The following is a 72,089-nucleotide window of genomic DNA, read 5'->3' as shown; positions in this document are numbered from 1 at the left end:
TTCTAAACAAGTTTGGGATGAAGGATGCCAAACCCATCAAGACACCCATGGGAACCAATGGGCATCTCGACCTCGACATGGGAGGTAAATCCATAGATCAAAAGGTATACCGGTCAATGATAGGTTCTTTACTCTATTTATGTGCATCTCGCCCGGACATTATGCTTTCCGTATGCATGTGTGCAAGATTCCAAGCCGATCCTAAGGAAGCTCACCTTAGGGCCGTAAAACAAATCTTGAGATATTTAGTTTATACTCCTAAGTTTGGGCTTTGGTTCCCTCGGGGATCCACATTTGATTTAATTGGTTATTCGGATGCCGATTGGGCGGGGTGTAAAATTAATAGAAAGAGCACATCGGGGACTTGCCAGTTCTTGGGAAGGTCTCTAGTGTCTTGGGCTTCAAAGAAGCAAAATTCCGTAGCTCTTTCTACCGCCGAAGCCGAGTATATTGCCGCACGCCATTGTTGCACGCAATTGCTTTGGATGAGGCAAACCCTTAGGGACTATGGTTACAAATTAACCAAAGTTCCTCTTCTATGTGATAATGAGAGTGCAATCCGCATGGCGGATAATCCCGTTGAACATAGCCGCACTAAACAAATATCCATTCAGTATCATTTTCTAAGGGATCACCAACAAAAGGGGATATCGAGATTGCATATATTAACACCAAAGAACAATTAGCCGATATCTTTACCAAGCCACTAGATGAACAAACATTTAACAAACTTAGGCATGAGCTAAATATTCTTGACTCTCGGAATTTCTTTTGATATCTTGCACACATAGCTCATTAATATACCTTTGATCATGTCTCTTTTATATGTTATGACTAATGTGTTTTCAAGTGTATTTCAAACCAAGTCATAGATTGAAAGGGAATTGGAGTCTTCGGCGAAGACAAAGGCTTCCACTCCACTCCATCGAATTACTCATCCTTCGCCGTCACTCCGCTCTCCGTCTTTGGTATAATCTTCACTCATATTTCGTTCGCCAAAGGGGGAGAAAGTAGTTAAGAAGGCCTTATATTTCACTCACAAAGTATCCGTTTTTGGCGATTCATGCCAAAGGGGGAGAAAGTATTAGCCCAAAGCAAAAGGACCGCACCACCACCAACCAATTTTCAAAAATTTGAGTTAAGAAAAGATTTTTCAATTGGTGATTTCGAATTGGTACAACCTCTTCAAAACTAATATCTAAAACCCTCTTGAACACTAAGAGGAGGATTTGATTGAGGGGGAGTTTTGTTGAGTCAAAGGAAAAACATTTGAAACAGGGGGAGAAAATTTCAAATCTTGAAAATGCTTCTCAAAATCTTATTCATTTACCTTTGACTATTTGCAAAAAGAACCTTGAAAAGAATTTACAAAAAAATTTGCAAAAACAAAACATGTGGTGCAAGCGTGGTCCAAAAATGTTAAAAATAAAGAAACAATCCATGCATATCTTATGAGAATTTATTGGTTCAAATTCTTAGTAACCTTTTGCACTTACATTATGCAAACTAGTTCAATTATGCACTTATATATTTGCTTTGGTTTGTGTTGGCATCAATCACCAAAAAGGGGGAGATTGAAAGGGAAATATGCTTACACCTTTTCCTAAATTGATTTTGGTGGTTGAATTGCCCAACACAAATAATTGGACTAACTAGTTTGCTCTAGTCTATAAGTTTTACAGGTGCCAAAGGTTCACAACAAGCCAATAAAAAGACCAAAGATGGGTTCAAATAAAGAGAGCTAAAAACATCCCAAAGGCACCCTGGTCTGGCGCACCGGACTGTCCGGTGTGCCACCGGACAGTGTCCGGTGCACCAGGGAACTTGACGCTGAACTCGCTACCTTTGGGAAAATGGGAGGTCGCTCCGCTATAATTCACTGGACTGTCCGGTGTGCCAACGGAACAACGGCTACTTCGCGCCAACGGTCGACTGCAACCGCATTAAATGCGCTACAGTGCGCGCCAGAGTCAAAGCACGCGCAGAAGGGGCACCGGACAGTCTACAGGACCTGTCCGGTGCACCACCGGACAACCCAGAGGGCCCACCAGTCAGAGCTCCAACGGTCAGAACCCAACGGCCGGCTGACGTGGTTGGCGCACCGGACAGACAGCCTCCCAACGGCCACTTTTGGTGGTTGGGGTTATAAATACGCCCAACCACCCACCATTCATTGCATCCATGTTTTCTGACTTCCCACACCTTACAAGAGCTATAGCATTCAATACAAGACACACCAAAGAGATAAAATCCTCTCCCAAGTCCTTAGTTCATTCCAAATCAAATAGTGACTTATGAGAGAGTGACTCGTGTTCATTTGAGCTCTTGCACTTGGATTGCTTCTTTTTCTCATTCTTTCTTGTGATAAACTCAATTGTAACCGAGGCAAGAGACACCAATTGTGTGGTGGTCCTTGTGGGGACTTTGTGTCCCGTTTGATTGAGAAGAGAAGCTCACTCGGTCTAAGTGACCGTTTGAGAGAGGGAAAGGGTTGAAAGAGACCCGGTCTTTGTGACCACCTCAACGGGGAGTAGGTTTGCAAGAACCGAACCTCGGTAAAACAAATCCTTGTGTCTCACTCTTTATTTACTTGCGATTTGTTTTTCGCCCTCTCTCTTGGACTCATTTATATTTCTAACGCTAACCCGGCTTGTAGTTGTGCTTAAGTTTATAAATTTCAGATTCGCCCTATTCACCCCCCATCTAGGCGACTTTCAATGGGGGATGAAGGCTATGACTCGGACGAGGTCGCTCAAATCCGGCACTTTGACTCCCAAGCCACCACTATACTCCTCGCCTCTCTATGTCGAGAGGAGTATAATAAGTTGCAAGGGATTAAGAGTGCCAAAGAGATTTGGGACGTGCTAAAGACCGCGCATGAAGGGGATGAGGTGACCAAGATCACCAAGCGAGAGACGATCGAGGGGGAGCTCGGTCGATTCATCCTCAACCAAGGAGAGGAGCCACAAGCCATGTACAACCGGCTCAAGACCTTGGTGAACCAAGTGCGCTACCTCGGGAGCACCAAATGGGATGACCATGAAATGGTCAAGGTTATTCTAAGATCACTTGTTTTTCGTAATCCTACACAAGTTCAATTAATTCGTGGTGATCCTAGATATAAGCTAATGTCTCCCGAGGAGGTTATAGGAAAATTTATGAGCTTTGAATTGATGATCAAAGGCTCCAAACAAATCGTCGAGCAAGGCGGCACCTCCACACTCGAGGTGCAACCCGTCACATTCAAAGCGACGGAAGAAAAGAAAGAAGAGTCTATATCAAGTAGGCTCCCCATCGACGCCTCCAAGCTCGACAACGAGGAAATGGCGCTCATCATCAAGAGCTTCCGCCAAATCCTCAAGCAAAGGAGGGGGAAGGACTATAAACCCCGCTCCAAGAAAGTGTGCTACAAGTGTGGTAAGCCCAGTCATTTCATTGCTAAATGTCCTATATCTAGTGATAGTGATAGGGACGACGACAAGAAGGGAAGGATGAAGGAAAAGAAGAAGTACTACAAGAAGAAGGGCGGTGTTGCCCACGTGTGTCAGGAATGGGACTCCGATATGAGCTCCACCGACTCCTCCTCCGACGAGGACGCCGCCAACATCGCCATCACCAAAGGCCTCCTCTTCCCCAACGTTGGCCACAAGTGCCTCATGGCAAAGGACGGCAAAAAGAAGAAGGTAAAATCTAGAGCCTCCACTAAATATACGACATCTAGTGATGATGGTAGCTCTAGTGATGATGAAGTTGATTTGCTTGCCCTTTTTGCCAACCTTAACATGCAACAAAAGGAAAAATTAAATGAATTGATAGGAGCTATTCATGAGAAGGGTGAACTCTTGGATAGCCAAGAGGAATTCCTCATTAAGGAAAACAAGAAGCATGTTAAAGTTAAAAATGCTTATGCTCAGGAAGTAGAGAAAAATGAAAACTTGTCTAAAGAGCTTAGCATTTGCCATGACACTGTCTCTAACCTTAGAAATGAGAATGTCAAATTACTTGCTAAGGTTGAGAAGTTAAATGTTTATGATAATTCTCTTGTCAATTTTAAAAATGATAATGCTAGTTTAATTGCTAAGATTGATAAATTGAACAAATCACTTGCTAGCCTTAAAATTGAAGATGACAAATTAATTTCTAAGGCTAAGGAATTAAATGTTTGCAATGATTCTATTTCCTGTCTTAGAAATGAGAATGCTACTTTATATGCTAAGACAGAGGAATTAAGATCTTGCAAACCCTCTACCTCTATTGTTGAACATATTTTTATTTGCACTAGATGTAGAGATGTTAATGTTGATGCTATCCATGATCACCTAGCTTTAATTAAACAACAAAATTATCACATAGCACAACTAACTAGCAAAATCAATGAGCATGAGATAGAAAACAAAAAATTTAAATTTGCTAGGAGCATGCTCTATAATGGGAGACGTCCTGGCATTAAGGATGGCATTGGCTTCCAACAGGGAGACAATGTCAAGCTTAATGCCCCTAAGAAATTGTCTAATTTTGTTAAGGGTAAGGCTCCCATGACTCAGGATAACGAGGGTTACATTTTATATCCTGCTGGTTATCCTGAGCACAAGATTAGGAGAATTCATTCTAGGAAGTCTCATTCTGGTTCTCATCATGCTTTTATGTATAAGAATAAGATCTAGTGCTAGGCATTCTAACCATGTTAAAATGCCTAAAAATAAAATCTCCTGTTGCATCAAATGATCATAACATTTCATTTAAGACTTTTGATGTTGCTTATGTTTTAACTAACAAATCACGCAAAGTAGTTGCCAAATATGTTGGGGCTAAACACAAGGGCTCAAAAACTTATGTTTGGGTACCCAAGGTGCTTGTTTCTAATGTGAAAGGACCCAAGACAGTTTGGGTACCTAAGAGCAAGGCCTAAACTTGTTTTGTAGGTTTATGCATCCGGGGGCTCAAGTTGGATCATTGATAGCAGATGCTGAAAGTTCCCTATGCCCGGGAACAGGATCTGGATGTCGCCTAGAGGGGGGGTGAATAGGCGGATAATAATTATCACTTTACAACTAGAAATTCTTACTCTACTTGAAGGCTGGACTGCAGTGGAATGAAAGACCCTTCGAGTAGGTTGCAGCGGAATAGAAGTTCCTGTCTTAAAATACCCTGCACTTCGAAGACAACTTGAACCACATTTACTGTCCTGTGCACCGGACACAACTACTATTCACTGTCCTGTGCACCGGACACAACTACTATTCACTGTCCTGTGCACCGAACACAACTATTATTCACTGTCCTATGCACCGGACATGTCACTATTCACTATCTTATACACCAGACAGAGTTACTATTCACTGTCCTGTGCACCGGATAGCTACCAATTTGGCATGTTTGAGGTCGATGTTGGACTCTAAACCATTAAGTCAACTTGACTTGATCTAGATTGACATATCTGAGCTCCAACTCCCTTGTTCATTTCTTGAGCTTGATCTTGAGCCTTATGACTTACACCACATAACTGTAGATGTTACCTCATTGGTTGTAAGTCATGTCCTTATGTAGTGATCCTTGATGCACCATAACTCTTAACTCGATCAACCTTGACTTTGCAAGCCTTCTTCTTCACCCCTGGCTTTGGGTTCCTGGTCTCCTTGACCTTCTCCCGTGCACTCGGTACCTCGAAGCTCTTCTTGCCTCCATCCTTGGCTTGATCGGTTGTCTCTGAGTTACGCACACCGAGTCTCACTTAAGTAGTGTTCATTATCTATAGATAAATCGGTCTTTGGACCATCACACTTGTTCACTTGTGTTGAACCCTGTTAGCTTTGCATTAAGCATCTGTTCAACACTTAGCACACTTGTTAGTCCTTTAATTGGGTTGTCATCCAAACACCAAAACCCACAAGAGAGCTTTCAATCTCCCCCTTTTTGGTGATTGATGGCAACACAATTAAAGCTTACACAAGAATAAGATTTAAAGCACAAATTTTGAATTCTAAGTTTATAGAATGCTCCCCCTAAATATGTGCTTACATTAAAATCTTAACTTTGGCCTTATATGCCAAATTGCACATACTTAGGCTAATTCGAAGCATTACTACACCTTAGCACCCGTGGGATGCATTGTGTCAAGAATTAAATTGTGATGCATATAACACACAAATGCACATAATAAGAGTTAAACACCAATTAAATGGATATACCATAGGAATATCAACCTACCACTATTCACCATTAAGATACCAATTTAAAGCACCAGAACCATATGAATATCTATTACAGGACAAACACAATAGATACCAATTGATTCATATCAACGGAAGCACTAATTATGCATTATCACCATATAATACAACAATAAGCATATGATAAGTATTATCAACAAAACTAACACATTCTTCCTTAAGATCAAAGGAACTCAAGGAAACCCCTTTGGGTCCTTTAGCACACAAAAAATTAATCTTCGCCCTCTTCACACTTAAGATAAGCTTTCCTCTCAGGTCGAGGTAAGCTTTAATGCACAAATTCTCCCCCTTTGACATCAAACACCAAAACCATATTCAAGCAAGAACATAGGATGATGTCAAGGGACAACAGGGTATTAAGCAGGTAAAATGCAACACACTAACATTACTCCCCCTTACACATTAAACATATGCAACACAAGCATTGGAGGAAAATTAAGATACAAATAACCAAAAGGTCAATACCTCCTTTTGTACCTTTACCATTGTTATGGTCTACTTTCCATCTAAGTAGGCCGAGTTGCTTTTGTCATCAAATCCTTTATCTTGGCCTTTTCTTGTTGCTAAGACACCAACTTAGAACAAGTTATAGTATTGTGGCACAAGATGAAGCTTATATTCTAGTGATTACCAAAAGATACCAATTGAAGCACACTACCAATGCTACTAGTTGAAAGATCATCACTGTCATAGCTCCATGATATTTAAAGATAAGCATCTAGGATCACCAACTATTATAGAGCATGAGCAATCTTCAAATACGCAATTACTCACAACTTTAGATACCAATTACTTGACTTGTGGAGGTACCGACGTCCTGATTGTTTCATTTCTTGCTCATCTTCCCTTTTCCACCTTGAGACTATATAGGATCACTCAAAAAATAGTTAGTCTCAAAAGACACAAGTTATGTGTGCTCCCCCTAAAGTTGCATCAAGTATTTGAATGACTTGCACCTTGCACATTCTAGCATCCTCAGAACTAAAGGGGATCACAACATACCTTGGTCTAGGCATAATATATCAATTGCATCACAAAAAGATACCAATTGAATAGATGAGATAATACAACTTATGACTAGTGGAAACAATGCATGCCTCAGGATATATAACATTTAAAAACAACCTAGGCACACTTCACATGATGATCATTGCAACACATATACCAATTGAAAAACGACAAGATCATGCATATAAAGAACAATGTCTAAGCACACCATGATTAAGAAGTATTTTCTTAGGTACACCAAAGGAAACAACATTTTAAAGCATAAAGCACCTAAGCCAAGATACTACCAATTGAAAGGCAAGAACATAGCTATGATCACAATCAACGGAACTTCAAGATATTCAATGAAATTGCATAGTTCCATTCTCCATACCTTTGCCTTTTACCTGAATGCCATGAGATTCATTCTTTTAGGTAGTGTGTAGTGAGAGCACCTGTTGTCACCAATTTAGGGCTCCTTTTGCTCATTCACCTCATAGCTCGAGAGGGTGCATTAGAGACACAACATGGATTTCTTGTTTTGGTATACACAGAGTACCAAGACAAAGTAATCATGTGAACATGGACTAAACAAAACTATCATGCTTGCACATAGGTTAATCATTAAAAACCACATAGCATGACTTACAAAAAGATACATGTTTATCCACATACACCAAGAGAGTTAATCATGGTGGATATATCAAATGAAAAGCTACCCGTTGAATGATTCAAGAGATATAACCTATAAAACACACAGTCACGATTGAGCAAACATGATTATGATCTTGGAAATCATGGATCATTAATTGAAAGGTATTCAACACAAGCAATCTCAAAAGCATAACTACTCCAATGATAGGTATAGCATGACAATCCAACTTAAGAGCAATACTGATTGGAAATAATGCACTTAAGATACACGGGTACCGTCCTTTGGAGAGGGAGTTGCATATTCTCATCAAAGTCCTTTGCTTGATTCACCAATAATGATTAAGGACCTCTACAACTTATTTAACTCGAGATGAACATGGGATTAGTATTGCACAATAATTCAACCTTGGGTCAATAAATAGATAATAAAATTGACAGCTTAAGCATAGAGTTTGAGTTAACCATCTTAAGCTCTCCCAAGGTCTCCAGTCCATCTCGAGGCACCTGCATGGTCTAGTTGGCACAGTTTGGTACCCATCTCGAGATGGGTCCATAACGTTCATCTAAAAGGGCCTTTGGTACCCAAATAGCAGTTGTGCTAGTTCTAGGTGATCTCATTACTGATCTAGCACAAGTGTATGATTTGGGTCTCCTAAGCGAATAAGATTGAGATAAATTTACTTGTTTAGGAACCTTACCCTTTTTACATACCTTAGATAGATGACCATGCTCACCACACATGTAGCAGAAGCGTCGCTCAACCTGACATGACACTTGCTATTTGTCTTTTTTCTTAGTGAGGGTCATCTTGGAGGGTGCACGTCTTTGATTCTTCATGAGCGGACATGAAGTGATCATATGGTCCTTATCGTTGCATCCAAAACATCTCCTCATTCCTTCATCCTTGTCTTTGTATGGACAAGACGCAATGAAGTGGTCTAATTCCTTGCACTTGAAGCACCTCCTTTTTCCTCTTCCCTTTTTGCTCTTGGATGACATAGAGAGATGATCAGTGCAAACAACATGGCTAATTGAATCTTTACCTTTTCTTGTTTCATGTTGATTGCTTCACTTATTGCCTTAGGAACTTCTTTCTCGTAGAGTTTGACCCTTGCTGCGGTTTCTCCTTCCTCAAGCTTCTTCACCACGCGTTCGTAGATATCTTGAGGAAGTCGAGCATAACGTCTTCTCCTTAATTGTCTTTGTTTCTTGTTCCCAGTCAATTTTCTTTTTGACCCTACAACTTGTTGCTCAATCAAAGATTGGCCTTTCTTGGGGCAGTAGAGGTTAGCACATGATGATATTTTAACTACTTGATCACTTATGCAAGGATGTAGTTCACATGAGTTTAAACAAGTAATTACTACCTCATGAGCAATATCGAGCATGATATGGTCATCAACTAATTCATTATGAGAATAAGATAGCATATCATATTTTTCACTTAGAGCAAGTTTTTCTAAATTTATCATTTCTACTTGACTCTTAAGCATAGAATTCTCAGTTTTAAGTTGAGCAACATCAGATAATACATCATGATTATTTCTTTGCTCAAATAAAATTGATTCATACCCGTTGGACCAAATTATCATGAGAGCACTTTAGCTCCTCGTGTTCTTTGGTCATCTTCTCTAGGCTGTCGTTGGTTTTGATGAGAGTCTCCTCTAGCCTGAGAAGCGTCTCGCCTTGTTCCTTGTTCCTCCTCAACAACTTAACAAAGAGCACTTTGTCTTCTTTGTTGAGATGGGTGTAGAACCGGCGAATCTCCTCTTCTTCCACATCGCCGGTCTCATTTTCCCTGTCATTATTATCAGTGGAAGCAATACAGGAAAATATACCTTGTGGTGATGAAGACTCATACTCGCTATCATCCTCATATTCCTCCTCATCATCGCTTTCGTCTCCACTATCATTGTTAGCAATAAGACATTTATAACTAGTGGAAGACAAACCTGTCGGTGAGGTGGACTCATCGTTTGGTTGCCATCGTTTTTCTTCTCCCTTTGAAAAGTTAGTACCACAAGCAACATAGGGAGTACAAGTAGTACAATTGGACTCAGAATATTTTATTTTAATTCTAGTCCATAGATCATGAGCATCAACAAATAAATCACTATCACTACTCATGATGGCAAAATAAGCACCTCTAGAAAGAGAGTTAACTAAGATGTTGCAAGCATGGTGATTGAAAGATAGACATCTTAGTTCGGCATTAGAAGGTTTTTTACTAAAGATCTATCTCAAATCAGGATCAATATGCATGAAAGCATTATAAATAGAGACAGACCAAAATTTATAATTAGAACCATCGCCTAGAAGAAGTTCTAGAGTTAACTCTTGTGACGACATCGTCATCTCCGGACGGCTAAGCCCACACTGGAGAGGCCTAGCTCCGATACCAATTGAAAGTTCCCTATGCCCGAGAACAGGATCTGGATGTCGCCTAGAGGGGGGTGAATAGGCGGATAATAATTATCACTTTAAAACTGGAAATTCTTACTCTACTCGAAGGCTAGACTGCAGTGGAATGAAAGATCCTTCGAGTAGGTTGTAGCGGAATAGAAGTTCATGTCTTAAAATACCCTGCACTTCGAAGACAGCTTGAACCACATATAAATATTGAAGTGCAAGTATAAGCAGCAAATAAGACAGAGACATAGCACACAGCACAGAGCAGAGCACACAGACACAACGATTTATCCCGAGGTTCGGCCAAGCCTGAAATGCTTGCCTAGTCCTCATTGGAGTTAGCCACACCTTGGCTTGGAGTCTATTTTGAACTCCTTCCTCTGTTTGCTCAGATCTGTCAGTGCGACAGATAGAGCCTTCCACTATGTTGATATCAGTTACAACGATGTCGTGGCTGCTTACAATCTTCTCGACATCACTCCGTCAGAGTAACAATGCGCTCAAGATTTTGCTCTAGCTCTCAGCAGCACTTCCCCTCTCTCTCTAAAGGCTTATAACTTCGCCTCTACACAAACTAGAGAGATACACAAGAGAGGGAGAGAGAGAGAATTGATCCAAATGGCGTATGCACTTGTTGGCTGCTCTTGTGTACTTGTTTGAGGCGCCTAGGGGTCCCTTTTATAGCCCCAAAGGGCCTAGGAGCCGTTGGAGCTTCATTTGGAAGCTCCCAGCCTTCCCTGGTTGCGGGTGCACCGGACTGTCCGGTGGCGCACCGGACAGTGAACAGTAACGGATCTGATTGACAGTTTCCTTCTCTGGAACAGCTAGTCGTTGGTGCACCGGACAAGTTACTATTCACTATCCTGTGCACCGAACAGGTCACTATTCACTGTCCTGTGCACCGGACACAGCTACTATTCACTGTCCTGTGCACCGGACAGGTTGCTATTCACTGTCCTGTGCACCGGACATAGTTACTATTCACTGTCCTGTGCACTGGACAACTACTATTCACTGTCCTGTGCACCAACCAACAGCACACTAAGTGATTTTTCCTCCGTTCTTTCTCTATTTGACTTAAACTTTTGGGAGGATTTTCCTGAGACTTAAACAAACACATTTAGAGTATAATCCAATTGATTTAGTCCTAGAAACTTACATCTTTCTTGTTCTTCTCCTAGCTTTTCTGTTTCTCCTCCAGCAGAGCTCAGAATGGTACTTTCTCTATTTCATCGTTTTACCCAATTTGGCATGTTTGAGGTCGATGTTGGACTCTAAACCATTAAGTCAACTTGACTTGATCTAGATTGACATATCTGAGCTCCAACTCCCTTGTTCATTTCTCGAGCTTGATCTTGAGCCTTATGACTTACACCACATAACTGTAGATGTTACCTCATTGGTGGTAAGTCATGTCCTTATGTAGTGATCCTTGATGCACCATAACTCTTAACTCGATCAACCTTGACTTTGCAAGCCTTCTTCTTCACCCCTGGCTTTGGGTTCCTGGTCTCCTTGACCTTCTCCCATGCACTCGGTACCTCGAAGCTCTTCTTGCCTCCATCCTTGGCTTGATCGGTTGTCTCTGAGTTACGCACACCGAGTCTCACTTAAGCAGTGTTCATTATCTATAGATAAATCATCCTTTGGACCATCACACTTATTCACTTTTGTTGAACCATGTTAGCTTTGCATTAAGCACCTGTTCAACACTTAGCACACTTGTTAGTCCTTTAATTGGGTTGTCATCCAAACACCAAAACCCACAAGAGAGCTTTCAGATGCACAAACCACATGACAGGGGAGAAAAGAATGTTCTCCTCCTACGAGAAAAACGAAGATCCCCAAAGAGCTATCACATTCGGGGATGGAAATCAAGGTTTGGTCAAAGGACTTGGTAAAATTGCTATATCACATGACCATTCCATTTCCATTGTTTTTCTTGTAGATTCTTTAGATTACAATTTGCTTTCTGTTTCTCAATTATGCAAAATGGGTTACAACTGTCTTTTTACGGATATAGGTGTTACTGTCTTTAGAAGAAGTGATGATTCAGTAGCATTTAAGGGAGTATTAGAGAGTCAGCTATACTTAGTTGATTTTAATAGAGCTGAACTCGATACTTGCTTAATTTCTAAGACTAATATGGGTTGGCTCTGGCATCGCCGACTAGCCCATGTTGGGATGAAGAATCTTCACAAGCTTCTAAAGGGAGAACACATTTTGGGACTAACAAATGTTCATTTTAAGAAAGACAGGGTTTGTAGCGCATGTCAAGCAGGAAAGCAAGTTGGTACCCACCATCCACACAAGAACATCATGACGACCGACAGGCCGCTTGAGCTACTCCACATTGATTTATTCAGCCCGATCGCTTACATAAGCATCGGCGGGAGTAAGTATTGTCTTGTAATTGTGGATGATTATTCTCGCTTCACTTGGGTATTCTTTTTACAGGAAAAATCTCAGACCCAAGAGACATTAAAGGGATTCTTGAGACGAGCTCAAAATGAGTTCGGATTAAGGATCAAGAAAATAAGAAGCGACAACGGGACAGAGTTCAAGAACTCACAAATAGAAAGCTTTCTTGAGGATGAGGGCATCAAGCATGAGTTCTCTTCTCCCTACACACCTCAACAAAATGGTGTAGTGGAGAGGAAGAATAGAACTCTACTTGACATGGCGAGGACCATGCTTGATGAGTACAAGACTCCGGACCGGTTTTGGGTGGAAGCAATCAACACTGCTTGCTACTCCATCAACCTGCTATACATTCACCGAATCCTCAAGAAGACATCATATGAACTCCTCACCGGTAAAAAGCCCAATGTTTCATATTTTAGAGTCTTTGGTAGCAAATGTTTTATTCTTATTAAAAGAGGTAGAAAATCTAAATTTGCTCCTAAGGCTGTAGAAGGCTTTTTGCTAGGATATGATTCAAACACAAGGGCATATAGAGTCTTCAACAAATCCACTGGATTAGTTGAGGTTTCTTGTGACATTGTGTTTGATGAGACTAATGGCTCCCAAGTGGAGCAAGTTGATCTTGATGAACTAGATGATGAAGAGGCTCCATGTGTCGCACTATGGAACATGTCCATTGGGGATGTGTGTCCTAAGGAATCCGAAGAGCCACCACAAGCACAAGATCAACCATCATCTTCCATGCAAGCATCTCCACCAACCCAAGATGAGGATCAAGCTCAAGGTGATGAAAATGAAGATCAAAAGGATGAGCCACCTCAAGAGGAGAACAATGATCAAGGGGGAGATGACAATGATCAAGACAAGAAAGATGATCAAGAAGAACAGGGTCAAAGACCGCCACACCCAAGAGTCCATCAAGCGATACAACGAGATCACCCCGTGAACTCCATCCTCGGCGATATTCATAAGGGGGTAACCACTCGATCTCGTGTCGCTCATTTTTGTGAACATTACTCTTTTGTGTCTTCTATTGAGCCATACAGGGTGGAAGATGCATTAAGAGATTCGGATTGGGTGTTAGCAATGCAAGAGGAGCTCAACAACTTCACGAGGAATGAGGTATGGCATCTTGTTCCACGTCCTAACCAAAATGTTGTAGGAACCAAGTGGGCTTTCCGCAACAAGCAAGATGAGCATGGTGTGGTGACAAGGAACAAAGCCCAACTTGTAGCCAAAGGATATTCACAAGTCGAAGGTTTGGATTTCGGTGAAACCTATGCACCCGTAGCTAGGCTTGAGTCAATTCGCATATTACTTGCCTATGCTACTTACCATGGCTTCAAGCTTTATCAAATGGACGTAAAGAGTGCCTTCCTCAATGGACCAATCAAGTAAGAGGTCTATGTTGAGCAACCTCCCGGCTTTGAAGATAGTGAGTACCCTAACCATGTGTATAAACTCTCAAAGGCGCTTTATGGGCTCAAGCAAGCCCTAAGAGCATGGTATGAATGCCTAAGAGATTTTCTTATCACTAATGGCTTCAAAGTCGGCAAAGCCTATCCTACTCTCTTTACTAAAACTATTGTAAATGATTTGTTTGTATGCCAAATTTATGTTGATGATATCATATTTGGGTCTACTAACAAATCTACTTGTGAAGAGTTTAGTAGGATCATTATTCAAAAATTCGAGATGTCTATGATGGGGGAGTTGAAGTATTTCTTAGGATTTCAAGTCAAGCAACTCCAAGAAGGCACCTTCATCAGCCAAACCAAGTACACTCAAGATATACTTACCAAGTTTGGAATGAAGGATGCCAAGCCCATCGAGACACCCATGGGAACTAATGGGCATCTCGACCTCGACACGGGAGGTAAATCTGTAGATCAAATGGTATACCGGTCGATGATAGGATCTCTACTCTATTTATGTGCATCTCGACCGGATATTATGCTCTCTGTATGCATGTGTGCACGGTTCCAAGGCAATCCTAAGAAAGTTCACCTTAGGGCCGTGAAAAGAATCATGAGATATTTAGTTTATACACCTAAGTTTGGTCTTTGGTACCCCAAGGGATCCACTTTTGATCTAATAGGTTATTCAGATGTTGATTGGGCAGGGTGTAAATTTGATAGGAAGAGCACATCAGGGACTTGTCAGTTTCTAGGGAGATCCCTGGTGTCTTGGGCTTCAAAGAAAAAACTCAGTAGCTCTTTCTACCACCGAAGCCGAATATATTGTCGTAGGCCATTGTTGCGCACAATTGCTTTGGATGAAGCAAACCCTTAGGGACTATGGCTACAAATTGTGCAAAGTCCCTCTCCTATGTGATAATGAGAGTGCAATCCGCATGGCGGATAATCTCATTGAACACAGCCGCACTAAACACATAGCCATTCGGTATCACTTTTTGAGGGATCACCAACAAAGGGGGGATATCGAGATTGCCTATGTTAGCACCAAAGAACAATTAGCCGATATCTTTACCAAACCATTAGATGAGAAAACCTTTACCAAACTTAGAAATGAGCTAAACATTCTTGACTCTCGGAACTTTGATTGATACTTTGCACATATAGCTCATTTATGTACCTTTGATCATATCTCTTTGATGTCTACGACTAATGTGTTTTCAAGTGTATTCCTATGATAAGTCGTAGATTGAAAGGGAAATGGAGTCTTCAGCGAAGATAAGGCTTCCACTCAACTCTATCGGTATTATTTATCCTTCGCCGTCACTCCGCACCGCTCTCCACTTTGGTATAATCTTCACTCATATTCATTTGTACCATCAGGGAGAAAGTAAAGAGGGCTCTCAAATGTCTCCGTTTTTGGTGATTAATGCCAAAGGGGGAGAAATATAGCCCAAAGAAAAAGGACCGCACCACCACCAATTTCAAAGTTTAAAAAGAAGTTTTCAATTGGTATTTTATAATGCAAACTAGTTCAATTCTGCGCTTATATATTTGCTTTGGTTTGTGTTGGCATCAATCACCAAAAAGGGGGACATTGAAATGGAAATAGGGTCAAACCTTCTCCTAAATGATTTTGGTGGTTGAAATGCCCAACACAAATAATTGGACTAACTAGTTTGCTCTAGATTATATATTCTACATGTGCCAAAGGTTCAACACAAACCAAAAAAAGATCTAAGTTAGGGTTCAAAAGAAAGGAGGAAAAGAAACCGAAGAGAACCCTGGTCTGGCGCACCGGACTGTCCGGTGTGCCACCGGATAGTGTCCGGTGACCAGAGCCGTACTTCTTCAAATTTGCCACCTTCGGGAATTTGGAAAGCCACTCCGCTATAATTCACCGGACTGTCCAGTGTGCCACCGGACTGTCCGGTGTGCCAGCGGAGCAACGCCTCCAGCGCAATGGTCGACTCCAACGGACACCTGCAAAAGCGCTACAGTGCGCGGACAGTTCGCGCAGAGTCAGAGCAGCGCCAGAAGGCGCACCGGACAGTGAACAGTGCCTGTCCGGTGCGGCACCGAACTGTCCGGTGCCCCAAGTTGTCAGAGCTCCAACGGTCGAACCCGTCAGAACCCTAACGGTTGGGTGACGTGGCTAGCGCACCGAACAGTGTCTGGTGGCGCACCGGACTGTCCGGTGCGTCCATCGACAACATCCCTCCCCAACGGCTGTTTTGGTGGTTGGGGCTATAAATACCCCCAACCACCACCACCTCAAGCATCCAAGTTTTTCAGACTTCACATTCAATACAAGAGCTAGTGCAATCAATACAAGGCACAATTCAATAGAATCAAAGCATCTCCAAGTTCCAAATCCACTCCGACCAAATAGTGACTAGAGAGAGTTTTGCTCGTGTTCTTTGAGCTCTTGTTCTTGGATCGCTTTCTTCTTCCTCTTTCTTGTTCTCAAGGCACTTGTAATCAAAGCAAGAGACACCAAGTTGTGGTGGTCCTTGTGAGGGGTCTAAGTGACCCATTTGATTAAGGAGAAAGCTCACTCCGTCTAGGTGACCATTTGAGAGAGGGAAATGGTTGAAAGAGATCCAGTCTTTGTGACCACCTCAACGGGGACTAGGTTTGCAAGAACCGAACCTCGGTAAAACAAATCGCCGTGTCACTCGCTTTATTTCTTGGTTGATTTGTTTTCACCCTCTCTTTCGGACTCGGTTTTATTTCTAACGCTAACCCGGCTTGTAGTTATGCTTAAAGTTTGTAAATTTCAGTTTTCGCCTATTCACCCCCTTTAAGCGACTTTCAGTCACTTAATATTATCTTTATAATGGCAAATGTGGGCAATGTAAAAAAAGTATTGCTTTTCTTCATCTTTCATAATGATAGAGGTGTTTAACTTAGATGCAAATTAAGGGTTGTTTTGTATTATTTTTATAATGTCAAAGGTGGATAATTTAGACATAAACTTGGGTTACTTTAAATTATCTATCATATCGTAGACGTAAGTAATTTTAGATGCAAATTTTGGTGTTTCCTTTATGGAATTGCGTAATTATAAATGTGGTGTAATTTTTATGACGATGATTAGAGTCTACCAGATTAAAGGTACGATGATGTATCTAATTTCTGTGATGATTTTTGGGATTTATATATCGTTCTTAGCGCATCTCGAGAGGGGGTTAAGGCAGACTCCACTAAAGGCTTCCAACTACAGTAATATCAAGATAGAATAGATCATATGGCATCTTTATGAATAATAGTTAGAGTCTGCAGAACTGATAGCTTGATCTATATATTTTTATGAGAATTTTGCAAGGCTTTTTGTTGTTTGCGGGCAAAGCTGAGGGACTTCTATTAACTAGACAATCATGGAGTTATAATCTTGTTGGGTGAGATGCAGAACACATGCGGGTGCTTGCTTCAACCAAAACAGCCGAGTGAACCTTTTGCCTAGCTAATATTAGCGACGACCCTCGAAACTCTCCAACCCTCGAGTAGCCCTAGCCTAGCACACTCATGTAGTCATGTGCTTCCGAGATGATGAAACCAATCTGATCCGATTTATCTGTGCTGTCTTCATGACCAATAGCCTTGATTAAACTTGCAGAGTCTGACATGATAATATGACACCACTCTGATGCGAGCCTCAAGGCTCCGCTGAGTGCCTCCAGTACTAGTACGAGTAAGATACCCTCTAGTACGGAGATCTACATAAAAGGAAAATATCCATCTCTCCAAAAGTAGAGATAGAGATGTATTAAGATGATGTTTGGTTTATAGGAACTAATTTTTAGTCCCTCAATTTTAGATCTTAAATTACTAAATATAAAAACTAAAATAAAATTTTAGTTTCTATATTTGATAATTTAGGGACTAAAATGGAATAAAATGGAGGAACTAAAAATTAATCCCTAAAAACCAAACACTCCTAAGAAAAAATATTAGAAGAAGAGAAAGATGATTGAGAACCGATTATTATAGCTATTACTTACATAGTAAAATTTAAATCTTAAAGCTCAACTATCTTAGACCAACCCAGCGGGTCTTTTAAAGGCATCCCGCCTGCGAAAAAGAGGAGATCGTGATCATTGTTCATCTCTTCCAACAGGTTGCGGACGTGGATGCGAAAAACAGGCGTTCTCTCCCCACCACATCCCAAAATCTAGGGTACTCTCCCTCTCTCTCCTCTCTATCTTTCGCGCTCGTGTACGAGAGCTACTGGAAACCAACACTCTTTTACGCGACGTGTGACGTACTTCACTATGAAGTTTACGCACTCCGAAAGGAGCTCTGCTGGGGTCGGTCTTATGACCGTACTTCTTTTGTCCTAGAAAAAAATACAATTCTAAGATAGGGCTAAATTTTTAGTACCGTAAGTTTGATCATTTACAAATAAAAGGTATCAATAGCAATGGCACCAAATAAATTCTCTCTCCTGTCTAAAAAACAAGTCGTTTTGGACAAGGTTTGAGTCAAACATATAAAACTTTGACCACTAATAACAGTTTTGTTATATATATATATATATATATATATATATATATATATATATATATATATATATATATATATATATATATATATATATATATATATCTTAAAAAAGTACTTTTGTAAAAGTATAAATATATTAAGAACTTGTTTTTATTTTAGGAAAAAACATTAGTCAAAACTATATTTTAGAGACCGTGTCGCTGTCCTAAATGATTTGTATTCTGATAACAGAGGGAGTACTATTTTATTAGTTACAAAATATTTTCTATAATAAATTGATTTAAAACCATAAATATGAATATTATTCTCACTGGAACATGAACTAATTTAACTAGCACACAATATCTACAATAAGTACGTTCTTTTTAGGACAGAGTATGCAGTCAATTTATGTCACCGTGGCCATTAATGAGGTTTCTATTTCAGAAAAAGAAAAGAAAAACACCTGCATGCCAACAATGCAGGCGTGGAGCTGGCATGCACGACCAGGCTTCTACAAGCGTTTCACAGCACTACAATGCATGCTTCGTGCCACATCGTTCCTCGGTGGTCTGTGGAGCACAACGTCACTGGCATCAGGTAATATATGGAAGCAGAGAGGCAGCAAAACCGTGCATGCATGCATCGTAGCAAGATCCGGCATTGGCTCGGGCGTCGCGCTCGCAGCGCAGCGAGCGGGCAAACAGACGACACCAAGCAACAAGCGTGTGGCGCGGCTCTCTCGCTCAGCGCCTGTCAGCGCGTATTGAGCTCGATCGACTGCGAGACGTATACGCCGGCCGCTGCTGTTGGCACGTGGGGTTCCCCCTTGGCTAACCACCAAGCTAGCTAGCTAGCAACAGGAAACCTGTGATCAGAGGTGTCCATTAGCGTCTCTTGTCCCCGATTAGCTATACTATACGTATACGGCGCCTATGCCTAGCTCGCACGCCTGGCTGCTTGCTAGCTCTCGATCGGCTTGTGATCTCGCGGGGCCGGGGGCCGGGGCCGGCTCTGCTGGTGGTGGGCAGGACAGCGAGAGCCTAGCTTAACTGCGATGGCAGACGTCTTTCTTTGGGTTTGCAATCGCGTGCATATGCACTGTGATCTCGGCTGGCGACGACGTCCGATTGATTGATCTGCCTGATTGGCATATTGGCTTCCGCGCAGCCACGCACGATGACACTATCACAACCAACCACCATTATGCTTTTTTTGTTTTCCCGCCTGCTGGTGCTGGGGCTCGTCCGTGTCGTCCGTCCGTACGTCGCTGAGGATCATGTCGTGGAGCTCATATACTCGTGGAGTACATAAAATATCTAATATAGACATATGGTCCGTTGTCTCCGTGACATTGCCATATGATATATGCGTTTGAAATTGTAACCATTAATAAATGTTACGTACTTACTCCTACGTTGCACAAATGATTGCTCGATGATTGTGCATGCATGATCCGGTGCTTGCAATAATTGTTGCATGCAAAGCTTAATTATGGCAACTGTTGCGTGCATATGCGCCTCAGTGATGACCCCTTGTATATATAAAAACATTCCCTCCGTCCCTAGTCCCTGCTGATTAAATAGAATGCATGCATGCACGCAACCAGTGAACAAATGTTAAATACTTACAATGCAAGATCGAATGCATGCACGATCGACGGCTATATATCCACAGGACGCGCGGCAAGATCGAGTTCACATGAAATGTAGTTGGCAACCAACGTACCGAGAGGCCGGAGCACACACGCGACGCGATTGCACGCAGGCGGCACCCAAAAGCAATTAAGGACGATGTTTTAGTGTATGGCGCCGTGTACGCGTATGCTTGATTAGATCTGTGGTTAGGGCTGTGCCTGAGCCGGCCTGGACCGGAGCCATCATCCCCGTGACCGTGAGCCAGCCAGCACGGCCGCCAACTGGGCAAGCAGGCAAGGTACAGGTAGAGCACGGACAAGGATTTCGAAATGTGTCAACCGGGCCGGACCCAGTGCCCAGTGGTGCGCGCGCGCGGCGTCCCCGGCAACCAAACAGTAGTGCACCAGATAGTAAGCAAAAGCGGCTCCCTCGTCCCGAGCCATTTATGCGCAAGACCGGTGGCCCCGCCTGGCAGCTACCTAACCGCGCGCCCTTTTCCCAGCTTTCCTCCCGACCCGACCCGAGTCCAAAGGTCCCCGTGCATGCATGGGGCATGCATGCTATGCTAGCCATGAATGCGTGCAGCAAGCACGCCGCCCGGGCCCCGTCGCCCGCCGGCCAGACGCCACCGCCGTCGTGGGGCCGGCCGATGTACGTACGGGCCGCGGGGTAGTAACATGTCCGCCCGCGCCGCGCCTTTTACAGTTCCCGACGTGCGGGAACAAGAAAATTTTCACCGGCGCGCGCGGCGTGCATGCCATGCAGATATCAAATGCATTGCATGCATGGGCCGGCGGTTGACCCATGGACGACGAGCCGAGGCGAGAGGGAGACGGACGGTGTTGGCCACAAGCGCCTCGTCGCCTTGCGCTTGGCGGAATCCCGGGGGCGGAGGACGATGGGTGGACGGGCGCGGTGCGTCGCCCATGCCCATTGGGGTTGGTTTTGGCTCCGCCCTGTCTCGTTTGTTTGGGGAAGTCTCGCAAGATCCAGCGGGTTTCGCGTCAGCGTCGATCGATCCATCATGTCGCGGCATCGGTTGGCCCTGGCTAGTGGCTGCTGCCTAGCCGTGCAATGCCGCTGAGTGAGTGGAGGTGGGAGCCCCGTGATTGCTCTCGATTGATTGATGGATTTGGTGGGCTCGGTTGGGCGTTCCTCCGTCTCCCGCAATTTCATGCACGCCAGCTGGCTTATTTATGTTGCAGTGTAATGAAAACGAGATTAAGAGAAGTGCAAATTATAGTAACTGTTATTTATTCCAAGGTGAAGGGGGTGCAAGCCAAGTGACGTGTTCTTTGGCGAGATAACTGTCAATTCTAACTTCAGCTGTTATTCCAATATATTATTATTTTTAAAAATCTCGTGGGAAAAATAAAGAGTATACCATTCTTTTAGATTATGAGTAAAACTCACACCGACTTCCAAAATAGAGTATGTATGTAATCACCATTTTTAAGAACCCCCGGGGAAAAATAAACGATAAATCATATACCTTAATTCATATTACCTCGTTAAAAACTTTAGATGACAAACCTCAACAAGGCAAAACCCGTACCAAGAAAAGAGTGTGATGTGATGGTCCAAAACAGGTTAAACATCACGGAGAAATACTCCCCACTGATCCTTGCAGGCATTTAAGGCTTATCATACCAATCCCCTCAACACATTTCTGAAACGTGGAGTATGATAAAGATTTTGTGAATAAATCAGCAAGATTATCATAAGACTTTGCATGGAAGGTGTTTATATCTCCATTTTTCTGAAGTTTATGGGGATAAAATAGTTTAGGAGCAATATGTTTATTAATGTTGCTCTTGATATAACATGTTTCCACATGAACAACATAAGCAGAATTATCCTCATAGATAATGGTCGGTAATTCAATTGAACTAATGCCACATGTTGTGATTATATGGTTTACCATTCTACAAAGCCATACACACTCACGTGATACTTCAAATAATGCAATTATTTCAGAATGGTTAGTGGACGTGGTCATCAAAGTCTGTTTAGAAGACTTCCACGAAATAGCACTTCCACCTTGTAAAAAGACGAATCCTGTTTGTGATCTGCCATTGTGGAGATCAGAAAAATAGCTAGCATCGGTATACCCAACTAAACTAGGATCACCATTCCTTTTGTAAAAGAGTCAGATCTTTTGTGCTATTTAGATATCGAAAAATATTCTTAACTCCAACCCAATGACGTTTGGTAGGAGCAGAGTTGTATCTTGCTAGCAAATTTACTACAAAAGCAATATTCGGTCGGGTATTGTTAGCACGGTACATTAATGGACCAATAGCACTAAGGTATGGGAATTCGGGTCCCAATATCTTTTCCTCATCATCCATTGGTTTCAATGGATCATTCTCTAAGTCTAGAGATCTGACCATCATAGGATTCTTTGAAGGATAATACATATTCATATTGAATTTTCCAATATCTTTTGGGTGTATTTACTTTGTGAGAGCATCTAGAGGGGTGAATAGGTGATCCTGCAAAAATCAACTCTAAACAATACAAACTTGGTTTATGATGAGTGTTAGTGAAAACTAAAACCAAGTTGTTATGGGTAGAGGTGGAGAGGAGAAGAGAACTCTTTACTTGATTGTTCCTTGGATATGTGTATTTGTTGGAGAGGAAATTCTCCGGCTGGGTGGCGGAATGCACCCGCCCTAAATCCTAAGATGAGGAGAGAGCTTAAGCGTTTTGCCTGTCTACTAGATGGACGATGAACACAAGAGCACACAAGGGTTTAGAGCGGTTCAGGCTGCCGGAGCGAAATACCCTATTCCACTGTGTGTTGTATTGAGCTTGAGAGCTTCTATGAACTTGTGAGTCTGAGAGTCTAAGTGAGCCTGCCTTGTAACGTCGTGTGCCCTCCCTTTTATAGCTCAAGGGGGGCACGTAAAAGGATACTGAGTCCCGACATGTGGACCCAGGGGCAAAATGGAAGGAAGTAACTAATGCCTGTAACGCCTGGGCCATCTCCGAGCGCCATAACGTCTGTAGTGCATATAGTATTGATATGCCGCGGCTGCTTCCTCAGTAACGCGCGAGTCATGATGAGTGTAGTACATGCGGCAGCAAGGGCGTACTGCCTGCTAATGGAATGGATAGGCACGCCGCCTACGGGATGGCCTGGTCACCGCCCGTCAGCAAAGTGGACAGGGCACATTAAATGCTGAGGCGACACATCGCCTGCCAGTGGAATGGACATGACTCATTAAATGCCGGGGCGGCACATCACTTGCCAGTGGAATGGACAGGCGGCGCGCCTTATCCGCAATAAATGCAGAGGCGCGCTACCCAGAGGCCCTACGTCAGGCTCCGCCCGTTGGCTTACGTCACGTGCACCGTGCCACGTGGCGGCATCGGGGCTACGCTTGAGCGGGGAGCAGAAGCGTATGGTCCGGACACGTGTCAGCTCCGGACCCTCGCCTGGCCTTGATTAAGGCTTGGGTATTCTTTGTCCTAGAATCTCGGGACCCTGCTGTGAGTGGTCCGAACCCCACACAGAGGGGTCCAGGACCCGTCCCAGGGGTCCGGTTCGCGCCCGTGGAGGTCCTGGACCTTACCCGGAGGTCTGGTCCGTATATACAGGGGTCTAGCACTTTCCCGTGGGGGTCCAGACCCGAATGTTGATACCTTGGAGTATATCATCTTCTCTGGCCACGTGGCGGCCCCGGAGCCGTCCACGTGGTGGGGTCGGGTGTTGTTCACCATGCGACTAGAGATAGTCGCGTCTTCACACTGTAGTAAGGGGTACCCCTGTTTCAGGGTACCGACAATATTAAACTTAAGAACAACAATGCAAGTGAAATATGAGAACTCTTAGAAGACAACAATCGCAATAAAGAAAATGCACAAAAGACACGGTGATTTTATCTCGTGGTTCGGTCAATGTGTACTCCACGTTATGGTGACCCCCTTTGGTCAAGGGTTGCACTCAACTCCTCTCAAGTGATCCAAAGATCAAACTTGAGTACCACGTTGTTCTTTCTCATACCAAATCTCTTTGTGAGGAATCTCCACAAGTTAGAGTCTCTCACGCCTTACACGAATGATCTCAATCAAAGCACAAGAATAAGGAGGGAGTAAAAACACACACAAGAGTACAAGAGCAGCAATACCACGCACACAAGCAAAGGAGAGAACTCAAGAATCAAAACGACAGAATTTCTCTCAAGAAAACGCTCAATTCTCTCTAGAATGAGTCGAAAGCGTCGTTGCGTTGAATCGGAGTTTCGGTGTGCTCTTAGTGTCACACCCGGATTTAAGGGGCAAACCTGGGTGTGTCTCATATATACGCCAAAGAAGATCAACACATATAATGACTCAGTGTATAGAGACGAATGTCACAATCTTTATTACACAACGAAGTGTCCTACAAAATAATTGATAATAAATAGAGCGAACTAACATCATTATTATCCCTTTGCGCCATCAAGCTGACTCGGAGACGACACCTAGACCTCGTTGAACTCGTCATAATAGTCCTCCTCTGGGCACTTGCTCTTCACCTGTGGGGAGAGTTTTATTGCAAGAGTGAGCTCACAGATGTTCATCGCTCAACAAGTGTGGGGAATAATATGTATGAGCTCACTTACGGTGGGGGCTCATGTATAGTGTAAGGCTAATCAACAAATAATGGTTAAGGCACAACATTGCTTTTACTAAGTTGGTCAAATTTTATTAGCAATTACTAAGTACAAGTAAATATCATCCAAATAAAATAAGATATTATAATTAATAATAAAACTCGCAATGCGATGCATATGACAAATTAAGTTTAATTCCATAAGTTAATCATGCGAGACTCCTGAGTCACTCTTGACCGCGAGCACAACTGATATATCAGTTTTAAACTTTGCAGAGGTTGCGCATCTTTATCCACAAAACATGTTCCCTTTGTCGCCTTAGGTTGAACGGACACTTAAACACTGTCGAGGTGAGTAGGCGAGGGTACACTACGAGGCCTTTACAAAGTTCCACTAGAGGAGAGAACCCACTACGGTTTTGGGCCGAAATCGGTATAGGAATCCCTCGTCCGAAAAGCTAAAAAGACAGTCTGACCCGAGGACCTCCCTACGCCTGCATCCTCCACCTTGCTTGCCCCTTTCGGGAAAGGATTAACTCACACTAGCTTCCCTAATTAGTCAAGGGACTACGATGTGCACCTCTTGGTGTAGGAGATTGAGGGCGTAGTGGGAGCTTAGCACACTGGCGGCCCCATAGACGATGGACCCAATACACTCTAGGCCATAGAAGTCATGATCGTTCTCAACCTTGTTGTGGAACGAGTTCCTGGCGACCTTGGCATGGTGGACATCCTTCTTCCTAAGGGGGTTGTTGGTCCTGCTTTGTCGCTATTGGTTGGGGGAACAAGTGGTGGGGGCTCTACTAGTCGTTTCATTGTTGAAAGCGCTCAACCATGTCTCTGACAGGCTTGTACTCAGTTAGGTTATGTGCATAACATATGTGAAAGTCGCCTAGAGGGGGGTGGATGGGCAGAAACTGAAATTTACAAACTTTAAGCACACTTCAAGCAGGGGTTAGCGTTAGAATAAAATCTAAGTCCGGGAGAGAGGGCAAAAACAAATCAACCAAAGAAATAGAGCGAATGACACGGTGATTTGTTTTACCGAGGTTCGATTCCAAAGAACCTAATCCCCGTTGAGGTGGTCACAAAGACCGGGTCTCTTTCAACCCTTTCCCTCTCTCAAACGATCACTTAGACCGAGTGAGCTTTCTCCTTAATCAAATGGGTCACTTAGACCCCATAAGTACCACTACAAACTTAGTGTCTCTTGCTTTGATTACAAGTGCTTGAAGAACAAGAATGGTGAAGAAGAAAGCAATCCAAGAACAAGAGCTCAAAAAACACGAGCAAAACTCTCTCTCTAGTCACTAAGTGTTTGGAGTGTTTGGAGTGTATTTGGGACTTCGAGAGGCTTTGATTCTTTTGAATTGTGTCTTGTATTGATTGCACTAGCTCTTGTATTGGATGAGATGTCTGAAAACTTAGATGCTTGGAGTGGTGGTGGTTGGGGGTATTTATAGCTCCAACCACCAATTCAACCATTGGGGAGGCTGGCTGTCGATGGGCGCACCGGACAGTCCGGTGCGCCAGCCACGTCATCCAACTGTTAGGGTTCTGACGGTTTCGACCGTTGGAGCTTTGACTTCTTGGGGCACCGGACAGTTCGGTGCTGCACCGGACAGGCACTGTTCACTGTCCGATGCGCCTTGTGACGCTGCTCTGACTCTGCGCGAACTGTCCGCGCACTGTTCACGTTGCAGGCGACCATTGGAGTCAACCGTTGCGCTCGCTAGCCGTTGCTCCGCTGGCACACCGGACAGTCCGGTGAATTATAGTGGAGCGTGGCCCGAGAAACCTGAAGGTGAAGAGTTAGAGTCGATCGCCCCTGGTGCACTGAACACTGTCCGGTGGCACACCGGACAGTCCGGTGCGCCAGACTAGGGTTCTCTTCGGTTTCTTTTGCTCCTTTCTTTTGAACCCTAACTTTGATCTTTTTATTGGTTTGTGTTGAACCTTTGGCACCTATAGAATATATAATCTAGAGCAAACTAGTTAGTCCAATTATTTGTGTTGGGCATTCAACCACCAAAATCATTTAGGAAAAGGTTTGAGCCCTATTTCCCTTTCAATCTCCCCCTTTTTGGTGATTGATGCCAACACAAACCAAAGCAAATATATAAGTGCAGAATTGAACTAGTTTGCATAAGGTAAGTGCAAATGTTACTTAGAATTAAACCAATTTTATAGTTTCATAGGATATGCATGGTTGCTTTCTTTTATTTAACATTTTGGACCATATTTGCACCACATGTTTTGTTTTTGCAAATTCTTTTGGAAAATCTTTTCAAAGTCTTTTTGCAAATGGTCAAAGGTATATGAATAAGATTGTGAGAAGCATTTTTCAAGATTTGAAATTTTCTCTCCCTGTTTCAAATGCTTTTCCTTTGACTAAAACAAAACTCCCTCTGGAAGAAATTCTCCTCTTAGTGTTCAAGAGGGTTTTACAAATTGAAAGAAGAACAAATATTTTTAGATACCAATTTGAAAAATCCTAACCAATTGAAAAACATACCAATTTTCAAATATGTCAATTAAAAAATTTCGAAAGGTGGTGGTGCGGTCCTTTTGCTTTGGGCTAATACTCTCTTCCCCTTTGGCACGAATCTCTAAAAACGAAGACATCGTGAGCCCTTGTTACTTTCTCCCCATTGGTATGGGTAAAAAGAGTGAAGATTATACCAATTGAGAGTGATATGGAGTGATGGCGAAGAGTAAATGATACCGATAGAGTAGAGTGGAAGCCTTGTCTTCGCCGAAGACTCCATTTCCCTTTCAATCTACGACTTAGCATAGAAATACACTTGAAAACACATTAGTCGTAGACATAAAAGAGATATGATCAAAGGTATATAAATGTGCTATGTGTGCAATGTTTTCAATCAAAATTCCGAGAATCAAGAATGTTTAGCTCATTCCTAAGTTTGGTAAAAGTTTTCTCATCTAATGGTTTGGTGAAGATATCGGCTAGTAGTTCTTTGGTGCTTACATAAGCTATCTCGATATCCCCCTTTGTTGGTGATCCCTCAAAAACTGATACTGAATGGCTATGTGCTTAGTGCAGGATTATCCGCCATGGGGATTGCACTCTCATTATCACATAGGAGAGGGACTTTGCTCAATTTGTAGCCATAGTCCCTAAGGGTTTGCCTTATCCAAAGTAATTACGCACAGCAATGGCCTGCGGCAATGTACTCGGCTTCGGCGGTAGAAAGAGCTACTGAGTTTTGTTTCTTTGAAGCCCAAGACACCAGAGATCTCCTAGAAACTGACAAGTCCATGATGTGCTCTTCCTATCAATTTTACATCCTCCCAATCAGCATATGAATATCCTATTAAATCAAAAGTGGATCCCTTAGGGTACCAAAGACCAAACTTAGGTGTATAAACTAAATATCTCATGATTCTTGGAATTTTGATTGAAAACATTGCACACATAGCACATTTATATACCTTTGATCATATCTCTTTTATGTCTACGACTAATGTGTTTTCAAGTGTATTTCTATGCTAAGTCGTAGATTGAAATGAAAATGGAGTCTTCGGCAAAGACAAGACTTCCACTCTACTCTATCGGTATCATTTACCCTTCGCCATCACTCCACATGACTCTCAATTGGTATAATCTTCACTCTTTTTACCCATACCAATGGGGAGAAAGTAACAAGGGCTCACGATGTCTTCGTTTTTGGCGATTCATGCCAAAGGGGGAGAGAGTATTAGCCCAAAGCAAAAGGACCGCACCACCACCTTTCGAAAATTTTACCAAGTCCTTTGACCAAACCTTGATTTCCATCCCCGAATGTGATAGCTCTTTGGGGATCTTCGTTTTTCTCGTAGGAGGAGAACATCTTTTTCTCCCCTGTCATGTGGTTTGTGCATCCGCTATCAATGATCCAACTTGAGCCCCCGGATGCATAAACCTGCAAAACAATTTTAGACCTTGTTCTTAGGTACCCAAGCAGTCTTGGGTCTTTTCATGTTAGAAACAAGCACCTTGGTTACCCAAACACAAGTCTTGGAGCCCTTGTGTTTGCCCCCAACATATTTGGCAACTACTTTGCCTTATTTGTTAGTAAGCACATAAGATGCATCAAAAGTCTTAAATGAAACATTATGATCATTTGATGCAGTAGGAGATTTTGTTTTAGGCAATTTAACATGGGTTGATTGCCTAGAGCTAGAAGCCTCATTTTTATACATAAAAGCATGATGGGAAACAGAATGAGATTTTCTAGCATGAATTCTCTTAATTTTGTGCTCAGGATAACCAGCAGGATATAAAATGTAACTCTCGTTATCTTGAGCCATGGGAGCCTTGCCCTTAACAAAATTAGACAATCTTTTTGGGGCATTAAGTTTGACATTGCTTCCCTGTTGGAAACCAATGTCATCCTTGATGCCAGGGCGTCTCCCACTATAGAGCATGCTCCTAGCAAATTTAAATTTTTCATTTTCTATCTCATGCTCATTAATTTTGCTAGTTAGTTGTGCTATATGACCATTTTGGTTTTTAATTAAACTAGATGATCATGAATAGCATCAACATTAATGTCTCTATATCTAGTACAAATGGTGACATGATCAACACTAGATGTAGATGGTTTGCATACATTTAATTCATCAATCTTAGCATGTAACATGGCATTCTCATCTCTAAGATTGGAAATAGAAATGTTGCAAACATTCAATTCCTTAACCTTTGAAATTAAACTAGCATTTTCAATTTTAAGGCTAGAAATTGATTCATTCAATTTATCAATCTTAGCAATTAAACTAGCATTATCATTTTTAAGATTGACAATTGAATCATGATAAACATTTGATTTTTTAACCTTAGCAAATAAATTACCGTTCTCATTTCTAAGGTTGGAAATGGTGTCATGACAAATGCTAAACTCCTTAGTCAAATTTTCATTCTTTTCTACTTCCTCAGCTTAAGCATTCTTTACCTTAGCATGCCTTTTGTTTTCCTTAATAAGGAATTCCTCTTGGCTATCCAAGAGTTCATCCTTCTCATGAATAGCACATATTAATTCATTTAATTTTTCCTTTTGTTGCATGTTAAGGTTGGCAAAAAGACTAAGCAAGTTTTCTTCATCGTCACTAGAACTACCCTCATCACTAGATGTAGTATACTTGGGGGTGGTTCTAGCTTGTACCTTCTTTTTCTTACCATCTTTTGCCATGAGGCACTTGTGGCCGACGTTGGGCAAGAGAAGTCCCTTGTTGACAGCAATGTTGGTGGTATCCTCGTCGGAGGAGGAGTCGATGGAGCTCTCATCGAAGTCCCATTCCCGACAAACATGGGCATCACCGCCCTTCTTCTTGTAGTACCTCTTCTTCTCCTTCTTTCCCCTCTTGTCATCGCCCCTGTCACTATCGCTAGACATAGGACATTTAGCAATAAAATGACTGGGCTTACCACACTTGTAGCACACCCTTTTGGAGCGGGGTTTGTAATCTTTCCCCCTCCTTTGCTTGAGGATTTGGCGAAAACTCTTGATGATGAGCGTCATCTCCTCGTTGTCGAGCTTGGAGGCATTGATGGGAATCCTACTTGGCGTAGGTTCCTTCTTTTCTTCTTCCATCGCCTTGAATGTGACGGGTTGCACCTCGGGTGTGGAGGTGCCGCCTTGCTCCAAGTTGACGATATGTTTGGAGCCTTTGATCATCAACTCAAAGCTCACAAACTTTCCTATAACCTCCTCGGGAGACATTAGCTTATATTTAGGATCACCACGAATTAATTGAACTTGCGTAGGATTACGAAAAACAAGTGATCTTAGAATAACCTTGACCATTTCATGGTCATCCCATTTTGTGCTCCCGAGGTTGCGCACTTGATTCACCAAGGTCTTGAGCCGGTTATACATGGCTTATGGCTCCTCTCCTTGGTTGAGGATGAATAGATCGAGCTCCCCCTCAATCGTTTCCCGCTTGGTGATCTTGGTCACCTCATCCCCTTCGTGCGCGGTCTTGAGGACGTCCCAAATTTCTTTGGCCATCTTTAATCCTTGCACCTTATTATACTCCTCTCGACACAAGGAGGCGAGGAGTATAGTTGTGGCTTGGGAGTTAAAGTACCAAATTTGGTCGGCCTCGTCCGAATCATAGTCCTTGTCCCCTACCTTCGGTATCTGCGCTCCATACTCAACGATATCCCATATGCTTTTGTGGAGTGAGCTTATATGATGCCTCATTTTATCACTCCACATACAATAATCATCACCATAAAAAATGGTGGTTTGCCTAGGGGAACGGAAAGTAATGGAGTGTGTTTGGAAATACGAGGATAGCGGAGGGGCATCTTACTATACTTCTTGCACTCATGGCGCTTAGAAGTGACGGACGCCGATTCGGAGCCGGAGGTAGAGGGTGACGAAGAGTTGGTCTCATAGTAGACCACTTTCTTTATTTTCTTCTTCTTGTCACCTCTCCGTTGAGACTTGATGAAGGAAGAGGATTCCTCCTTATGCTTGTGGCCGGACTCCCTCGAATGGGTTCTCCCCCGAGCTTGCGAACTTGTCACCGCCGGTCACGATCTCCCTCTTGGCGTGATCTCCCAACATCACTTCAAGTGGTTAGACTTTAATGAAGCACCTGCTCCGATACCAAATGAAAGTCGCCTAGAGGGGGTGGATAGGCGGAAACTGAAATTTACAAACTTTAAGCACACTTCAAGTCGGGGTTAGCGTTAGAATAAAATCTAAGTCCGGGAGAGAGGGCGAAAACAAATCAACCAAAGAAATAGAGCGAATGACACGGTGATTTGTTTTACCGAGGTTCGGTTCCAAAGAACCTAATCCCTGTTGAGGTGGTCACAAAGATCGGGTCTCTTTCAACCCTTTCCCTCTCTCAAACGGTCACTTAGACCGAGTGAGTTTTCTCCTTAATCAAATGGGTCACTTAGACCCCACAAGGACCACTACAAACTTAGTGTCTCTTGCTTTGATTACAAGTGCTTGAAGAACAAGAATGGTGAAGAAGAAAGCGATCCAAGAACAAGAGCTCAAAGAACACGAGCAAAACTCTCTCTCTCTAGTCACTAAGTGTTTGGAGTGTATTTGGGACTTCGAGAGGCTTTGATTCTTTTGAATTGTGTCTTGTATTGATTGCACTAGCTCTTGTATTGAGTGAGATGTCTGAAAAGCTTGGATGCTTGGAGTGGTGGTGGTTGGGGGTATTTATAGCCCCAACCACCAATTCAACCGTTGGGGAGGCTGTCTGTCGATGGGCGCACCGGACAGTCCGGTGCGCCAGCCACGTCATCCAACCGTTATGGTTCTGACGGTTTTGACCGTTGGAGCTTTGACTTCTTGGGGCACCGGACAGTCCGGTGCTGCACCGGATAGGCACTGTTCACTGTCCAGTGCGCCTTCTGGCGCTGCTCTGACTCTGCGCGAACCGTTCGCGCACTGTTCATGTTGCAGGCGACCGTTGCGCTCGCTAGCCGTTGCTCCGCTGGCACACCGGACAGTCCGGTGGCACACTGATAATCCGGTGAATTATAGCGGAGCGCGACCCCAGAAACCCGAAGGTGAAGAGTTGGAGTCGATCGCCCCTGGTGCACCGGACATTGTCCGGTGCGCCAGACCAGGGTTCTCTTCGGTTTCTTTTGATCCTTTCTGTTGAACCCTAACTTTGATCTTTTTATTGGTTTGTGTTGAACCTTTGGCACCTGTAGAATATATCATCTAGAGCAAACTAGTTAGTCCAATTATTTGTGTTGGACATTCAACCACCAAAATCATTTAGGAAAAGGTTTGAGCCCTATTTCCCTTTCAATATGCATAGCAATACTTTCCAAAACTTCTTTTGCCCGATGCCCTCACCACTGAGTGTGATTGCTTGCCTTCATTGGAAGCAGGACCTAAGGCATTGAGTGCGACTACTTTCCTTCATGGGAGGGAGGCTCGCTACCACTCCTCGTGGCAGCACAAACCTAGGGGCATGAGGCCTTGCCCTTTTTTACTTTTGGCCTCGACCTAAAAGGGTCCATCTCTTACTAGTCATGTGGGTTTCATGGGGAGTGTGCCATGTGTTACCCTTAGTTGCCGGCACACACTTGTTTGCCAAATAAAGGCATTTAGTGACATCCACAATATTGTGGGTGACCAATTTCTCTAGAATCTCCCCATCCCAGATGTCTTGTCGGAAGGCGGTAACAATAGATGTTACCAAGATGCACAAGGATGGTATTCCTAACCTAGCGAAAATGTTGCATGAAGGTGTGCAGAGATTTATTAGGTTGTTATTAAATGACATGGAGGACAGACTCCATATCAAGCTAAAAGTAGGTGCCCTCAAAGTTGGACAAGAACTGTCCTAAGGAGGTTCATAAGCCATGACCAAGGAGAGCCAATCAAGCCATTTTACATCTAATGCAATGTCTCGTGATGTTTTTAGTTGTTTATTTTATCCTTCGTGAGAGCCTATACGTTACATCTACTAATAATTCACACTATCCGTGTCCTATGCATATTGTGTTTAGGCTAGTTTTTTAATTAAATGAGAGCAAGCCATTTCATATCTATTGTAATGTCTTACGAGGTTTTAGTGACCAGTTTTATTCTTTGAGACATACGTTGCATCTATATAATAATAATTCGTCCCACCGCATCCCGCGGAAATTCCTCTAGCAATTACGGGTTTAATTTGGTTTATTCAAAACTTGGTGGTACGTTAAACAGAAAAACTCTGCACTGCTGACATGAATGACGGTGCTTGTACCACCAGTACGTTGTTTCAAGAGAAAACCATTGCCCATGTGTGTTGCTGCAGACTACAGTATCCATGTGCTTCCATCGGGCCGTCATGGGACACGGGAACGAGAGTTGATAGGCAGCAAGCAGTCAATCCAGCTCTGGCGCCTACGCATGCCCTGGAGCAGGGTTCAGATTTCGTACGAATTAAGTACTATCTTCCCTTTTTAAATTATAATTTATTTTATTTTCTAAAAAAACAAAATATCTCAAATTTAACTCAATTTATATAATGAAATATTAAATAAATATTATTATATTTTTAGTTAATTATATTTTTGTATCATATATATCAATCTGATGTCGTATTTTTTTAATTACCCTATGATTTTAATAAAAGGAAAATATGCATGGTGGAGTAGTACATTTTGCTCTTAAAAGGAAAATATATGATTACTTAGAACGGACTGAGTAGTAGCATGCATTCCAATTACAAGCAGTGGATGCCAGAGGCTGCCAGCAAAGCCAAACATGCGGACACATTGACCGTAATTTTCCAGCTTACCGTTTATCCCCCCGAGAAGGTGTCGATGCTGAACGAGGCGTCCTAGCTCAAAGTCCTTTTGATGATGCAAGGATAAGCAGCAGTTTTCAGTCAGTCCAAAATGGCGCTCTGCGCGCTAGCTCCGACCCACTACTACTGCCTGCGCGCTCTAACTGGGAGATCAGCGAGAGCTTAGCTGCATCGCATGCATGTGTATGCATGCATGCGATGTCAGGTAAAAAGTTGCCCACAGCGTCAAAGTTGTCAAATACACAATCACCATTATTCTCCGTCACATGTGTACCAGCGGTGGTCATTGACGTGTACGTGTCTGCAGGACCTTCATCGATCTCTACAGTAGTTATTAGCTGATGGTACGCGCGCGTGCGCTACTCTGGTAGTGCATTTTTAATGACCACTAGCTAGCTTGTTGACAAATTATTACTGCATGGTTTCCCCTATCATCTAAAGGGCAAGAAATGATCTACTACTAAAGTTTAGACGAACTAATGTTTAGTTAACTAGAACTCAGTATATGGAGCACTTTTAGTTAAGTATATTTGACTGAGTTAATGTTTAGTTTTATTATAGTACGTAAGTATGTGTTCATCGTATAGATTAATTAGGCACAGTAGATTTGTCTCGCGAATTAGTCATATTGTATGCAATTAATTTTATATTTAACTTGTGTTTAGTACTTCTAATTGGTATCTCAAATCTAGACTAAACTTTAGTTTGAAGAACCTCAACACGCTTATTACTATAGACCACTAGCAAAGTGTCCTAAGGTACTATGATTTTTATTTATGCTTGAGTATAGAGTATAAAACATAAAGACATGTGTGTTCTATTGGCTAGGTGGGTGTGAATGAGGGTTTGGAGCTAACAACCATGGTTTGGATCCCATTTATGTATAATTTTAGTTTTTTTGTTATTTAAATGTGAGGGTCCCGACGACGAGGAAAAATCATGGAGTCGTAGAAACTAGTGCTTTATATAGTAGAGAAAAATGAGCTAAAATGGATATTTTCTAGATATATACTAATCACAGGTTGACGTTAAAACTAAAATTTACCTCGTTTTTAGTTTATATGTTTGAATAGCTATGACTAAAGTCTAGGTAGCAACGGTAAAATTTAAGTTGAATTAAAGGTATCTAATAAACAGCCAGTAAGAGACATTCGGCAACGGTCTTGGTCTTTTTACATTCGGTATTTTTTTTTAAGAATCGATAAAGAAAAGCATTTTATCGATAAAAAGTTCTTTATCGAATGTATAAAATCACTCGACAAATTAAGAATAGTCAAAAATAAAAAAAATAATAAAAAACAATGAAGGAACGCCTAACCATGACCATTGCCCTATTCAACGTCCGATCATTTTCATCATTTTTTATTATATTAAACTAAACTTACACGCTCTCAACCTCTCACTTACACGTAACTCCTCTACCACTTCACCCCTATATCACTTATATCTATATTACGTTTTGCTTTCCCACATATTATAACAAACCGAGAGTAAATTGAGTTTTTAAGGCACTAAATGAATTCAAATGAAAAAATTGTTAACTACAGAGTTGCATAATTTTTTTAGACCTACAACTTTTATTTTAATAGTTTTTTCATCCAAAATTGTTTACAACATTTGAATTTTAAATTTGAAAACTTCAAACATATTTTTATATGATAACATGATTTTAAATTTAAAGGTTGTCAACTACAAAGTTAAATAACTTTTAGAGACCTACAATTTTAGTTTTGGTGGTGTTTTGTTCCGAGACCGTTTGAAAAATTCAAGTTTTGAATTCAAATATAGTTTTGCATGATGACTATAGAGTTTCATAATTTTTCAAGACCTACAACTTTCATTTTGGTGGTGTTTTGTTCCGAGACCGTTTGAAAAATTCAAGTTTTGAATTCAAATATAATTTTGCATGATCAAATGATTTCAAATCAAAAAGTTGTCGACTATAGAGTTTCACAACTTTTCAAGACCTACAACTTTCATTTTGGTGGTGTTTTGTTCCGTGGCCGTTTGAAAAAAATCAAGTTTTGAATTCAAATATAGTTTTGCATGATCAAATGATTTCAAATTCAAACGTTGTCGACTATAGAGTTTCATAACTTTTCAAGACCTACAACTTTCATTTTGGTGGTTTTTTGTTCAGAGGTCGTTTGAAAAATTCAAATTTTGAATTCGAATATAGTTTTGCATGATCAAATGATTTCAAATCAAAAAAGTTGTCGACTATAGAGTTTCATAACGTTTCAAGACCTACAACTTTCATTTTGGTGGTTTTTCCATCCGAGGTTGTTTGGAAATTTCAAATTTTAAAAATGCAAACATAGTTTTCTTTGACAAGATAACTTCAAATCAAAAAGTTCCATACTACAAGACTCTATAACTTCTCAAGATCTACAAAGTTTATTTTGTTTGTTTGATCATTTACTCATCCAACATGGTGGTTCTAACATTATTCACAAACCTTATACATCGATCTCTCTTGTAGTTTCATAAACTACAAGAGGGGTATGTAAGTGCTTGTGAATAAATTTATTTATACTTTATCATATGAAGAAATGACTAAAATAAAAATTTACATCTTGATGAGCTATAGTACATCTTTGTAGTTAAAACATTTTTCATTTAAAGTAATGTACTGCTTCAAAATATGATTTGAAAATTGTCTTCACCTAGTGTAAAAAGAAAATACTTGGTAAAGAATTTCTTTACCAAATGTAAAAAATAAAACGTTTGGCAAAGAAGCTTGCCAAGTATAAAAAAACATTCAGCAAAAAAAAACTCTTCGTCGAGTTTTCGAAAAAATCGCTCGGCCGTTTTTTTCGAATGCTGAAAAGAAAAACACTCGACCGAGACTTGTTTTGCGGTAGTTGTGGATTCTGCCGGGGGGTCAACATTATTTGAATCGCTGCGTGGCCTGCCTTAAAAGAAGTTCGGTAATCCCTTGAGTGAATAATAGAAAGCGAAAACTATCCAGAACCAACTACCCATAGCAGTTGCTATGGAGAAAAAAAAACGACGGGGTCCTCGTCACACGCGCATCGAGACGCGCTGGACATCCCGCAGTCGTCGCAATAGCCTGTGAGTAGCTAGGAATGTTCCAACCCTGTGAGTAGGATTACTGCACGAGAACACTGTTTCGAGGGTCACACTCACTCGGTACTCGGTAGTATACACACGATAGGTTGAGCTGCTGGTGCTAGCTGCGGGCAGTCCTACCAAACGTAGTCCATGGTCCATGGGGAGGCGATCAGATCGAGTCAGATCCAGACCAATGCAAGGTCCCCCACACGGGTCGCAATACCGCATGCAGCTCGCACTCGCACTTGCACTTGCTCTTGCTCTTGCAGCAGCTAGCAGCGAAACAAAAACCATGAAACTGAATTAGGTTCCTGCATCGCATGCAGGCTGCAGTAGTGCAGTTGCAGCTAGCGCCCTTGCTCTCTCTATCTTTTTTCACGAGGACCACTGGGGCACCGCACAGCATTAGTATAATTTACCGGGGCGGACCACCGCGGAATGTCGGGCGTGGGGGCCCACATGTCCGCACCCCCTACTACGTACCTCCCCTCACCAGCAGCCCTGCCTACTATTCCATGGGAGCGTCGACTAATAGGGTGTAGCCAAGTTCTCGACTTAGCTTGTCATAATGCAAAGCTAAGTAGCTAGCCTGCCTGCTGCTGCGTACTGTAACCGTATAATATATCTGCTTAACCGCTGTCATCAAGCATCAAAGATGCGCAGTGTAATGTAAGCACTAGACAAAGTCGTCCCAAAAGTTCGAGTATTTATATACTTGTGGATTCTAACGCGGGGTCAACCGTGTTTGAATCGCTGCGTGGACGTACGTGCTCCAACTCCAACATACATGCGGGCCGGGGCATGCAAGGATTCGGGCATCATTGACAATTATGCCTGGGCTCTGCTCTTTTTTACGATTGCCAAAAATGGCGGCATCTCGCCCTCTCTCGGCCCCATATGCGTGTGGGTGGGCGTGGGAACCTGCAGTAGTGCAGCTCCCCTCCACAAAGCCCAAAGTCATGACGACACGACCAGCTGCACGACGCCCAAGTGTGCGTACACGTAGTAGTAGCTAGCGCGCGTGGAACACCTCTGGCCCTTGCTTGTCTTGTTCGTTGTTCCTTCTCGCCCCGGCTATAGCGCGCTCCCATGCATGCATGCAGAGGCGTCCATTGGTCCTCAACCGCCGGCAGGGTCGAGTTCACTATGATGAGAGTTGAGAGCCGCCAAGCGCGGCCAACCTCACCATGTGCAGGAGGAGCAAGCACCGCAGTAGTATCTCTGCTGGGACTAGCCGCTAGTACGTAGTAGTAGGTCAGATTCAAAATTTTGAAACAAAAAAAAACAGCATGTGCTGTCTGCAGGTACCTACCTACAAGTGCTCGTCGTACGTACGTGCGTGAAAGTCCACGGTGCAAGCGATGAGCGCCGACGACCGGCACCAAACATGCATAATGCATGGTTGGTCGCCCTGGCCGTTGGATCGACACCTGTTTACTTGCACCTTTTTCATGCAGGCTCATCCGAATTCAAACACTACTATAGTCCACCAGTGACGCGCACAGGCACAGCACGTACACAACAAGACATAGATGCGGACTTTTGGCGTACGAACGTACGTGTGGTGTTCTTTTTCGTTATTGGGTTCTCAGTCACTAGTAGTGGTGACACAAGTCACTCCGAGTCCCATCACTTCATCAGACACGACGATCTGTGCCACTCCACTAGCCCAACAGCATGATTACGGCGGGCCGCCGGCTCGCTGCGTGGACGAGCGAGTGCGACGACGACGAAACCAATCATGCCACTAATCTTTGCCCGCGCGCGCGCGCGCTTCTTGTCCGTCGTCCACGTCTCCCCTCAGCGCTCAGTCAGATGAGCTGTACGCATGTACTAGCACTGTAGCCACACCACACGGCCCAAGGGTCCCGGTGCCCCCGGCTGTAGCCTGTAGGTGTAGCCACACAGTCGACGACGGACGGACGTGATCGAGGGCCGGACAAGGCGGTTGGCGTTAAGGATGTAAATGGTCGGTAAAATTCGGTAAATTCCCGGTACCGTTTACCAGATTTTTCCGACCGTTTTCATATTTTTCGGGATATACGGAAAATGGGACGGAAACGAGATGTGTTATTACGAAAACGGTACGGTAAACGGTGAGACATATTTACCGTCCGTTTTCGGAATTCTCGGGAAAATCCGGTATTTTCCCGTATTTTAACCGTATTTTTCCGGTCCAAAAAAAAACAAAGGAGATAAGAACTATACTCGTTAGGGTTTAGAGATTAGGGTTTTAGATGTCATAGAAGATATATCAAGTGATCCAGACGACATGTCACATGATTTCTAGTTTATGTATCGTGTGTTTAAGACTTATATACTATGTGGTTAAAACTTTAGTGAACATGTATGATCATTTATGTGTGGTCATGACTATGTATTGTATATTTGTGTGGTTGAGACTTGTATGTGAATGTGAATGAACAATCGTGTTTTAAGACTTATGTGTTGTGTGTTATAATTTAAGAGTGGACATGGATGAGTGTATGACCAATTATATGTGGACAAGATTGTGTTTTGTGTACTTTTGTGAATGAGACTTGTATGTGGATGTGAATGAACATCTGTGTGGTTAGGATTTGTTTATTGTGAGCTTTTCCGATTACAGTTACCGTTTCCCGATCAATTTCGAGCTATTTTGCTCGGATTTATCCGTTTTCGATATACCGGAATTTACCGGTCGTTATCCGTTTCCGACTTTCCCGTTTACCGATTCCGACCGAACAAAAATTTATGCGGGTGAAAACGGTGAGAGGTTTTTTCCGACCGTTACCGGCCGTTTTCATCCTTAGTTGGCGTGCCGTCGTCCCGCTCTCGGCGCGACCAGTGTGACTGACGTACTGAACTGACCGCCGCTAGCTCCCCGTGTCCGCGCTGGGCTGCCGGCTCGGCAACCCGCGCGGAAAATGGGGGCTCGTGTTCGTTCATGCGGGCCGCTGCGATGATGCGATGCGGTGGTGCAGTAATCTGCAATGACGCGGCCTGTCTGCTGTGGACCGACGACCGGAGGGGAGGGGGGTGCGCCGTCGATGCGCTGCGGTCGCGGATCGCGGCTTGGCGGATGATTTTTTTTCTTCTTCTACTCCATCTCTCTACCGGGGTGTGGTGGTAATTATTGGCGCGGGCGGCCGTTTAACTTGGGAGACACCGGCCGGAGCCGGGGGGAGGGTCCCGATTTGGGTTGGTACCTGACGTGCATGCGGGGTCGCTTTATTTGTTTCTGATCCGCGGTTTGAACACAACTTGTCTACTTTGGGAGTGTGTTGTTTGTGCTGTACTACCGGTGAGAGTGCAGACCTCAGATGGGAAGAAATAGGTGGTGAGGGCGAGGCAATCATTCGGTCTGGGTTCGTCCTCAGTACCAACACCGACTTGTCGGGTCTTTTAGGTGTTTAAACTGCACAGTGAGCCTTTGCTGCACGCTGTTCTGAAAAAAGAAAACAGTAGCACTCGATGGATCACTGCCGGCTCCTCAGCCACAGGCCCACAGCCAGCAGGTCTGATTTCTCTGGAACGGAGGACCATCCATCAGACACGATTAGTTAGGCCCGTTGGCCCCGTTGGCCCACTGGTTCGTGCCACCGAGGACGGCCCGAGCGCAACTCAATGGAAGGCCTAAATCCTCATCTCGGCTCCTCGGAAGGCCTTGCCCATCATCTCCAACGGCAGAGCCCATATAAGTACCAGGCCACCACCAGTAGTATAGCAGACCGATCTGCGACACCTACTGCGCGCTAGGCTCAGACAGCCTAGGTCTCGCTACGGATACTTTCATGGGCAGCAAGGCCCCAGGCCAGGCGGCTACTAGGCCAGATGCCACAGCCTCAGCGGCCGTCCTCGATCCTCCTCCTCCGGCTTCACCCTCTCCCAGTCCCAGCAGTAATCCAAGCGACCTCGAACCAGGGTTTACATTATCGATATTAAATAAAAAAACAGAGGTAACCAAGAAACGCGTTTCCCATATTTCTCCCACAAAACGGTTTTATTATTTTAGACTGTAACTATAATAAAATGACTTAATTCAATCATAAAAATGTATATTTTATTTTTTTCTATAAATCATCTAGCATCAACAAGTACATATAACCTTTTAATAAATTCGTCTTGCTGTGTAGTGTTCATTTCGATAAATAGTTTTACAATTACACTATATTTACTACTCGGAATTGGTATTCAAACATCCGATATGATATGTACTAAACTTTAGAGTGAGAGACTAAACACTCTCTTGCTAGTTAGATGTATGTGCACTGCTATGATCTCTATATATCAAACACATTCCAAATATTTACAATGAGCATCCAAAAGTTCTGAGCACCTTGCAAGGATGGTGTCGCGCGCGGGGTCTTGCCCGTGACTTCAGGACTCGCAGGCGCGCGGACGACAGTGCCACGATAGGTGCCCGAGCCGGCGACCTGCTACCCCCTCCTCAATCAAACAACTATAACCTCGAATCGAATCTAAGTAATCCTAATTTTACCAAATCAAAAACACATGTATCTCAATCGATGACCTGGCAGATCTGTTGCGCTGACACCTATTAGCCCCATCTACGCGGGTCGTCATCTTGATTGCGCCGTTGTCCACCTACACGGGCGCATCACTGATGTACGAATATATCGTCAACTTATTGCAGATGAATAAGGACGTACATGCTGTATTTTGCTAGAATAAAGATGGCATCAGTTCTTGACCATGATTACTAGAACTATGATGGCTATGATAAATACCATTACCAACATTACCATTAGTCGATTTAATATATCATACTATCATTATGACTAGCAACAACAACATGAGAATTCGAGGAACTTACACAATAAAAACCAGGTTGTATTTACAAGATATACCTCAAGACAGTTTGTAGTAGTTTTTATGTTGTGACACCTTGGTAGTTGGTACTACATGAACATAGAATTTGATTGCCTTGCTATTTTTTTATAACAACACGTGCACAATAGCATATGCAAGACCACAAGAGAATCAAAACTAAATGTGATCGGGCTTTTAGGTCAGATGCAATAGTAATGACAAAAAACAAGAATGATGGATCAACGATGAATATGCCAATTACAAAGGGATTTACCTACAAGATAGAGCAAAGCAATACGTCTACAGCGAAGTCGCCAAAAAAAAGTCAACGTCTAGATCCGGTCTAGGGCTATCAAAGTCGGCTAGATCGACTTTTTGCATGTTTGGATGAAGAAAAAACTTTGAAATTTCATAATTATTTTATTCAGACTTCGAATAAGAGATGGTTCATATATTACCTCCGTTCTCGAATAATTTCACCCGCTAGTTTATTTTTAAACTAAAACACGATAAATAAAAAAGAACGAATGAAGAATGAAGTATGTATTTTAGATAAGAGGAACATATATAACTTTGCAGTCCATTATTGCATCTGATGAAGTCGGTCTTGGTAGAGTCAGCGTCCCAAAAAGCTATTTTATTCGCTCGGGCTCTAAATAAACGATGGTCTAAATATATTTTGTGGCCATCATACCCGTATGATATAAACGTGGCAGTGAAGTCTATTATAAGTCCGTCACGTACTTTGGACAATTTTGTATATGCCCGATTCCATAATCCAACCACCCTCCGATCTCCGCGATCTCGTGCTGCTGAAACACACGCACCTCGTCCTGGACTTTTTTTTTTGGCAAGGCAGCGTGCCATGCGGTGGTGAATCTGGTGATATGCCGATCCGTCCGTCTCCTCTGATTCACGCTGCGCCAGTAGAGAAATTAAGATAGCGTATTATCATCCGTGCGCGTATGTGAACCTCGTTGACTGCCAAATGGGTAACCTCGTTGACTGCCAAATGGGTACTTTCCTCATGATGTATCTTGGAGTCCTCCTTTCCGTCTGCGAATTGCAGATTGGATAAGGTTGGAAGAGAAGTTTGATAAAAGGCTAGATAGCTGGAAGGGGAGCTCTCTATCCATTGCTGGGAGGATTACTTTGATTAATGCTTGTTTATCCAATTCCCCAATCTATCATATGTCGATGTATCTTCTTCCTAGCACAACTATCAAAAAATTAGACATTAAGCGAAAAAATTTCTTTGGCAAGGTAGGGGAGATAGAAAAAAATACCACCTTGTTAAGTGGGATAGAGTCTGTGCTAACAGGAAAAAAGGTTAAGAGTCATAAATATTTGTCTAATGTGTAAATGGTGGTGGAAACTTGAATATGAAAAAGGAACCTGGCAAGAGATTATGAACAGGAAATATATTCATGGTGACAGTATTCTGAATGTTAGTCACAAGTCTTTTGATTCTCATGTTTGGCATGACTTGTTGAACATCAGAAAGTATTATGCTATTGGGAGAAAGGTTATCACTCGGTAGGGTGATAAAACCAGATTTTGGGAGGACCCTTGGATCAACGAAATTCCCCTAGCTATGTCTGAACCAGATCTATATGACATGTGTAATGATAAATATCTTCTCGTTTAGCATGTTAGGGTGAGGGATGGCCAACTTGATTTTCGAAGATGGCTGAATGATGATATCAGGAGTAATTGGGATAAAATCATGGAGAAATTCCAGGCTTTTGAGTTTCAGGAATTAAGAGACTGTGTCTCCTGGAATTGGGGTAAAACTAAAGAATTTTCTGTGAAGACTTTATACGATAATATTACTAGTATTACATATGGCCCATATTTAAAACATATTTGGAAAGGGAAAATCCCTTCGAAAATCAAAATTTTCATGTGGTTACTTGAAAATAATGTGCTTCTAACCAAAGAGAATATTGTTAGGAGAAATTGGAATGGAGATACATCATGTGGTTTCTGCGATGAATTTGAATCGACCACTCATCTCTTCTTTACCTGTCATACCGCCAAATCTGTGTGGGGAGTTGTTGCTAAATAATGCTGTAATTCAAATTTTGTTCCTGGAAACTTAAATGAGTGCTGGATTTGACTTGAGCATAATTTGGGTGATGCCAAGGATATTGGTATTGTTTGTGCTTCTGCCATTTGTTGGGCCCTTTGGAAAGCTAGAAATAATGTGTGCTTTCAAAACATTGTGGTCAATTCTCCCGTCGAATTTGTTTGTCACGCATGTGCGTTGATCTTTAATTGGGCAGGCCTGAGCAAAAAGGAGTTGCAGGATTTACTTCATGATGGGGTGAAACTTCTTCTGAAGGCTGCAAATGCTAGGAATTCAGGGAGAGAGCTGCAAGGGAGCAATGAAGATGGTGACCAGACGCTGGATATGGAGTGACCATCGGTCTCTATATGCTGGTTGGTTGCTTAGTGGCAGGGGTCTCCTTTGTCTGGTCGGTCTTGTTTAGGCTGTCTTCTGGTTATGCGCTGTGTCGCAGTTTGTTGCTTTAATCTGACTCCTTTCTTTGGGTGCTGTCCTACTACTTGATGTCATGTTGGTAGACAATGTTTGGGAGCTGTCAATGACCTGAATCTGGTCGGTTATGTTTACTTTCCTTATGTAAGTGCTTGGTTGCTTTTGCAACTGGTATGTACGTTTGTATTTCTGTTATGCAAATAATAGAAATGAAGGTTCTCCAATAAAAAAAAATCATCCGTGCGCGTACACCTGTGTGCCGTAGTAGCAGATAGCGAGTTTTTAACCGCTTCTTCGTCGAAGAAATGGACGCGCCAGGCGAGAGAATAATAGCGCGTTAACGTTATCGTAATCGTAATCGTCGGGTTGACCGGGCGGCGAGAGCCTGGACAAGAGCAGAGGCAGAGCCGCAGCAGCAGTTTGCGACCTGCTGCCTGATGGCGATAGAACCGCGCGCACTGTTAGGAAATTCGAACACGGAAGACCGCCGCTGCTCATACGTGCACGTCATACTGATGCCAGGAACCGCGAGCTGAGGGCCGTGTGGGTCAAACGTTATGAACGTACGGTGTCCGGCTCCGGCATCTTTACGCCGCGCGCGCGGGCCTTCTTCCCACGCCGGGATTTTTTTTTCCCCGGCGTGTGAACGTTGACTTGCCAGATCAGTCAGTTATTTCGTGACGTGCGGGGCGTATTATATTTATATGTCACTGTTCTAGCTGCATGCCTGGTTATTGCCTGTATCGAGTGAGAGCTATATACCGTGTGGCAGCATCACGGATAGAGCGTGCGCGTATAAAATTTAGATATAGCTGTATATATGACATACCGAAGCAAAATTAGGTTTTGACACAGATGAGCTAACTAACTGACCAATCGTTAAGAAAGTTAATCACCTTCCACAGGTATTCGGTTGTGCTTCTTTCTCATTGTTGAGTTTGTGATCCAAATTCTGAAGAAGGCGGCCAAGTTGGCGAGCGAAGCGGAGGCCCGTCGCCGAGAGGCTTGGGCTGAAGAAGTTGATAATGTTCAGGAACCATTGAATTATTCAGAAGCTATATTGTGTACTGATAGTGAAAAGTGGATGGGTGCTATGCATGAAGAAATGGAGTCTCTTGATAAGAATGGCACTTGGGAACTAGCTCGGCTGCCTTCTGGTAAAAAGGCAATTAAGTGCAAATGGATCTTCAAAAGAAAAGAAGGTATGACTCCAAAAGAGCCTCCGCGCTTTAAAGCAAGGCTAGTTGCAAAAGGTTTTAGTCAGATTCCAGGAATTGATTACTCTGATGTCTATTCTCCTGTTGTCAAGCATAGTTCAATTCGCAGCTTTCTTAGTCTTGTTGCTGTACATGACTATGAGCTTGAACAGTTAGATGTGAAAACTGCTTTCTTACATGGTGATTTGGAGGAGGACATTTATATGGACCAGCCAGAGGGGTTCATTGTTCCTGGAAAAGAAGACTATGTGTGCAGGTTGAAGAAGTCCTTATATGGTTTGAAACAATCTCCCAGACAATGGTATAAGAGGTTTGATTCATTTATGCTTTCTAAGGGCTTTCAGAGGTCTCAATATGATAGTTGTGTTTATCTAAAATTTGTTAATGGATCACCTACATATTTGCTGCTATATGTTGATGATATGTTGATTGCTGCCAAGAGCATGAAGGAAATCACTGCTTTAAAGGCACAGCTTAGTAGCGAATTTGATATGAAGGATCTGGGTGCTGCAAAGAAAATCCTTGGCATAGAGATAGTCAAGGATAGGAAGTCTGGACTGCTGTACTTGAGCCAGAAGAATTATATTGAGAAGGTCCTTCGTCGTTTCAACATGCAAAATACTAAACCTGTGAGTACTCCGTTGGCTCCTCATTTTAAACTGTCTGCTAAACAGTGTGTTGAAACTGATGCTGAGCTTGAATATATGTCAAAAGTTCCATACTCTAGTGCTGTTGGGTCACTCATGTATGCTATGGTTTGTTCTCATCCTGATTTGTCTCATGTTATGAGCGTTGTTGCTAGATACATGTCTAATCCTGGTAAAGAGCATTGGAAAGCTGTTCAGTGGATTTTCAGATATCTACGTGGTTCTTCTAGTGCTTGTTTATGTTTTGGTAAATCTGGAGATGGTCTGATTGGCTATGTTGATTCAGATTATGGTGGTGATTTAGACAGGAGGAGATCTCTTTCAGGTTATGTCTTTACTATTGGAGATTGTGCTGTGAGTTGGAAAGCTCGTTTACAGGATACTGTTGCTTTGTCTACCACAGAAGCTGAGTATATGGCAATTGCAGAAGTTACTAAGGAAGCCTTATGGTTGAAAGGTATATATTCAGAGCTATGTGGAATTAAGTCTTGCATTACCATCTATTGTGATAGCCAGAGTGCCATTCATCTCACTAAAGATCAGATGATTACTGAGAAATCCAAACATATTGATATCTGTTATCACTTCATTCGTGATATCATTGAAAAAGGGTTGGTGAAGGTATGCAAGATCAGTACTGATAATAATCCAGCTGATATGATGACGAAGCATGTTTCTGTTGCTGCTCAAACTTAGTTGGTATTATAAATTAGCCCTTAGTGGCTGTTGGCGGCGGCAAGATGATGATGCATTTTGTTTAAGGTGGAGGTTGCTATTATGATGCTACAAGGAATTTGTCTCAAGGTGGAGTTTGTTGAGTTTGTGATCCAAATTCTGAAGAAGGCGACCAAGTTGGCGAGCGAAGCGCAGGCCCGTCGCCTGGCCTTCCCGCGGCCCAGGGACGCCTGGGGGGTGCGGGGGGCGGAGCCCCCCGCGGTACGGATCGTTTTAGGGTTTCACCTCTATAAATATCTTTGTAAGCCGCAGGAGATATCGATCTCAATTGTAAATCTCCTGCGATCTGTAACCACCCGAAAATAGTGAGAAGTTGCCTGCCGGCGCCCGTGGTTTTTTTCCCCTTCACTTTGGAGGGGTTTTCCACGTTAAATCCGTGTCTTCTCTGTGATTGATCCTATTTGTGTCGCATTCATTTATAACACCCATGGAATTAATAAGCATGTTCCACAAAAGCCCACACGTGTTCGGAACCAGCACTTCGATTAAATCAATCATCCACGTATCAGATCAACCCATGTGTATATGGTTCGTATATGCCGACTCATCGACAATACATGTAATTTGAACAACTCAATCGCCGTTGATCTCCATTAGAAAACTGAGATGTGTTTTGGTTCTAATAGAAAACCAAATTATTTGTAGAGATAACAAAAGAAAACTGAGGTCTTGAGTAGAGTTTTTCAAAACTCCAAAAACATTACATTTTTTTGTAAACTATGGTATTTAAAACTGTATTTTAACTGCACCAACCAAACACATTTTGGCTTTTCAATACCGTGGTATCATCAAATACCATGGTATTGCCTCAAAACTACAAAAATACTAAGCTTCCAAACATGATCACAGTTGTTTTTAACCCTTGGGTCTGCTAGGCTTTATAAACTAATGTCTAATTTGTAGGGGATATATATCCCCAGGTCCTCACAAACACAGAAACGTACCATGGCCTGCCTAATGGGCCTCCCGGTGGTTTGCTTTGCAGGACGAGTCATCAGGGCACGACCAGGTCGTTGGGCGAATTCGATCCAAAAAGGCAGGGACTGGATGTCTATGTTAGGCGCAGATCGAAGTGGCTGATATCTCGGATAAAGAAATTGCATGCAACTGAAGAGCTATACACTTGGTGTTAACTCAGCTGAGGAAGCGATCGAACTCTGGATTAGGGATGAAAACGGTCGGAAACGGTATTTATTCGGTAATTAGTTTTTTCTTTGATTGCGAATAAATGGGATATAGAATATACAATATAAATTTGTATTCTTGTTTTTAACATCCAGCTTGTTAAGATTCATAAAAGGTAAACCTCAAATTCATCGTACATTTTCTCAAATAATAGATATAAACTTCGGTATGGATTCAGAAACAAATTCGGTAATTTTTTCAACTTTTTGTGTTGTAGGGAGCAAATAATACATAAAACAACTTATATAATATTTTATTCATATTTGTACTAATGTGCTTGATAACATAAGAAAAGATCAACATCAAATTTTACACATATCTATTTTAAAATATTAAATTTGTTCTAACAGTTCGGATTACCACTTTCATCCCTACTCTGGATAGTACAAGCCGCGATAAAGGAGGAGATAAGTAGAGTAGATAGTGATCACGACTTGTAAAGAGATAATCCTCTGGTCATCTATATAAGGCCGAGAGGATATCCCTACGAAAACATCTCATCTCATCCCATCACACACAAGCCATCATCCACGACCTCTGAGCACCATTGCAGCTCATTTGTAATCCACATACTCCAGAGCAATTTCAATACACAACCTCAACAGGAAAGTATGGTGTTACATATTCAATAGGTCCGAACCTGTATAAATCCATGTATAAGTCGGATGAGCTCATGCACGTACCATTGAGTCACGGTCAACGACGCTGTCATACCTAAATTCATCACGTGAGTCAGGCCACCAACATCGACATAATTAACACACAATTAATGGCAGTTCTTTGCCTTTAAAAATATAGAGAGAGATAAACCGAGAAAATCACATGTAGAACGTAGACGGTTTTGTGATCGGAAAAGTACCTGAGACTGGTGCCTGTACCACATTTTTTTTTTGTGCTCTACATACTAGTACATCAATTTCCGACCTACGCAAGATTCTGCAACGAATGTTGGCGACGTGTAGGTGTTGTGCGTCCAGGTTGAGGTGTCATAGACTGCGTATTTGCACAACGTTTCGTTGGCTCAGACAGTTTCTGGGCCGTGGGTTCAGCTAGATGGCAGACTCAACACTAATAATCGAGCAATGGCCGGAACCATTCAGGCTTCGGCTCTCAAATCCTCTCCCGGCAAGGAGCTCGTCACTCGTCAGCTATGAAACCCTGAGCGTCACACGTCGAGGCCTCCAGGGGATTCCCAAAACGCTGGGGGCTTGCAGTATCTTTTTAGCGTGCGTGTGAACGTTTTGCCTATAAACCATTTCGTGCGACGTGCGGCCGCATCATCAGGCATCCTGGGTTTATTTGTTTGTTCTTTCAACTTTCATTATTGAAGCGATGCGCGGTTGTTGACTGTTAGAAACGTGCGAAGAAACCAAATTGCAAAACAAAACGAAAAATATCTATATATAAAAAATGAAAGGACGGTGCAAAAATCAAACTTGGTATCCTGAACCGAGCTGGATGGTGACTCACCGGCCGGCCGGTCGTTAGCACACATGTTTGCACGGCTGTGTGTGTGTTCCTTTCTCATGGATGACGAATATGCCTTATAGGCCAACATAAACCTTTTTATAAGTAGCATCAGTCCGATCGCTGTTTCTTTTAAAGAACAATGTTAGCTTGGAAGGTACATGTGTTCCTTGTGTCCTTTAGTTTCTATCTAGATCATATCTTCACAAAACCCCAAAAAAAAAACACAAACGACATGACCTGGATGTCATGAGGAAGGGCAAAGATAAAAACTGCAGAGGACATGTATCTCTTATTTTTATATATACTACCATATAGTTTATGCTAACGCTACAATTTAAGATAGAGAAAGAGAGAGGAGGGATATGGCGTTAACGATGCAAGTGAGGGTACAGGGAGGAAGAGGAGGCGACGGGTCACGAAGTAGGGGGTGGCGGGGTTGTGGTGAGGGAAGTATGAGAGATGATCCAAATAATATTGTCTAAGTGATTTCTATTTTTCTAAGACCTCGTTTGTTTCCCTTCAATTTGAGGAATTAGAATCCAACTAATAGAGCGGACTATTTTTTTTAAATGTGACAATCCACAACTTTCTAAAGTTTATATATAAGCTTATCTCAACTTCATGGGAATTCTAATATACCACACTATTTTTCTAATATACAACTTATAACACATAAGCGTAGTGTATAACTATCTTTCTCATATGATTTAGAATAATATACAAATATATTACATATGCAAATATATTAACTTAGTTAGTTTGTGTCTAAATTATGATTACTAGAGTGGAATTCAATTTCAACTAAACAAAAAATGAACTATTTTTTTTTAGAAAATAGAAATTCCTTAAAAAATCGAGGTTCCCAAATTAGCAAAGGATGAAAACCGTAGGCAATTCAGTTCAGCCGACTATGAGTCAATTTCTTGTCGCCGATACTAAAATTCTCAAAGCGAACCATCCCCACGTGAGGTATAATTTTCCTGCAATCACTCATCAAGTCAAGGTCCTGCATTCACACGACGACGCGAATTTCACTGAGCAGCAGTGGTAAAGCAGCGGTTGAAGTCTGCAGCCACCGCCCCCCGATCAGGATGCACTGGAGGCTGACTCGCGGGCCCCTTTGGATTTGTCAAAAGGGGCGGCGCCCTATCCAAAATTTCTGAACTGCTACCTCTACTCTTCTCCAAAAGGAGCTTGGAAGTTGGAACAACGAACGGATAAGCAGATTTTTTTTTTCTTTGATTTGAAAAGTCACCGTGCCTTTGCGCTGCGCGGCCGCTGCAGGGGCATGCCGCCTTTGGAATCAGGCCCGTGGGCCGTAACGTGCGTGGAGCCGTCGTTGACTAGCCTAGTAGCCAGGCACTCTTGGTTGGGCCCGGGCCGACTGCCAGCGCCGACGTGGCGGCATCCGGCCGGTCGGATCGGTTTGAAATTTCCCCGAGGAGCCGGGCTTCGCTCTCTATATAATACCGACGAGAGGCCGGGCGTCTTCTACCCATCTCCCTCTGCTCCGGGCGCACCGTCACCGGGGTGAGGCTGTATTGCGTCGACAGCAACACCTGCTTTCGCTACGACGGGAGCACCAGAGGCTAGGATATATTGCTTCATCAGTGACAGGGAGCCAAGATGCCGGCCGGAGGGTTCTCGGTCTCGGCGCCGTCCGGCGTCGAGTTCGAGGCTAAGATCACGCCGATCGTCATCATCTCCTGCATCATGGCTGCCACAGGCGGTTTGATGTTCGGCTACGACGTCGGCATCTCAGGTACGCCGCCGGCGAGCTAGTCATCTCCCATCCAGATTTTCCATTCCAGTATGTATTATGTATCATCTCGTACCTCTCGTGTGTGCCGGGCTCCCGGCTCCAGAGAATCACGCGAAATTCCTCTTCCATGGAGAGACTTTTGACAGATAAGGAGAGAGGACGAATTTAATTATTTCCATGGATAGAGTATTTGCATGCATGGATCATTGTCTTGCGAGCTTGTTCCTTTTCTTCTGAACACGCAGATAAGCACAAACTTCAGATCAAATTAGACCTTAGTTACGAATACATATATTCACCTCAATCTCTACATAGGTTAGAGTAGTTTGGTACATAATTTAGTTTAGAATATTCCACAACAAAGCACTTAAATCCGTTGAAATGTATACATATACATCTAAACAAGTTTTTAAGTAACAATTTTACTGTGGCAATTAAACACGTCCCATTAACGGTAGAGTGTATTTGCATTTACAATATTTTCTATTATTAAAATAAATACTAGTTATTCCCTATATTAATTATATTAATTCCCAAAACTAAGAGAGTACCAGCGAGGATCCCCATGACTATCAAATAGTATTGTGCTAGCTGCGTGAGCTAGCCACCTGCTTTGACAGGCTGGTAAGTCAACGCATGCGCAGAGAAATGCAGCACACGCCGCCTGATGAGACACTGAGACAGCTCTAATTTCCTTCCAGATTAAATTTGTTTATTGTTAATTAATTTGAGCGGCGATAGATAGTCACCCAAAAAAAAGAACCCACCACTCATTCCGTCATGCGTGGAAGTTGGAGGAGTCGCTTACAGCAATTTTATGTCTTGTTTTCAAGAAACCGCGAATGCAAAAAAACTTAAAGCTGGATGCTTGTAAATACCGTTTTTTAAGAGATTGTTTGGAAGCACTCAGTTTTAAGAAACTGATTTATAAAAATTGAGAGGGTTCTAAACACAACAATTTATATCTCAGTTTATATAATAAACATGATTCCCAGTTTAAAAAATAAATAAATAAACTAGCCTTCCCTAGCTAAAACCAGTTTATAGAAAATGTGGTGGTTTTAAGCACCACTACTAACCAGTTTTTTTTCATAAACCAGTTTCTAAAATTAAACTGGAGATAGAATCTAGATTCTTAACAACTAGTATGTTGCTTTTAAACATGGCCTAAATAATTGCAACACAAAGGTATCATTGGGACTCGAAGCTGTTTTAGTATACTAGATGTTCAAACTCGGTGAGAGTATTTTATGCAACTGATGGTTCATATATGTGCACAATAGCACATGCCTCCAATAAGTTGTATGCACGTGGACGCACAGGAACACATGCATGAGAAAACTGTATATATTATCTTCATGATTACGAAACTATAGCTAGCTATAGTTGTGTTACAGAGGTCAGATTAAACTGTGGTTTAGTATGATGCATGCAAAGCATCCACCTCAGTGAAACAAAAAAAACAATGATAGCATTTGTATATTACTACCTGCTTTGTTTTCACGAGGAAGTTAGCATTTTTTGTAATATATATATCCTACATTACTACACGAAGGAATAATATGTAGTCACAAGTTCAGTCAACCCACACGGTTGAACCAACGCTTTCATAGCACGTTTTCATTGGCTATGAACATTGCAATTAAATACCACGAAACCATCACTAACATCTTGGGCACAATTAAAATCATTGTGTGTGTGTGTATATATATTATAGGTGGTGTGACGTCGATGGACGACTTCCTGGGCAAGTTCTTCCCGGCGGTGCTGCGGAAGAAACTGGAGGACAAGGAGAGTAACTACTGCAAGTACGATAACCAGCCGCTGCAGCTGTTCACGTCGTCGCTGTACCTCGCGGGGCTGACGGCCACCTTCTTCGCCTCGTACACGACGCGGCGCCTCGGCCGGCGCCTCACCATGCTGGTCGCCGGCGTCTTCTTCATCGTGGGGGTGATCTTCAACGGCGCCGCCCAGAACCTCGCCATGCTCATCGTCGGCAGGATCTTGCTCGGCTGCGGCGTCGGCTTCGCCAACCAGGTACGTACGCGATGAGGATGCTAGTATTTTGCATTTGCACGCGGATATATATATTTCTTTGGCCCTTAGCTTCGTCGTCGATCGATCTTTTTGTCACGCTCACGCCACATTTCGCTCGCCGTCGCCGCGGTACGTAATGTGGGGCTGTTTGGTTTGCTACCTAAGACGCCAAAACGTGCCTAACTTTTCTGCCTAACCTTAGCTCTTCAATTCGAGCGACTAAGGTTAGACAGATTGTGACGCCTTAGGTAGGAAACCAAACAGGCCCACAGTATTTGGCCGCTCTTGTTTATTTAGTCAAAAAGCGTTGGCAGCTATAGCAACACATATATTCCACGTCGTCAAACCAGTGGCCTATCGAGTTTGAGGAAAATAAGCGTATTTCTTTAGCACGCGCGCGACGCGAGCGAGCTATAGCGTTTGTTTTTTCTTCGTCCGCGATAAGGACATGGGTGTATTTTAGTCACCGTCCTTAGTCGATTCAAGCATCTCGGCGATCCTGCACGCCTCTGGCAAGTTCACTGCACCAGTGCAACCACCGTAGCGTGCGTATTTTTTATACGCGTGACAGCCTTTCATCGTCTAGCAGCTAGCACCTGTACGTATTTTCCCGGAGTATAATATTTTGATATATAGAAGTATAGTATATATATACATAACATAACGACATGGGCCCGCCATACGTATTTTCCCGGAATTATGGGTCAAACGAGTAGAGGTATACTTGAATAATTGTTGCTTGTTGCGTGGTATATCCCAGAACCTAGATGGCAGCCAGACGAGCGTGGACACCTGGGCATCGGTGACGGTGCCGAGCCGACTAGCTTGCACTGTGTTTAATTTTCAAGCTTCAAGATTCCCCACACAGGGTCTTGCAGTTTACGATTGCTGAAGAAACTTGAACCAATATATGACCGGACGATATGTGTGCATTATATGACTGTCGCTGTAGATTGTTTCCACCATGTCTTTTTTTTTAAAAAAAATACGCTGGGAGAGTTTTAGTTTTCGCTGCTATAGTGACATGCACTACTGCTACATACATAATCGTGTGTTGCTCTACGAGCCTACGATGCTACACTAGAAGGTTGCCATCAACAGAAACGACGGAGGAATCTGCGGCGCTGAGCTAGGCGGCTACTAGCCATGTTGACTCTAGAAGGTGTAACCCACACGGGTCAAGAATTAATAGCGACGAAGAGTACTGCGTACTAGTAGTTCGTCAGGAAATTGCCTGCCATCTGCCTGAGCCTGGGCTGGCTGGTTGCTAGCTAGAGAGCTTATTAGTTTGCTTGGAGCCTTCTGCTCACTCACGTTCCTGTCAGGCTACGTAGCATACATTATTATTATGTATACTAAAGCCAAAGTGCCAAACAAAAGACGTGGTTTGGCTGCGTCTGCAGACTACAACCACCCAGATTCCTGAGGTCGTCGGGAGCTCACGAACAGGAACGGCGTCGAGTGAACCAGGAGGATTAAACATTAGCAGCAACAGCAGGCGCCTAGATGCTTGTCGCCTACCGCTGGATATACATTTTTTTTTTTTTTGCAAATCATCCATGCGCGCGTTCCAACAGTCCAAGCCAACGTATACGACATGCACCGCGCAATTATGTCAGAGCAGGCGAGACTGGGACAGTGTTCATGTGGTAAGTGTTTATTCATTCAGCAGAAGCTTTTAATTAGGGAAAATAAACGAGCTTGATGGAGGCCTACATGCTGTTACATAGTATTAGTATATCTGCATATGGGGCGTTGTTTAGCTAGCTATAGGTTTCAACGCTTCAACTGCTACGCCGGAAAATATTTCCAGGATGTGTATGCACGGGTGCACCAACCGCTCTCACACTAGTTTTGTTTAATGGCCACTACACATCAGGAGATGGGTACTGGCCATTAATATTTTGAGACTTGTAGAGTAGCTTTTTGCCTTACATTTCAGACTGTTCTTTGAGACTTCAGACTATAACTTTGAAGTCCAAAAAAAAAACCAATTTTCTCGTTTGGCTGGACCCAGGTTGATGGTTCTCTTTCCTTGGTAGCCAGCCCAAAGCCGAACAAAACACCTAGTTCGTTATGGGCCCAATAAGTTTTCCCTTTGAAAAATTGTCGGCCCACTCAATGGGTATCGATGAGGCTGCGTCCCTTCTTGCTGTTTCCTTTTGAAAAAAACTAGCGCGACATTCTGGTTCTGCCTCGCAAACAATCTGATGACATTCGTTTGCTGCAGGCCGTTCCCCTGTTCCTGTCTGAGATCGCGCCGACGAGGATCCGCGGCGGGCTCAACATCCTGTTCCAGCTCAACGTCACCATCGGCATCCTGTTCGCCAACCTCGTCAACTACGGCACGTCCAAGATCCACCCGTGGGGGTGGAGGCTGTCGCTGTCGCTGGCAGGCATCCCGGCGGCGCTGCTCACCCTGGGCGCGCTCTTCGTGACGGACACGCCCAACAGCCTCATCGAGCGCGGCCGCCTGGACGAGGGCAAGGCCGTGCTCAAGAGGATCCGGGGCACCGACAACGTGGAGCCGGAGTTCAACGAGATCGTGGAGGCGAGCCGCGTGGCGCAGGAGGTCAAGCACCCGTTCCGCAACCTCCTGCAGCGCCGCAACCGCCCGCAGCTCGTCATCGCCGTCCTCCTCCAGATCTTCCAGCAGTTCACGGGGATCAACGCCATCATGTTCTACGCGCCGGTGCTGTTCAACACGCTGGGGTTCAAGAGCGACGCGTCGCTCTACTCGGCCGTCATCACGGGCGCCGTCAACGTCCTCTCCACGCTCGTCTCCGTCTACTCCGTCGACCGCGTCGGCCGCCGGATGCTGCTGCTGGAGGCCGGCGTGCAGATGTTCCTGTCGCAGGTGGCCATCGCCATCGTGCTGGGCATCAAGGTCACCGACCACTCCGACAACCTGGGCCACGGCTGGGCCATCATGGTCGTCGTCATGGTCTGCACCTTCGTCTCCTCCTTCGCCTGGTCCTGGGGGCCCCTGGGCTGGCTCATCCCCAGCGAGACCTTCCCGCTGGAGACCAGGTCGGCGGGGCAGAGCGTCACCGTCTGCGTCAACCTGCTCTTCACCTTCGTCATCGCGCAGGCCTTCCTCTCCATGCTCTGCCACCTCAAGTACGCCATCTTCGTCTTCTTCTCCGCCTGGGTCCTCGTCATGTCGCTCTTCGTCCTCTTCTTCCTGCCGGAGACCAAGAACGTGCCCATCGAGGAGATGACCGAGAGGGTGTGGAAGCAGCACTGGTTCTGGAAGCGCTACATGGACGACGACAACCACCACATCGTCAACGGCAAGCTCACCGGCGCCTCCGTTTAACTACTCCGTCTGCTCTGTTCATGCATCAGACTCACTTGATAGTACTACAGCACTACTACTGCAACACCGCAACCGCAATCCCGATGGCAATTGCTAGTACTGCAACTGCGATGGCAATGCCGCCTTGTTGTTGTACAATAGCCCAGTGTTTCGGCCAGAGTCCGTGCTCATCTTTGATTTGTAGTATCTTTCAATTTTCAAGCAGAGTTTACACGGATTGTAATCACATCCTTGCCTGGTCATCTAAAACTACATGTGTACTATTTCCGGCGCTATAACGTGTGGTTGATTCATCACAGACAGTCAGTCGTACTCGTAGGCTCGTACCATGTTCTGAGCTTCAGGCAAGCATATATATATAGTTTTTAGTGCCCATTGTGCGTCCAGTAAACATGTGATACTTACTTCAGGACCAAGAGTGTCTTAATTAACCATTCACGGAGTAGCTGCACAGTCACCTTTTTTTGTTCAGGTTTTTTCTCGTGATCCTTTTGAGAATCTAGCTGCGGAGAGAATTTAGTTATGGAGACCGGAGAGAATCCTAGTATTGTGCAGAGTAAGTGCGGCAGGGTTTAGGATGTATAAAATGACGGTTTTCTATTATCACAACGACTCGACCGATTTCATATTTACATTGATTTTGGACGATTTTGACTAAACTGGTACTTATAGAAGCGAACTGAAAAGCTGAGCGTTTCACTGTCTGCAGCAACTTCTGTTGGCTAGAAGCTAAAAAAAGTTGAAACAAACAGGGCCACAATGAACAACAGAAACACTCAATGGGTTATTAAACTGTTTGACACCAAAACTGAATTTTGCTTGGCTCTGTATGATTAATCACTAACTTGGTGCTGAACAGATCATTGTTATTAGAAGCATATGGATGTTGTACCTGTAGCTGTAAGGCTGTAACATATTTCGCTTCAAATCCAATAAAGCCCCAGTTGCCGTTGTTACTTGTATACATGCGTCGTTGTACTGGATGAAATTTCATTGTAGCGCTAAGTTGATTCAGAGTTTGACTCGAGCTCATACACCAATCAATGTATCATAATCACCACCATCATCTGGTCACGTAGTCATAGAACACAACGAACAAAAATTGGAATGCAGGAGGAACAAAATTGCACATATATATTAGCAAAAAGAGGCGTTATCGTTACATACATATCTGACCTATTCACCGGCACTGTACTCCGGGCAGATTAACTCCATCTCAGGCTCTCAACTCAGTCACTGACTACTTATAATTATTACTACCGATCTGACGAGAAGTCAGGCCTTGTTACTCATCAGTGGGTCATACATAAATTATTTATTACGTAGATGCTGATCGATCACGATGCTACTCTCTCTCCCGCTTACGGCTGAACCCTTCGCGGTTTCGCTGCAGTATCCCCATCACTCACACACAGGTCACAGAGCAACATCGCCACCCATGCTCCTCGGTCCTCACTAATGCCGCGGCAAGCTGATGTTGCCTATCTCCTGGAACGGCGACCGCTTCGAGAGCACGCTGCTGGGTGAGCGCTTCACGCGGCAGATGAGGACGTGCTTCTTGATCTCCTCCTTGCCGGATTCCTGGGACCGCGGGTGCTGAGGCTTTGCTCTCGGGTACTCCATCTTGCACGCATCCGACCATTGCTTTTGGTTAGGAATAGCAGCTGGAGCTGGTAAGTGGGCTTTGAAAGTGTGTAGCTTGCTTTCGAGCTCTAAAATCTCCCTATGCAGCTCTTCTACACGCTGTTCGGACGCTTGTGCCCGGTTTTTCCACTCCAGTACCTGCCACATGTTGAAAACTTTCGATTAGATTGACTATCTCATTGACTGACCCTGGCAAAATGGATAATACGGGCACACATCTTTGATAATTTGATATTAAAAAGTTCAGTACCAGAAGCATTCAGGGTTCAGTACTTCAATGCCAGTAATTCTGAAGTTCTTTTCGACAAATAGTGTAGTTCAGCAGAATTCTTGAGTAAGAATTATGGTAGCAAATGCAGTAAAAATTTCAGATAAACTTGCGTTAAGTAATTAAGTGTTGTCATCGATTCACCACAGGTCCACAGCCTTCACAATGCAGCATCTTGGTTACCATGAGTCTAATAGACACCAAAATACCCCATTCAAAATTGATCTACGCTCAGTACTTCAGTGCATTTACGTTTGGCACGAATAAATTCAATTATGAAGGTATAAGCATAGCTGCTTAGAACCTCTACTTACTTGGGAATTCAAGGAGCGTAGACTGATGTCAGAAGCCATAGCCCGATGCTGCCATGCATCTCTGGAAGCCTGCAGCTCTTGCATCTCCAACCTCACCTGCTCCAACATTTCTTGCATCTCAGTCCATTGATCAGATTCTGCCTTTACTTGCTCCATTACCTTCCACACGATTTCCCTGCAGTGGCAGCAACTTGCCGAGCCCACCAGTTTGCACTCTCCAGCCATAATCTGCTGGAAAAAAGGAACAGTTATCGCCAAAACTTTCTGCAAGCAATAATGAGTAGATTTAGCATGACTTTAGCCTGAAGACGACAAATGTTTCAGTGTCCATGCAGAAACGTCACTGGGCCATAGGGGCAAAGGGGCAGAAGCAGAGGGTGCAGACGGGAGAACGCCACATAAGTTTATCAGGTATGTCTCGATAAAATTCGAAAACATTGCTATTCCTCTCAAAAGTGAAGCCGACGATAAACAATAAACTCAGATTTACTCCACGTACCAGCTGCCCTCAGATTTGAATGGATTGCCTCGCCAACTGGCTTTCCTGTCATTGTGTCAATGCACAGTACTGGTGTTGCCATTTAGAATTGGAACGCCAACCAACTATCTATATGCACGCAGAGCAAGCATATGCACGTCAGCTGGTGAGCAGATATGGCAGTCGGAGCGAAAGCAACTAGACGAACACATGCCCTGGTCCCTACCCTAAGCCTTGCCTGGCCCAGACCTTTTAAACCGACCAGGAAAAGCTTTGCTTTTCTCGTTGTGGGGGCAACATCTCCTATGCGAAAGGTCATACTTGGACCCCAGATACTGAGATAGATCATGTGCCAGTTTGTGGCTTCAAATTTATGTATACGCCATTACGGCCTTTGCCAAAGTGGCTAGCACTTCAGTTCCTGCTGTGGCACGTGCCAGTTTGTCTTACCTGATTACTGAACTTCACTTCCTTTCAGTTTCAAATGTGCAGGTCAATTTTTTTATTTTTATTTTGCATGAATTTTACCTCCTTGCAGTTTCTAATGTGCAGGGCAAATTGTTTTTTGGGCATGTGTATTCAAAGTTTCCCATTGACAGCGAATCGTTCATCCCAAAACAATAAGGTGCGGCTACGGTAACGGCATCACCATTTTTCAAGTCAAGTGACCAGCACTGTACATTTGTTGAACGAGATGCAGCCATGCAGACAAGACGCGTATGCATGAAGTGCAAGTCCAGCAAAAAAACAAAACAATTTGAAGATGTTCAAGCAAAGCATCTCTCGCGGGCCCACGTCTCAGATGACTAGATGAGCAACAACAAACAGAACTAACGAAAAGCTCCAACTCTTTGGGCCCAGGCCCAGGACCCACTGGACCACCCGCGCCGAGGAGGCAGAGTAACTGACAGCTTGGGCCGTATCGCAATCATTGACGGTTCAAATGAGGGAAACACAAGCTAAAGCTATCTTTTGAACGCTATATGACTAGTAGCGACTAGCGAGGTGAAGAAAGATAAAAAGGCTGGCTACACATGGTCCCATCCTCCACAGCAAAAGAAAACAGTGGTTATTACCAGTAGCGTAGAATCAGTCCAAACCCAGCGCAAAACCCTGTACAAGTGATCCCCACGGTACAGGGACGACCTGCACTGCATGTTGTGCTGTAGGCAATTTCAAAACTCGCCCTGATCAACCCGGATGAGACAAAAACCGACTTAACCGTGGGTTGATAAGGGCATGTACAACCCATATAAGAGATGATATCTTAGTGAAGGACCGTCTCTAGCATTATTTTCTAGATACGGTTCTAACCATATAACTCACATAAGGACTTGTTCGGTTATTCACAATACACATGGATTGGATGAGATTGGAAAAAATTAAGAAAAAGTTTGACTTGTTTGGGATTCAAACCCATCCAATCTCACTCAATTCACATAGATTGAGAGCTAACCGAACAAGCCCTAAATGTTTCTATGTTCTAGAGAATAAGATGCAAGACTTAAATGCATTGATTTGTCTGAACGACGTCAAGTGGAGTGTGCGTCGCTGACCAGAATTGCACAGAAGTGCCCGCAGGTCAACGACATTCGGGCGCCCAAGGCTAACCCCGCGATTCGCTTGGCTGTAGTACTCCTAATCTTGCTTCCCGAGAAAGCGAGGAATATCGAAGCTAGAGTAATGGACAAGCTAATAAACTGTGTTATGAACAGTGCGGGGGAGCAAATTTGAACTCGTACCGTCTGCTGCTGCTGGCGCTTCTCGGCCGCCACGTTCTGGCGGCTGCGGCCGTGCGGGCCGGCGTCGAGGGTCGACGGCGCGTTGCCGTTGCTCGCCGTGCTGCCGCCGCTCCAGCTTCTCTGGCTGCTCGCGCTCGCCTTTCGGCTGTGCCGGTTGCCGCATTTCCCTGACTCGCAGCCAGTGTTGTCGCCGGAGGCGACGGCTTCCAGGCGCCGGCTGTACTCCGCCATCCGCTCGCGCATGCCCTTTGACATCCCCTCCATCTTCATCCTCAGCATTTCCACCTTCAAGTGTGCAGAGCACACGAATGCACGTTAGTCATCCGCAAAGGCATTGTGAAAGAACTGTGACACAGATCATTGCGCTTTACGTATTAATGACGGGGCGACTTACATCGGGGGTGTTGGCGCCGTGGACGCGTTCGTCGTCGTCGCTTCGCTCGGCCGGTGGTGGCGGTGGCGCAGGGACGGGCAGGGCGATCTCGCGGATGTCCTTGATGCAGGGCTCGGGGTCGGCCGGCGTCATCTTCTCGAGGCGGCGGCGGAGCGAGGACGCCTGCCGATCGAAGTTCCTGCCGTGGCTCCGCTGCAGCTCACGGACACCGCTCATCGCCCTCCTCCCGCTCTCCTCCACGCGCAGCTCCTCCATCATCTCCTCGAGGTCCTCGATCCCCTCGTCCAGCGTCGCCGCCAGGCCGACGTCGCCCTTCCCATCGATCTTCTTCCTACCCTGTGGTAGCAGAACATCATCATGTCATGTCGGTGCACGGCATGCAGTACTTTGACTGAGGCGATGACTAGTCGGAGTGACGCGTGTTGTGTCGTCGTTGTGTATTACTACCGATACGAGCGTTTCGACGGCGGACTTGAGCGCGGCCTCCATCTGGCCGCGGTGGCGGTCGAGCTTGCGGAGCGCGACCTCGCGCTCCATCCGGAGGAAGTTGCACTCGGCGCGGAGGATCTCCGCCTGAAACCGCCACTTCTCCTCCTGTTCCTCGGCGTCCTCCTGCGACCGCAGCACCGCCCGGGAGCACGGCGGCGACGCCGGCGCGGACTCGAGCCCGCGCGCGCGGCGCTCCATCTCGAACAGCGCGCCGAGGTTGACCGGCCCCGCCGGCGGTGCCGGCGGGCGGGGCTGCGCGCGGCCCGCGGCCCGGCTGGGCCTCCCGCCACCCGACCTCCTCGCCAGGTTGAAGTTGATGATCCTCGGCGTCGCCGCCGCGTGCTGGCTCTTGGCCGCCCGCCGCGCCGACATCGAGGCCGCTCAGGCCTAGGAGGTCCGAACGGAAAGAGAGGGGGGGCCGCCGGTGAACGTGCGCGCGTGGATACAGGGATGTTGACGGACGAGACGAGGGGCTTCTCTTTTCCTCGGGCTGTGATGAGGCGGCAACGGTCGGGTGGCTTTGGGTCTGTGGAAGGTGTTGGTCGGAGGGAGAAGGCGTCGGGAGGAAAAAAAAGGCCGGGTGCACGACGGGTGAAAGGAAAGGAGGCGGTGTTTCTCGTTTTCCGTGAGAACTGAGAAGCCACGATTTGAAAGGATCTTCGCGGCGAAAATGACTGGATTGCCCCACGCCCGGGCTGGAGCTCCGATTCGGCAGCATCCCAGCCAAGCAAACGATTGATGAGCAACAAATGACTAGCGGGTGATGGGATGGGCATCGTGCGGACAAGTTGGTGCAGGGCCGGAGGTCTGGGACATGCGTTGCAGGTCGCAGCAGCAGCAAGTGGCCCATGCTACGAGAAAGCAGCCATCGAGTCCCTAGTAGTGTCATTTTGAAAAAAGTCTTTCGGTCTCTGTTCTCAAGAGTACTGCTCTGTTCTACTCTACCAACCACGAAAATTCGTGGCAATGCTTTTTTTCTCAAAAACAATTGTTTGTGTCATACTCACGGTGGATAGTACAAAATTAAACTATTTAACGACAACTAAAAAAAACGTAGGGAGTATAACAAATGTAATATTACTTTTCTTAAAAAAATACAAACTGGACTCTTAAGCCTACTAAAGAGATCAACTAATGTATACATACAATCAAATCTTGGAGTCTCTTTCAATCCATTCAATGGTGTTCGGTTTCCAAAAGAATTGAACATAGAGTCATGATGAGTTAATAATAAGATCAACCGTGTGCTTGATTGGCATACTAGTTTTGAGTTGTTAGTGAATTTTGGTAGCAAATTAAATAGCTGCTAAAACTATAGGGTAGCCAAGTTCCAGCGACCAAATTTTTACCATCAACCAATCAGCCTTCTAAAGCTCATGTTCAGCTCATTATTATGGTATGAAAGGCTAGTAAACGTAAACCTTAGCCGTGGGGTCCCTCAGCCTAGAACCATGCACTATGAAAACAGAGTACTACAAACAAGGATAACATCTATTTACTTCAGTGGTCGCATGTAAGCCAGCATCACATATGCAGCTGGCACGCGCCACCGAAGCATGCAGGTTGGCAGTACACTTCTCGTCTTCACGACTTCACGCTCATTCATTCAGTCATTCACCGTTTGTCAGTAGCACGGCCGGGTCGAGACAGAACATCCTTCGTATTCCTCTCTGCGAGAGCGCAGGAGTAGCCGAGTGGGGAAATTTACGAAACAGCACTACTTTAAGACAATTTTCAGAAAATAGCACCCATTTTCAAGCAATTCAAAGAATAGCATCAGTTTCATCTAGGGATGAAAATGGAAACGGTAATTTTCGGATATCGGGAATCGTTTTCGAAATTTTACCGAAATTTAGATATAAACGGAAACGGTTATCGAAAATACGGAAACGAAATCGGTATAAAAAATCGGAATCGGAAACGGTTTAGGCTTTTTTCGACCGTTTCCGGAAATTACCATTTTCATCCGGTATTTTACCGGCGGTAATAAATTCGGTATTTTTCAGAAAAATATTAAATCTGAGCTGACCTTTTTAAATTCATAATAAATTCATCTTAGCTTAGAAAAATGTGAAACTAATTTTATTATTTTTCTAAAATCAAGATCTATCTAATGATATATAATTTAGAATCGTTTGAAACTTTTATAAATCTTATTTATGTTTTCTTATCTATTATTACTCTTGATACATATATTCATAATTTGCACCAGAACTTAAGAAGGACTAAGAGGACACTAATTATATTGACCATACCAAGTATTAGGGGTACAAATAGAATGTCAGTGTCATATCATTATACATATCTTGATTCTACTTTATTTAAATGCATAATAATGATTTTATTATTGTATACTTCTTACCTTATATATTTATTGTGACCTCCTACCTTATATATTATTACTAATTTTATATGAATGTATGACTTGCGTGATTTTTTGAAGTCAATTGAGGGTACATGTTAAAGTTTTTACTGATTGAATTTTAGATTCCGACCGTAACCGGTGTAATTTTCGTACCGAACTTTCGTTTCCGATGTTTCCGAATTACCGATGTCGTTTTCGTTTCCGGAGTTACCGTTTCCGAGGAAAAATATGAAAACGAAAATGATTTTAGTGTTTACCGATCGTTTCCGACCGTTTTCACCCCTAGTTTCATCAAATGAATTCAAAAAACAACACTCCATCTATATTTTCCATTCTTTTATTTCTCACCTCACAAGAAAATAGACAAAATTGCCCCTATCATTTCTGGACCTTTTGGACCTTTTTTATCTATTCAGTCCATAATAACAACATAAATACATTAAAATGTATGAGCACTATTTTTATATGATTAAGAATAGTGTTAAACATACAAATAACACACATATGTTCTGTAAAAGAGGAAGTTTAGATTTAACAATTGAACTTCAAAACTATATTTTGGGATGCAGAGAGTAGTTTCTATAGAACATATTATTATTTTAATATGACAAATGATTGAAGTTTTTGGAAAAAACAACCACGTCAAATAAAAAGGAACAGAAAAAGAACATTCAAAGATCTTTCGTTGAACAAAGTATGTCTAAATTTATAATATCTCGATGTTGAAGATAACTAAGTTTGAAGTTCAACAGTTAAATCTAAACTTCTCCTTTCGTAAAAAAGTATGTGACTATTTGTATGTTTAACACTATAAAAATAGAGCTTGTATATTTTATCTATTTATGTTTTTCTTATGGACAGAAGAGATAAAAAATTGGATGTGAAATGAATAGGGGTAGTTTGGTCTAGTGGTGTAAGCAATAAAAAAAATGTAAAATATAGATAGAGTGTTGTTTACTAAATTAATTTAGTGAAACCGATGCTATTCTACGAAATAATTAAAAACGGATGCTATTTTCTAAACATCTCTGGAACCAGTGATGTTTGCCGCTACACCGTACAGCACCACCACCCCTACTCATCGTCTACTGCCCTGCTGAACGTCGGTGGACGGTGGATTTGTGGTGATGAAAAGTGATCACGAGCCGACGACGCACGCCTAGAACACAACAAAGTCTACCGGCCTACCGACCGTGCACGACACAGGAGCTGCGCACCCGCCCGTACGTACGTACTCAGGAGTACGCGGTACGCGCCTTGTGCTGAGGTCTTGCTCCTCGCGTGCACTGCACACCGCACGAGCGTCACTGCGGCGACGGACCCTCGAGCTTGCGACAGTGCCACAAAACAGTAGTAGCTTCCACGCGCCCGGCCGCGCCATGTCACGCCCACCAAGAGCAGTAACTTGTCCCGCGCCGCTCTGCGTGCGTGGCGCTTCCATCCGTGGGCCTGCACGGAGGAGCCGGTGCAGGAAGACTTCACTTTTTTTTTCCCGTGGCATGGCAATGGGACCCTTGAAGATTTTAAACCCGCGCGAGCCCCGTAGCTCTAGTCCGGGTCGTAATGAACCGTGGCTGTTTTGTTTTGTTTTGTTATATTATAAATAACCGCGCCGGCCGCAGGCGCACACACACACACCGTTCGGTCTCGGGCTCTCGGCATCGTCCTGGGCACCGTTCCCGCGGCCGGCCTGCTGCGGCCTGGGTACGTGCCCCGTGACCTCGGGCTCACCCCGGTCCGCTTCCTCCGCCGCGAGTACCATGCGGGGCGGGAGCGGGTCCGTGTCGTCTCGGCGCGCGGCGAGCCCAACGCTGCATGTCCCCGGCCAGTTTCAAAACGCGACGCTGCGAACGTCGGAACGTGGCCTGAGTAGTCTCTCTCTCTCTCATCTCCCTCCTAGAACGTCAAGCCGGTTCGTTGTTTGGTCGGAGCCCGGGAGTTGGACGCACATGCGGCGCAGCGGCGGCGGTCAGCTACTAGCAGCCGGCAAGCCGGTTTTGAATTGACAGCAACAGCAAGCCTGCGACGTGCGACTGCGACCGCGACCGCGACTGCGCAGGGCAGCTAGGCAGGGGTCCGTTAATTGTACGTCAGTGACAGAGCCAGGCTGGCAGTCTGGCAGTCTGGCAGGGTTTTGTTCAACCTGAATTTTGAAGTTATACCTTGTATGTAGGAGTACGTACGTACGTCGAGCCGCCGTCTCCCGGCCGGCTCGCAGCGACCCACGACAAGACTATGCCTATCGGAGCGGAGGCTCAGACGATCCAGGGGCGAAGCTACTTAGTAGCCGGTGGGTGCACATGCACCCCAAAGTTTAAAAATTTAGTTATAACAATCAAATTTTTACCATATAAACACCACCCACATATCATATCTATAGATCCACAAGAGAGGTATACCCCTTCATATTTGCTCTAGCACTAAGACGATCAATACCGGTCTGTTTGGCTAGCTGCACCTAGCCTGCACCTGCACCCGCGGATCTTCAAAGCATGTCATGTTTGGTTGAGTGATTTATGTATCCAAGCTGAGCTCATGTAAATTCAGAGGCCGGGCCAGGCTCGCTACATACGCCTGTGACCTGCGTTTGAGCGGATGCAGGTTGACGGCATGCACCTCTCTGCCATGAGACGGATTCCAAAAATATTCCTTTTAACTTTTTTTTTACCATATCTCTTAGTTCAAATATCCAATCACTAAACTGATTTTAGATATATGTTCTTAACATTTTTATATACAAAACTAGACCATATTTGTTATATAAATATTGAAGATTTATTTATTTATTTTATTTGATCTTGCATCTGATGCAAACAACCAAACACTAGTTATATCTAACCTGAATATACTAAGGCAAACAACCAAACAAAAGTTTACGTATGTATCTAGCCAGAACATAAGGAGCTTGGCTCTTTACATACTGGCCAAGCCGGACCAGTCTGCTACCATACCACAACCAATCACATAGTACAAGTAGCTAGCGTGTCCACCAGCGTGTTTTTTTTCACAACGCCTAGACTAACACTGATGTAGCAGCAAGCAAACAACTAGCATCAGAAACTCAGAACCCAAAGTGCAAATCTGGAACATGAATTGCCTATGTAAGCATTGTATGTGGTACCGTCAGTCGTCAGAAAGCGTGCCTTGTTTCAGGCAGCCTTATTCGGGAGTACGATTTGGAAATTGCTAATAAAAAATAATATTCGAAAGGGGTTCTAGGTAGGATGCAAGTCGACCAGTTCCATTTGGGCCGTTGGCCCATTATCCCTACGCCAGTTACGGCCGTGGGCTGCAAGTAATTATCATCTCCGTTTCGCCGTTTTGGGAACAGGAGGGCATGCTGCCGATCGGATGAGCAAGTGGAAAAACACATGTTGCCTACGTCAACGCTGGTCGCCGTTACGCAGCGCACCTTCGTGTAGTAGAACGAAGCGGTGAACTCCGTTGCCCAATGGCCCCAAAGCAAAAGGCTCGAGCTCAAACCAGCTTCCGTCCAGGTAGCGCAGGAGGAAATCATTGGGGGCGCAAGCGCAAGAGCATGATTTCCTCCATCTCATATGCAGCGCCGCCCTTTACCATCATGATCGGGCCTTTGTGCCTGCTTTCATTCGGCAAATCGGCGCCATCTCTGAACATCCCAACACCGTAAAAAAACTAAGGCCCTGTTTGGGAGAGCTTCACTTCAAAAACTTCAGCTTTGGTTTTCCAGTTTCACTATAAAACAGCTCCAGCAAATTGTTAAGGTGAGTTCCAGGAGCGTTTGGTTTGTATATGGACTCCAACTTCTATAGTACAATTGATTTGTGTGGGTTTCCTTGATTACCCTTGATGATTAGTGGGTTGTCGCCAGAGAGAACGGAAATTGTATGTTGCGTAACCAGTGGCATGGTGGGTAATTTTCGTACAGCTTCATGAGGAGATATAAAAACAGTGTTTTTGAAGCACCCTCTAAGGAGCTTCATGAATTTCATGAAACGGGCCTCTAGTTTCGATTTTTTTTAAAACTAAAGCTCGTGGAGCTGGACCTGTTTGGGTTGAAGAAGTTCGAACAAAATTAAAATTCTTGAAGTGAAGCTCTCCCAAACAGGGCCTAAAAAGTGTCCGTTACTTTTTTTTTGACTGACTGACAGTGTGCCGAGAAAACATTTCCTGAACAGCATAACACGACAATGGAACTGCCTTTTTCTCTTCTCTCAAAGGTGTACGTACGCCGCCTTTACATTTTCCCCATCATATCCTTGCTCGCTTGTGCGCTAGATGTCACCTCCCACATCACGCTTTTTAATTTTTCTCTACATTCGAGATGAGCCAACAAGAGAAATCGAGGACATGGACAGCCGGTAGTCCATGCATGTATCTCGCTGCTGGAACGAACAAACTAGTCCACCGGCGGCCCCTGAACAACACAACCCCATCTCATCATCATCACCGCACACACTTGGAAAAGAGAATTCCTGCACTTGGCCAATAGAAAGCCCCCTCCCCAGGCCTGTCAATGCAAAAGGGGAAGAAGAGTTGATATGAGCACTTGCAATTTCTTTTGGTAGCGAGGCTAGCTTATAACTCCGCCTATGTTGAGATGCGTATGTTGCGCTGGATATGTGGCCACACAAGGAGAGACCGAGTCCGGAATGATGACATACGAGAGAGAGCAGGAGTGGCGCCAATTGAGGAGAAGCTTATGCAACATCGTTTGAGATGGTTTGGACATATCCAACGAAGACCTGAAGAGGCACCAGTGCATATCGGAATAATTAGGCGTCCCGAGAATGTGAAGAGAGGTAGAGGTCGACCAACCTTGACGTGGACAGAGGCAGTGAAGAGGGACCTGAAGGAGTGGAATATTGATAAAGAGCTCGCCGTGGATAGGAAGGGGTGGAAGTGTGCAATTCACGTGCCAGAACCTTGATTTATAGTTCCGCTTTTCCTCCTTAATCGTTTGACCTTTTCTTGTGCCCATTTAGACCTTGCTGGTTCTTGTGGGTTTTATCTCTTTTATGTGTTCCCCCGTTTCGTCGTTTTCGGTTCTCCTTTGCCTTTGTTTCCCCTGTTTTCTTTGAGGGTTGAGCTTTGAGGTTTTCATACGGGGTTTCATCTCTAGCCTACCCCAACGTGCTTGGGACAAAAGGCTTTGTTGTTGTTGTTGTTGTTGTAGCGAGGCTAGCTTATGCAGGAGTTGGAGATGTTAGGATGAGCAGCCGCTGAACTGGCCGGCGGCATGAATGGTGCCGCCTTCGCCTAAGATGAGAAAGCATATGCATATTTGTTATTACTACCACTACCAGCAGCATGTACAGCAAACCATTCATCATCATCAGGCGCGCGAGAGGCAAAACCACACCACCAGCTTATCAAATTAAACTCCCGTCTCGGCGTCGGCGGTGGACCTTCAACTACTCCGTCTCGGCGGCGGCGAATAAAAAAATAGCTCGGCGCGTGCACCACACTGTCTCCCTGCCACTCCCGTCTCTCTCCCTCCCTCTCTCCGTAACCTAACATTCCCACGTACGTACGTACGGCTGGCTTCCCACTCCCACCCACACACAGCTACACGGTAGTGCTCCTCCTCTCCACTAGCAGGCCCAATCAGCATTCCGACGACGAAGCCGGAAACCGGAGGCCGATAGCGGCGTGGGCCAGGCTTTCCATTGCCGGCCTCGAAGCCACGCAGTGGGCCCCCCTCCCTTTATTTCTTCTTCTCCTTCCTCTCGAAACAAAACAGAAAGGAAACAAAGAGAGCACCAGCCCTGCCCAGGTAGTGAGTGCAAAGTGGCCGGCCTATGCATGCAGCATGCAGCTAAAAGGAAAAGAAATATCCTGCGTTTGTATACTGGAGCCCGCGCGCAGCACATTGCCGCGCTCCCATTGGCATTGGGACCCTCCCCCCCGCCACGCGGCCAACCGCGCGGTGACACGTCGGGGAGGGGAGCGGCGCGCGGTGGTCTGGCGTGGGCGGTCGACAAAGGCCGGCGGGCTCGTGGAGGCCACGCGGCGCGAGTAAACAATGCGTGTTTCTCCCCTCTCTGCTCCCTCCCGCTATTGCGACTCCGCCTGGACTCCATCAGTCCAGCTCTGCCAAACAGGCTGCGGCGGCGGCCCAAGAAATCCGCCGGGCCCTCGAGCCGTCGCGCGACCGCAAGTACACGCGCACGCCTATACCTCCGTCGCCTTTGCCTGCCTTGGCGTTACGGCGTAGGGAGGGAGGGATGGTGCTTTTGCCTTTCCATGCCGCCTATTTATAGAGGCAATCAGGCAACACACAGCAAGCAACTGAGCATCACAACAGCAGCAGCGAGAAAAGAAAGAAAGAAAGAAAGAAAGAAGCGGCGTCTGGCCACCGTACCCCGCCGGCCGGAGGTACGTGCCCCCCCCCCCCCCCCCCCCCCCCATATGCCCACCTCTGCTTCCAGTTACGTTCGTTGAGCTTTCGACCAATCCATCATCACCATTCATCAGCCTGCCGTGCGCGTTTTCTGTTCTCGGCTTCTTAGCCTCGGGCCAGTGAAACGTACGGAGTTAGTAGAGGTGAACGGTAGTAGCGACCGGTCTCGCTGGGCGACATCGTCATTTACGTGGCTACTACTAGTCTGGAGTCACTCCTATGCATGTACTTACGTACCTCGCGCCGAGTACGAAACCTTAAACACGGGCTAATATATATGCGTGCAATGCATGCAATAGATTACCATTCAACGTGCGTGCGTGGTGGGCGGTGTGAGCTAATAACTGGCTACATGCATGGCTTTGCTTTGCTTTGCGTGCGTCGTAGCTGCGTGTCGTCGTTGTTCCTCTCTTGGCGTTGTTGTTCTCCCCTTTCAGTTTCAGCTGTAGTGTCCGGGGCCATTCATCGTCAGGCACCACGTCGTACGTCGTCTCAAATACTCCACTCATAACATTACACTATGTAGCACATATATGTTTTCTCGGCACACGTCCAAACTCCAAACGCTGCTAGTATACAACAAGTGGCGCGCGCGGCTCACATGCAGTTCAGTTTTCTGGAGACGACGACGACGCACCGTTTGCCACAAATCGAAAGCACGTCAGGTCGGTGTTGTTAGTTAGAACTTAGAAGCAACCGATGATCGGCGGGCTAGTAGGCTCTAGACGCCACGCAAATGTACGTAAAAAATGTGGCCCGGCGTCAACGCCCTTTTGTTCGTTTCCTTGCAACCACACGTCCAAAAGCCGATGTTTATAGTTTTTTTTTCTTTCTAAAAGCTGCTTAACTGTTGGTCATGACGCAGCTCGCATTTTGGAGCTTTTGTTGGATACACGGACCGGATTGCTACTCTTTCCCCCCTGCTTTTATGCTTCTAGAGAGCTGCTATATAAACAGTTAAGCGTCCATTCGGCAAACCTAGATCAAAGCTAGGCCAGAAAGCCAGCCAGCCTAGGATCGAGTGGAACACTCATTTGCGCTAGCTGCATGCATTTTGATCGGATCTTTGAGGAAGGGGTACGTGTCAGATTACGGCAACATATTGTCTACAAACCACACATTGGTCGCGTCTAT

General features: G+C 44.3%; 3 protein-coding genes across 6 annotated transcripts in view; 2 read left to right on the top strand and 1 right to left on the bottom strand.

Annotated features, from left to right (window-relative positions):
* The first annotated feature begins 51,262 nt into the window (after window positions 1-51,262).
* LOC103632803 (sugar transport protein 13) lies at window positions 51,263-57,250 on the top strand. Its single transcript, NM_001323285.1, has 3 exons — window positions 51,263-51,523; window positions 53,241-53,560; window positions 55,791-57,250. The coding sequence occupies exons 1-3, from the start codon at window positions 51,388-51,390 to the stop codon at window positions 56,877-56,879; spliced, it is 1,545 nt and encodes a 514-aa protein (NP_001310214.1). The 5' UTR covers window positions 51,263-51,387; the 3' UTR covers window positions 56,880-57,250.
* A 746-nt stretch (window positions 57,251-57,996) lies between these two features.
* On the bottom strand, window positions 57,997-62,802 carry LOC100383408 (uncharacterized). Its single transcript, NM_001176062.1, has 5 exons — window positions 62,167-62,802; window positions 61,720-62,055; window positions 61,326-61,610; window positions 59,106-59,333; window positions 57,997-58,661 (listed from the first exon to the last, which is right to left on the bottom strand). The coding sequence occupies exons 1-5, from the start codon at window positions 62,578-62,580 to the stop codon at window positions 58,335-58,337; spliced, it is 1,590 nt and encodes a 529-aa protein (NP_001169533.1). The 5' UTR covers window positions 62,581-62,802; the 3' UTR covers window positions 57,997-58,334.
* Window positions 62,803-70,566: 7,764 nt separating this feature from the next.
* Window positions 70,567-72,089, top strand: part of LOC100383875 (multidrug and toxic compound extrusion3) — a 9,297-nt gene continuing 7,774 nt past the window's right edge. For 2 of the 4 annotated variants that reach the window (XM_008647415.4, XM_008647402.4), the window contains exon 1: window positions 70,567-70,930. The gene's annotated coding sequence lies outside the window, so the exon portion shown is untranslated. The remainder of the gene's footprint in view (window positions 70,931-72,089) is intronic. The other 2 variants (XM_008647406.4, XM_020538806.3) reach the window with 2 other exon arrangements.

This window comes from Zea mays, chromosome 1, assembly GCF_902167145.1.
Source record: "Zea mays cultivar B73 chromosome 1, Zm-B73-REFERENCE-NAM-5.0, whole genome shotgun sequence".
Classification (NCBI taxonomy): domain Eukaryota; kingdom Viridiplantae; phylum Streptophyta; class Magnoliopsida; order Poales; family Poaceae; genus Zea; species Zea mays.
The sequence above is the reverse complement of the archived record's forward strand: the minus strand, read 5'-3'. Positions and strand labels throughout refer to the sequence as shown.

Bases quoted from the DNA above. Each gene is read 5' to 3' on its own strand.
- LOC103632803 (NM_001323285.1), top strand. From the start codon at position 51,388: ATGCCGGCCGGAGGGTTCTCGGTCTCGGCGCCGTCCGGCGTCGAGTTC. The intron at 51,524-53,240 runs GTACGCCGCCGG...TATATATTATAG, and splicing joins CTACGACGTCGGCATCTCAG to GTGGTGTGACGTCGATGGAC. The intron at 53,561-55,790 runs GTACGTACGCGA...CGTTTGCTGCAG, and splicing joins GCGTCGGCTTCGCCAACCAG to GCCGTTCCCCTGTTCCTGTC.
- LOC100383408 (NM_001176062.1), bottom strand. From the start codon at position 62,580: ATGTCGGCGCGGCGGGCGGCCAAGAGCCAGCACGCGGCGGCGACGCCG. The intron at 59,334-61,325 runs GTACGAGTTCAA...TTTTTCCAGCAG, and splicing joins AGCGCCAGCAGCAGCAGACG to ATTATGGCTGGAGAGTGCAA. The intron at 58,662-59,105 runs GTAAGTAGAGGT...AACATGTGGCAG, and splicing joins TACGCTCCTTGAATTCCCAA to GTACTGGAGTGGAAAAACCG.